Source organism: Mytilus galloprovincialis, chromosome 9 (genome assembly GCF_965363235.1).
Source record: "Mytilus galloprovincialis chromosome 9, xbMytGall1.hap1.1, whole genome shotgun sequence".
In the NCBI taxonomy this organism is placed as follows: Eukaryota; Metazoa; Mollusca; class Bivalvia; order Mytilida; family Mytilidae; genus Mytilus; species Mytilus galloprovincialis.
In genome coordinates, this window is record NC_134846.1 from 17,504,522 (window position 1) to 17,560,714 (window position 56,193).

General features: G+C 32.1%; 2 protein-coding genes across 3 annotated transcripts; one reads left to right on the forward strand and one right to left on the reverse strand.

The window, feature by feature from the left end:
• Positions 1–4,808: 4,808 nt before the first annotated feature.
• LOC143044528 (DNA ligase 1-like) lies at positions 4,809–54,119 on the reverse strand. 2 transcript variants are annotated; one of them, XM_076216587.1, is made up of 24 exons: positions 53,964–54,119; positions 49,131–49,205; positions 48,175–48,514; positions 46,637–46,751; positions 45,910–46,031; positions 45,003–45,321; positions 44,164–44,232; positions 43,559–43,655; positions 26,325–26,417; positions 24,602–24,658; positions 23,278–23,450; positions 22,329–22,393; positions 21,482–21,583; positions 20,977–21,145; positions 19,546–19,645; positions 13,161–13,246; positions 12,745–12,860; positions 11,144–11,350; positions 10,100–10,316; positions 9,111–9,193; positions 8,483–8,635; positions 7,184–7,381; positions 6,030–6,122; positions 4,809–4,959 (listed from the first exon to the last, which is right to left on the reverse strand). In XM_076216587.1, the coding sequence occupies exons 1-24, from the start codon at positions 53,978–53,980 to the stop codon at positions 4,882–4,884; spliced, it is 3,144 nt and encodes a 1,047-aa protein (XP_076072702.1). In that variant the 5' UTR covers positions 53,981–54,119; the 3' UTR covers positions 4,809–4,881. The 2 variants fall into 2 exon arrangements, with proteins under 2 accessions (XP_076072702.1, XP_076072701.1); XM_076216586.1 differs by having other exon boundaries at positions 48,139–48,514.
• Positions 29,597–36,430, forward strand: LOC143046431 (caprin-2-like). Its single transcript, XM_076219594.1, has 3 exons — positions 29,597–29,840; positions 33,369–33,512; positions 35,930–36,430. The coding sequence occupies exons 1-3, from the start codon at positions 29,597–29,599 to the stop codon at positions 36,334–36,336; spliced, it is 795 nt and encodes a 264-aa protein (XP_076075709.1). The 3' UTR covers positions 36,337–36,430.
• Positions 54,120–56,193: the final 2,074 nt, after the last annotated feature.

Here is a 56,193-nt window from a genome sequence, read left to right on the forward strand (position 1 = left end):
AATATGTCAGCTTTATTTGGTATCGATTTTGTTCAATCTAAGTACTGACGTGCTGCTAAATCGGTTGAATCTGTATTGAAATATCTTGTAAATATTTTTTTTCTCAGAATTCCTACTCTCGAAAAAAAGTGCTAAAAGTAACAGAATGTTTTTTTTTTATCATCATCCACAAGTTTATAAGGTATTTAAGAGTCAATTAGTGGGTAAGGTTATGTGGTCACAGTGGGTCAGAAGAGACTGATAAAAAAAGAACGTGATAAACCATTCTGATCACTTAAGATTCCAAACAATGTTCGAATGAAACGTGACTCTATATCCAACGGTCAAACATGCACCCTTTTCCGAATATGTTTTTCTAATAGATTGAAAAAGTCAAATCGATTATAAATCGTGTGGGTTTTTCATATGCGTGATTTCTTTCCCTTGGAATTGCTGGTAAGACCTTAGTTTGAAGTCTTAAATTTATATTGATAAATTAATAGTTCTTAGTTCAAGAGCAGTTTCGCTTCTTTTTGTTAATCTTGACATGATGTTAAATTGTTTCTATAAACAATTAAAATTCGTGTGTTTTATACAATGCTTAAAGAAGTAGGTTCAGTAAGACCCCTTTTGGCCCCAAAATATAGCAGTTTTACAAAATTGTTAAAATGTATCCTTTTAGTTCTTTATTGGACATTATAATACTTCTGCTAAATAAAAATGGGCTGTGTTTGACAATACTATGCACATATATCGGGTACTAGCATCATTAAGTCATGCTAAATTACTGGAAATCTTCAAAAATTGTAGCATTTTAGTTATATTTAAGACGGTTTCCGTCAAGACCACCACATTTTTTTTTATTAGGCATACACAATTTATCAACCAACCTCTTGGATCAATTTTTGAATTATCTTATAGCTATTTTCCTAATACATGTAGCATAAAGGTTGGATTTACTTGCTTGCTTTGTTTGTATAACTGCTTGCTCAAGCATTGTAACTTAGTTTTACACTTGCAATCAATAGATATGTGGGGCTTCAACTTGTATACTGTTATTGGATGCTTGAGCAAACAATCATACAAAGAAAGCAAATAAGTCTTTAAACTACATGCATTAGGACAAAAGCTCTAAACATAAGTTTATTGTCTCATTTGGAATCTTATCACATCTTTTTATATGTGTCTAATATTCAGTACATCTATGTCCCCTGTACTATGTTGTAGCAAAGATATATTTTTTTAAATTTTCTTTCCTTATTTATTTCTTTTCTAGACCAAACTATTTAAATTTCTCTAATTGATGTGCTATTTTCACATTTCTTCAGCGGTGTGAGAAAAATATTTCTCCTCACTAGTGAAATGACTGTTCATAAACAAAAGATTGGTTGAAATTTAATTTTGACTTTAAAATTCCTTGATTTCTTCTGAATTTCCTATTGTGACGTCATGATGAAAGCAACCATACCTAATGACGTCACATATAAAGAACAAAACTTTTTGCAAATCTTCGAAAGGGAAGGATAATCAAAGAGCTGAAAGCTCTGAGGAAAAATGACGCCACTGTCTCTAATATTGGGATAGTTTTTATGCAAGTCTTGATTTTCACATACCTTAATTAGTTTAACAATGCAACATGTCTCGTAAGCATATAATTGATATTTGTATATGTGTGTGTGTGAAGTGAAGGTGTCAACTGGCTGTGTTTTTTTTTAAGACAAATGAATAGGTCAAGACTACCTGAATTGTACAAATAAATACCGTAGAAAGGCTTGTATATTTCTCACTGGTACGTCTGAATCCGTGTCCGTTCGCGCCCATTCACGTTTGCGCCCACTCATGTTCGCCCCCTTTCACTTTCACACCCTACATGTTCGCACCCAATCTTAATTGGTTTTGTGTTTAATAACTCTGTAAGCAAGTGTTTTCTTATAAGTATAATTGTTGTCATTGTCTCAAAAATAAAGTGTTGAATAAATCTTAATCATGTTTTGGATAGGGTATTGTTAAAAATAATAATAATCCTTTCTAAATAAAGTGGTATTTTGTCAACGTTTTATTTTGTGTTGAATAACTCTTAATCATGTTTTGGTTAGTGTATTGCTATAACTTTGTTTCATTGACTTGTTTCAAAATGAAGTGAGATTCTGACTATGTTTTTTTCTGTGTGTTGAATAAATTTTATCATGTTTTGGTTATAATAGTGGATTGCTATATTTTAGTTCCTATATTTTATTGCTTCGTTGTTTCAGATCAAAGGGACCAAGCTGTTAAAAACAATTATCTTTTGTGTTTTTCCTTTAAAATCTTCAATGTTTTACTCATACCAAGCTATAAATACATTCAGTATTTACACCAAAGCAATTTAAAACAACAATCATGATTTTCCAATTATTCAACTTGAATTTGAATTAAAATTGGGCGCGAATGAGTGCGAACGGACCTTGGGTGCGAACGTGCGAGCTGCGAACATGTAGGGTGCGAAAGTGTATTGGGCGCGAACAGACCTGATACCACAGTCTGAACCCCCTTCTCCCACAAAATATTAAGTAAATAATCTTTTTGTTACTGTTATCAAAGGTCTAATGAAACTCAGGTAATTTCAAACATTTGTCAAAGAATTCTAGTCAAACCGGTACCTGGTTAAATTGGCACCTGGACAAATCAGCACCTGGTTAAATCGACACCTGATATAGTCAATTCGTCACCCATGTTAAATATATATTTTTAACAGTATTTTAAGCAAAAAGAGTAAAAATAAGAAAGGAGTTGCCAGAATTTTTTTCAGTATTTAAGCAAAAAGAGTTAAATACTAACTTTCACATTTTTGGGTGTTCATGTACATTTTGTATATATTTATTTTTCTCAACTAAATGACTTTTTTGGTGTATTTTTAATGATATATAATGTATATATGAGTAGTCCAAATAATTATTACGTCTGGCAAGGCTTTTATTAAATTCATTCTGGGACACCTTCCTATGACCGCAAGGCTATCTTAATTTTTTTCTGGGACGCCCAGAAAAAAAAAAAATATCCCACCCAGACGTCATAATTATTTGGACTAATACATGAGATATTGGATATTTTTATGCATTATTTTAACCAGTTGAGCATTTTACAGGATTGTTGGTTTAATGCTGTTTAAATTTTACTGAAAAAACACCTTAAATTTGCTAATTATTTGGCATGAAAGTTTGATTTATTGAAAGGGACTCATAGTTTTCCATTTTATTTTTAATAATTGTCTAATTGTTAAAACAACAGTTGGGTAAGGGATTCGTTGTTTACCTTTATACACAACAACATATTCACTTTGGTTTCCTTATTTACCTAAATACACAACAACATATTCACTATGTACTTGGTAACAGTTATTAATTAATTGAATAGAAAATATTATAACAAATATTATTGGATGCCGAATTGACGTCAAATAGGTGCCGATTTGACTAGATGCCAATTTAACTAGGTGCCGACTTAACTTGTACGTTTCAATTCCTCTGCGATCGTTTGCGGTATTTTCTTGAGAAAACCTATTTTCCATCATCAAAGAGAAGAAGAAACTGCTTGAAAATGATTCTGGAACGCTTCATGATTGTTAAAATAAGTTTAATTCACTCAAATAACAATTTTGAAACTTGCGATGTTTAAACAGGAAGTTTCAAAAGCACGTGTAAAAGAAGAAATTAACCGGTGATAGTGGAAATCCGTACATGACAGTTATCACTATAGTACGACTTTGAAAGTAAAACAGTTCCATCCTTTTGTAAAACAGTCTTTAATATACCTATCACATTAATGTTTGAAGGGTCTTAAGCTTATTCAAACCATATAAGTCGGTATGAAACACCAAAACGGAATGAACAATAACCGATTACGTTTTGTAGTTTACAAATTCTAAACTGGTTCCCGTCAAACTACAACACTTTGTTCGAGTGTAGTGGAATACAAGCAGGAACCAGTTTGTTTGTATAGTAAATTATGAAACCGAGTGTAAACTGGTTCCTGGCTGATAACTACACAATGATCATGCATAATGATAACACAAGCAGATTCCAGTTTGTATGGAAAATAGTAAATACGAAACCAAGCGCGGTAGGCAGAGAAATGTCATGAAGTTCAGGTTGGCAGTTATGGAACAATGACTGCGTCATTTTCCAAAAATCATTAGAGAAACAGATTCCACCACTATAACTCCTGTATTACCATATTTCTCCACTCCTCAACAGATAAATTTGAAAAAACTTGGCAAACCTCACACTTAAAATATAAAAATTGAACTGTCTTGAGTGGAGAAATATCGTAATACACTTGTCACAGTGATGAAATCTATATGAACAAAACAGGCTATAACAAGAATGTGTCCATAGTACACAGATGCCCCACTCGCACTATAATTTTCTATGTTCAGTGGACCATGAAATTGGGGTCAAAACTTTAATTTGGAATTCAAATTAGAAAGATCATATCATAGGGAACATGTGTACTTAGTTTCAAGTTGATGTAACTTTAACTTCACCAAAAACTACCTTGACCAAAAAATTTAACCTGAACTTCGCACTATCATTTTCTATGTTCAGTGGACCATGAAATTGGGGTCAAAACTATAATTTGGCATTAGAATTAGAAAGATCATATCATGGGGAACATGTGTACTAAGTTTCAAGTTGATTGGACTTCCACTTCTTCAAAAACTACCTTGACCAAAAACTTTAACCTGAAGCTACGGACACACGGACGAACTGACGGACGAACGAACGAAGGCACAGACCAGAAAACATAATGCCCCTCTACTATCGTAGGTGGAGCATAAAAACAAACACAAATTCTCTTTAAGTGATATATTAGGTTGAATATTTTACATAAAAATTAATTCTAAATAGAGTATTATATACAAAATCAATAGAAATCTTCTTCGTCTCCTGCATCCTTTGTTTGGTTCTGTATCTGCGATTGGCCTTTGTACATTTCTGCCACCTGCAAAATAACATTTATTAAAGGGTTATGATATTTAAACATTAAAATAGTTATGCTGGATGTTAAAATTCAGATTTTGATAAGTTAATACAAGGGAGACAATCTTTTCTATCTTAAAGCTTATGGTTTAATTAGTTGTCTGCACAATTAAATACAGATGGCATTTATGAGTCACGGTTTATTACTTTTAATTCACGATCCAATCTACATGTAAAATATTAACAGGTCATTAATAGTCTGTCAAAAGTCTGCATACAATCCAATAGGGAATGTGTACTTCCTTTGAACAGCTTTAATAACATGCAACACAACAAACAGGTGCCACAATGTTGAGCAGGATCTGCTTACCGTTCTGGAGCACCTGAGATCACCCCTAGTTTTTGTTGCTTAGTCTTAAGTTTTCTATATTGTGTCTTGTGTATTATTATTTGTCTATTTATCTTTTTTCTTTTTTAGCCAAGATGTTATTAGTTTATTTTTGATTAATGAGCTGAATGTCCCTCTGGTATCTTGAATCCCTCTTTTTTTAATATAATCATGAATAAAATGATTCTGCAATAATACATTTTCCTATCCTAAAGACTTTTTTTTTTGAAAGGTGGCTACTTTTAAAAGTTAATCCTAAACTATTGAGAGGCTCATTTATAAAGCTTTTTTCATATTTTACTTTAAATTCTCAAACTGTACATCTGCATTAATACAGAAAACCTATCCAAATTCTACATGTTTGACTAAAATACATCACAGATGAATTTAATTTATTGACTGATTGATTGTTGGTATAATGCACCCGTTTTAGCAGTCTTGACGGTCACTTTTTTATTGGTACAGGAAGCTGGAGATGACAGTACTTCACTTAAATTTGTCTTTTTCTTGTATTGGTAACATACATGAACTTTTTTTTGTAACCCTTTTCAAAATTTTAAATGGATTAATTCCTAAAAGGTGTTATATTATGAGAGAATTGCAATCTAATCTGTCAACCTTACAACTGCTTTACATCTTATTCATCAGATAAGTCAAACACATCTAAGCTGTTAAAGTTGAATAATATCTAGTTGTTATAATACCTGAGAGGCTGAGGTAGCTTCATCTGTTTTTTTGTCATCACGAATCCGCAGAAATCGTGGAAATCGTAAAGAAATTCCTTTCTCTGGATCCACCTTCAACAGAAACATACTATTATAAATAACTTCTATAGATATTGAACAATGGAACATGAACAACTTATTGCTCAAATTAGTTCAAACATGGGTTATCAACATAAATTTAAAGGTAGATAACTCTTATATATAAATCATGCAGCCTGTTTTACAACTGATATTTCCTTTAATAATTCAGTTTAGAGCTCTTTTTATGACATAATTTTTTTCTGAATAATTCAAATATGTGTTTACATATTTGTTTGCTTTTATAGTAATTAAGATAATAACACAATGTTGACATTTTTACCTATTATGTCTGTTTGTTTTGTTCACACATCATTGTCACTAAAACTGAATTTTATGGACTGTTAACAAGTGAGAGGTTAAGCTAGCTATAAAACCAGGTTAAATCCACCATTTTCTACTTGTGAAAATGCCTGTACCAAGTCAGGAGTATGACAGTTGTTGTCCATTTGTTTGATTTGTGTGTGAACTTTTGATTTTGTCATTTGATTAGGAACTTTCCATTTAGAATTTTCCTAGGAGTTCAGTATTTTTGTGATTTTACTTTTCTTTGGGGAAAAAAGGGGACATAAATTTGCAGAAATTTTCATCTGGTCTTAAATGTTAAACTTTAACGAGAACTTTTTAAATATTCAATTGTTTGTCAGGAGAGCACAGCTTTTCATCATAGCTTTTCAAATTTTAAAGAAACAAAGACAAATTTCAGCAGAAATGGTTAAGATATCGAATGCAAATTTAGAATGCTTTGCAATCTTGTTATTAATGTTAAAATTGCAAATTGATAGGTTTAGCATAACTACCAACATGCATTTGGAATGTTAAATAAGCATTACTGACAAGGACCCTATAAATTCAGAAATTATTGTGTGTATTTATAATTGCTATTTTGTCATTTTAGACTAAAAAAACATTTTCGAGATATTGAGAAAAATCTTGTTTAGTTCATATAAAAAAATCAAAATGTGAGTTTAAATTATTATGATTATAACCCTCTCGCATTTTTAGCAATTATAAAACATTGCAATAATTTCTGACTTTACAGTACATAAACATACCAGTCCAGATGCTGCCTTGTGTGTTGGTGAAATTGATAAATCTGCACATTTTATTTCCCATACTTGTACAGCATCAAACCAATGATCAGGCAGATGAGAGTTATCATAGCGATAGTATGCCTTGGGTTTATCAATCAAATGTTCTTTAAAGAAGGTAGAATGTTGTTCTAAATCCTCATCAGTGAAACCAGTACCAATCTACAAGAAAAATTTAGTAATAAAACATAACCTATAAAATTGAGAATGGAAATGGGAAATGTGTAAAAGAAACAACAACCCGACCAAAGAGCAGAAAACACGTCCTGAGTCAGGAACCTGTTGTTCAGTGGCAGTCATCTGTTGATGTGGTTCATAATCGTTTCTCGTTTTTGTGTTTTATATAGATTAGAAAATGGATTTTTCCTGTTTGAATGGTTTTGTGCTAATCATTTTGGAGCCCTTTAGCTTGCTGGTTGGAGTTAGCCAAGGTTCTGTGTTGAAAACTGCAATTATAATACAGTGAAACCTGATAAAACTGAACCCTGAATAAACCGGAAACCTGTCTAATCCAACTTTGTTCTGAAGACCAATCATATCACATTTTATGCATTGTGAACCTGATGAAACCGAATACCTGCCAAAACCAAACAAAATCTCAAGTCCCGAAAGGGTCCGGTTTAGTCCGGTTTAACTGTAGTTTACTTTTTACAAATTGTGACTTAAATAGAGAGTTATCACATTGGCACTTATACCATATCTTCTACTATCTAGTAACCAATGTTCAATATTTTTTTCAAATTTCTTAGAAAATTAGAACAGCTTTATAATTCCTTCAAAATTTCTTTGGCAAACATTTTTCAATCAGAGATTATTAGAACAAGGTCTTTCACTTGGCATCACCAATTAAGTAGAAGGCTATTCTAAATTCCCCCTATATATAGCTAGTAACAGCATCATGCAAATTTCAGGTGCCACTCACTGAGAAATACTTTCATTGCTATTTTATGAATTTTTCTATTGATCATACTAACTAATAATTTCCTTTATGGTTTGTATTTGTAATCTCTGTAAAGATGTAATGCATTGGCTTTATGGGAACAAAAGTTATAATAATAGCACAGAAGAGTGATATGAAAAATTATCTCTAGAAACTGAGGATGCATGTCGCATGTAACTTCACCCTAGGTAAAATAAAGATAAACAGATTATCATTGGTCATCTCAACTCAATTGCTTTTCTCACTTTACCATTACTGGCTCAAGTGAGAAAATCAATTTCATTGAGATGACAAATAATAATCTATAAAAACAACACACTTACTTTACATATACTTTGAAATTCTTCATTTTCCTCATCATAACAAGCTAGTAAGAATCCGCCGTATCTCCCTGTTCGTTTTCCTGTTCCTATGTAACCACCTATCACAACAACATCCAATGTGTCACCAACTCCCTCTAAATAGTCTTTCTTTAACTGTAAAATAAATATAAAATGTATTTACATGTCCTCATATGAAGAAAAAAACAAGTAGGACTGTGAAAACAGTGACCATTTTATTGGATGGACAGGAGGTGGGAACATGGACAGAAGGATGGACAATTGTAAACCTTTAAATCCTCTCGCTCTCAAAGTCAGGGTATAATATAACAAAATTCCCATATTTTTCAAATGATCTTCAACTTCTTTCTTTTTTTATTCGAGCAACTTATCTTTAAAGAATTTTTTCTTTCACAATTTCAATTCTTTTTTAAATGTATTGCATTTAATAAATGCAGTTTTCTTCCAGGCTGTTATAGCACTACCACAATTTTGCGCTGTTTTTCTTTTCAATCAACCGTATAAAACCCCTATTTGAAATCATGTCAACCTAATAGATTCCATTTTACTATGTATCTCAACTTTGAAACAGCAGCTTAGTAAATTTTTAACTTTTATCATATAACCTTACCTTCAGCCAGTTATGAGATCGTTTTGCTATTTCATAAGTGGCATTTTTGTCTAAGGTTTTGACCATTAATCCTTCACAATTACCTGTTGAAAAGAAACAGCAATTATAGAATAAAGAAGATGTGGTATGATTACCAATGAGACAACTCACAATCAAAGTAAGAATTATAGGCCTTGTAAAATTTTTATTTCCCTTATTAAAAACATAATGTAACAAGCAATAGATGGAACTGAAGAATTCTTTTTGGTGTTAAACCCAGGCATCTGGCACACAAAAAAGGCACTTCAAAATAACATTTACTGATGGTTGAAAAATACTTTTGGTACAGTAAATATATGATAGAAATTCTGAACTCACCTTCATCATATCACAGAAGCAGATTAGGGAGGGTGCAAAGGGGGCCTATGGAGCTACATATATAATAAATGTATATATTTTTTTACTAGATTCAGTCCATCCGTTAGGGGCACCCCTTTTTCAAAATCCTGGATTTACATCTGTATAAAGTTACATTTTTCAAATTGCCTTCCCTATATAGGCGTTTAATTGGAACAATCCTTATCAAGAAAGCAATTACAAATACTTTAATCTAGCTTTTTGCCTCTTCATTTATTTTACATTTTGAATATTGTTTCATGTAGTTTTTGCACATAATCTGAATCTAAAAACTCTGCAGTGAATAATAATTCCCTGTCCCGCCTTTTGACATTTTATAACAAGATTATTATTAACCATCACAAACAGCAAATGTATCACAAAAGATGAATAAGATATTGACACATAAATTTCCAATCCTGTTATCAATTCTGACTGAAATTAATGGAGTTGCATGTTTTTTTGGGGCATAATTTCACATGTTGCTAGACAGTGATTTTTATAGTTGTTTAAATCCCATTTCAAGAGTCTCTGCAGGGAAAGTCTTTCTCATTAGCCATCATACCAAACTAAAATCCAAAATAAACTTGACTGAAAAATTCTAAATAAAATACCTTTAACAGACTCATCTAAGAATTCGGCAATTTCTTCTGTATCAGATAAAATTTTAGATTTAGCATACACAAATTCTCCTTCAATTTCTTCAAATGACTGATGTAAGAGTTCTCTCCTCCTTCTGAAGGGCTGTGTGACCAGTGATTCACCATTTAAATATAATAAATCAAATGCATACACACAGACCTGGACCTTTATTTCTGAAGCATCAGCATCCTGGAACAAATAAAATACATATATGCGTCTGTTCTCTTTGTAGAAAATCACAAGTAAGACATGGCATTCAAAAAATATAACAAATCTGTAGTCCAATAAAATTACACAACAAACAAATATTCCGTTTTAAAATTTTAATTTTTATCAATATATGAATAATATATAGCTCTATCATGGCTGTTATTGATAAATGGTGGAGGACCTTGAAATGGGGTTTCAAAATGACAGTGTAATTTCAATAATAGTTGATTCTATTTTTTGCTGCCCTGGATTGATACCACTGCTTGTGGATTCCCAGTCCCAGAGGTAATCATACTCGCATGATTTCTAACAAACCTTTCTTGACTTGTCTGTATAAAAAATTCACATATAAACTGCGGATTCATTAATATTCATTGGATACCAATTTTAGTGGATTTCGAGCGTACAGGGGAACTAAAAATTTAAATGTTCAACAATTTAATTTTTTTTTTAAAGAAATGTACATGGACTTTGCCAAAACCATGAAATTAAATTTACACTATTATGCAAGTTTTTTTTCAAACCAAGAGAATTGGTACCCATGAAAATAAATGAATCCACAGTTTTAAGAAAAATTGATATCAACTCCCTCAGACTAAGTTGACCTTCGATGGATTTGGCTATTATTTTTAGGTCCTTTTTAGTCATATAGCTCTTTACCTGTTTTTGTTCTTTAATAGACATTCCTTGCTTTCAAATATTCAGCTTTGAGACGTCCTGATGAAGGTAATCAAAAAGCGCTTTAGATGCATGAAATTCATGAAGAGCTGTGTTATATGCAATAAGTGTCATTAAGATATATATACCTTTCTTTTTCTATGACTTAATACTTGGAATGGCTGTATTTGTTTTTTCTCTGCGTCCCACGCCACAGCTTCAGAGTCTAGGACACATGATTTGACGGAATCATTCTTGACTTTCGGTATTCTGGCTATTATATCTGGGTATTTAGTGGTGTTGTTCTCAGAGTTTCTACTGTATATATGTACTTTTCCATCTTCTAATATATGTATCTTAAAAGAGAAAGACAAACACATAGGTAATATATATATATATATAAATATATAATAAATAATCCTTTGTTCGATGTTTGATCCCCAAAATGAGGCTTTAAACTAATATCATTAAGATTTAAGGTGGTACCTAACACAACAGGGAGATAACGCTGTAAAGTCAGCTAAACGTTTTAATCACATTGTGTTATTAAAGGAAATACTAAGCTTCTCAATGATCAAAATTAGTGTTTGTCAAATTACTATATAACCAGTGTAATTTTTCTGATAAATTGGTTGGTTCAAGTTGTTATAAATTTTTATATTTTTGTCGAAGAGTCAAAGTCAATACATGAAAATTAAACGAGCCGAATTAATTTTAGTGAAGGTGTTGGGTACAACCTTAAGTTGCCTGCCATGTTATACTCCCATTGTCTCCTTGACAAGTAATAAGACATGCAAGTTTTAAAAAAAATCATGTCTGATTTCAGACTTAAAATCTTAACAAAAGGAGATTGTAAGGATCTTTTGTCAGACACACTTTTGTCTTTATCTCTACATCAATATTGCAGTAAATTCACACTAATGCAACATGCTTACTATTGCCAGTTACTTTTATTTATGTGTATATTTGCAGGCAGATTTTTATAACCTACTGTTGAAAATTCTTATACAAAAAAATAGAGAATGTGTCCATGGGCCACAGCTTGAAAATATGCATGAGTCTACTTCCACTTACAAAAGCAGGTTTAACATTATAAAGACCAGTTTTTTTGGTGATTATAAGCATTGTGTAAAAGTTTCATATCATTTGATTGAGGCCAACTGCAGTAAGAGAACTATAACAAAGAATTCAGCATTTTTTTATGACTATAAAGGGTAATAACTAAGGCAAAATAAAAATATATGTGTGGTTCCAGTAACCCTACCTTCCCTACTTTTTCGCCTCAAAAATAGCCTACCCTAAAGATTTTATTGTCTTTTTTCATTAAGCACTGTTAAAATCAGAATGTTGCTCCCAGACTCAATGTAAAAAAAAACATAAAATACAACAAAATCCCTACCTACCTACCCTTACTTTTTTTCAGATGTAACTGGAACCATGCATACTTTTTTATTTGGCCTTATAAACAGTAAAAGAGACCCCATCCAACTTTGAACTTGATCTGTGTTTTGTGGTAAAAATCATTGTGTAAAAGCATTATAACATTTTGTTGAGACAAACTTAAGTTAGAGAACAGAAACTAATTTCAGGACAAAAGAAACGACAGACAAGCAAGCTTAACACTTAATATACAGAAGTCTAAAAGCATAACAAATTTCAGGTAATAATTTCAAATGTTTCAAGTTATATATTTTAACAATGAACACTATAATATTAACAGACAATAGACATTTGTCAGACAAAAACTTACCTGTGCTCTTTCACCATCATATTTATATTCACAGGCGAATTCAGCATTTTCAAATCGTTTCAATACCTCACTAACACCCTTTGTAGGATGGGCAAGCATAGGTTTTAGTGGGACACCTGAAATATATATCATTAAAGTGAAAGAAAAACCTGTTTAAAATATTTGTAGACCTCAAATTCTACTGATCACCATTATTTCATTCAGTTTTCATGATTTGTCAGATATATACTACAGTTATCCCTCTTTGAATTCTTACTGTGTCACACTTTGAAAGTTTACTTCTAAAATTGAAAAAAAATCATATTTCTTAAATAACAGAGGGACAGATAAAAACACCAAGACTTGGTTTGAGGATTCATTCATGATACACAAACATTTATCTAAAGACTGACAGTCTATTTATATTTATTCCTTACCTGGTGTTAGTTTGCAATGTTTGGGTAACTCCTGTATACCCTCCTTTAATAATACTGGAATAATGGCACCATAGTTTGGACATTCACTGAAAAATTTAAGATAATTATTTAGCTGACTAATAACTGAAGTGTAACTAACTTATCTTTATTTCATAAATCAAAATGAATCTGTCAAACTTTGATATTCCTTTATTGTTTAACATTTGGCATTTAAGCTAGGTGTGCAGACCACCTTCATTTAAAAACTGACTGCCTTTCCATTTATTTTTGTGATCATAAACGTTGTGTACCAGTTTCATAACATTTCAATGAGGCAAACTACAGTGAGAGAACAAAAATGAAAAATTCAGCAATTTTTTATGATTCTACAGGGTCATAACTCATGAACAGTAGCGGTAGAAGAGGCACCACCAAATTTTGAACTTGATCTGTGTTTTGTGGAAATAAGCATTCTGTAAAAGCATTATAACGTTTGGTTGTGGCAAACCCACCTTATCTTAGTGAAAAATACAAAACACTATTCCTTATACAAAATCAAAAAAAAATAGAAATAGGTAAAAGTATACTATATGAAGTTAGTTAGAAAAAAATGCATGTGACACATAGATTAAGAAGTTAGAGAAAATGTATGTGACATATAGATTAAGAAGTTAGAGAAAATGTATGTGACACATAGATTAAGAAGTTAGAAAAAATGTATGTGACACATAGATTAAGAAGTTAGAAAAAATGTATGTGACACATAGATTAAGAAGTTAGAAAAAAATGTATGTGACATATGTGACACATAGATTAAGTGCTTGACATACTTTATAGAAAATAAATAAAACCGCCTGATCAACATTTTGTATTACACAAAAATAACACAAAGGGTGTCACATGTGGAACAGTAACTGGTGATTCTTCAGAAACGCTCAGTTTCGGTGGGGTTCTTGCTGCACAATTTTTGGTCTTTAGTTTATTGTTTTGTTATTGTTGTTGATCTTTTCTATTTTCGTATTTTTTGATGTCGGTTTTTATTGGACTTTTGATTTTCTACGGCCCTTTGTATCTTTTTTGCTTCTATTTAAAAACATATGTTGACCATTGACATATTTTGATCTTTTTGTAGTTTGATTACTTAGCTTAGAGTATTATAACTATGTTAAGGAGTTAGAATAGCTAGAATTCTTGAAATTCAAGGTCTATGGTAGGGGGTTCAATATACAGCAAGGGGGTCAAAATAAATGTACCATGGCTAAGTAAAATTTTCAAAATATCTTTTCCAGTATATTAAATACATGCAAACTACTTATTGGAGTATGATTACTATGTTGAGGAATTAGAATAGCTTGAATTTTTGAAATTCAAGGTCTATAGTAGGGGGTTCAATATACCGCAATATTCTAGCTCCTTAACATAGTTATAATACTCCAATGAGTAGTTTGTATGTATTAAATATGCTGGAAAGGATATTTTGAAATTTTTTCTTAGCCATAGTATTTTGACCCCCCTGCGGTATATTGAACCCCCTACTATAGACCTTAAATTAAAAAAATTCTAGCTATTCTAACTCCTTAACATGGTTATAATACTCCAATGAGTAGTTTGTATGTATTAAATATGCTGGAAAAGATATTTTGAAAATTTTACTTAGCCATGGTATTTTGACCCCCCTGTGGTATATTGAACCCCCTACTGTAGACCTTGAATTTCAAAAATTCTAGCTATTCTAACTCCTTAACATGGTTATAATACTCCAATGAGTAGTTTGTATGTATTAAATATGCTGGAAAAGATATTTTGAAAATTTTACTTTGCCATGGTATTTTGACCCCCCTGCAGCATATTGAACCCCCTACTATAGACCTTGAATTTCAAAAATTCAATCTATTCTAGCTCCTTAACATAGTTATAATACTCCAATGAGTAGTTTGTATGTATTAAATATGCTGGAAAAGATATTTTGAAAATTTTTCTTAGCCATGGTATTTTGACCCCCCTGCGGTATATTGAACCCCCTACTATAGACCTTAAATTTCAAAAATTCTAGCTATTCTAACTCCTAACATGGTTATAATACTCCAATGAGTAGTTTGTATGTATTAAATATGCTGGAAAAGATATTTTGAAAATTTTACTTTGCCATGGTATTTTGACCCCCCTGCGGTATATTGAACCCCCTACTATAGACCTTGAATTTCAAACATTCTAGCTATTCTAACTCCTTAACATGGTTATAATACTCCAATGAGTAGTTTGTATGTATTAAATATGCTGGAAAAGATATTTTAAAAATATTACTTAGCCATGGTATTTTGACCCCCCCCTGCGGTATATTGAACCCCCTACTATAGACCTTAAATTTCAAACATTCTAGCTATTCTAACTCCTTAACATAACATGGTTATAATACTGCAATGAGTAGTTTGTATGTATTAAATATGCTGGAAAAGATATTTTGAAAATTTTACTTAGCCATGGTATTTTGACCCCCCTGCGGTATATTGAACCCCCTACTATAGACCTTAAATTTCAAACATTCTAGCTATTCTAACTCCTTAACATGGTTATAATACTCCAATGAGTAGTTTGTATGTATTAAATATGCTGGAAAAAATATTTTGAAAATTTTACTTAGCCATGGTATTTTGACCCCCCTGCGGTATATTGAACCCCCTACTATAGACCTTAAATTTCAAAAATTCTAGCTATTCTAACTCCTTAACATGGTTATAATACTCCAATGAGTAGTTTGTATGTATTAAATATGCTGGAAAAGATATTTTGAAAATTTTACTTAGCCATGGTATTTTGACCCCCCTGCGGTATATTGGACCCCCTACTATATACCTTAAATTTCAAACATTCTAGCTATTCTAACTCCTTAACATGGTTATAATACTCCAATGAGTAGTTTGTATGTATTAAATATGCTGGAAAAGATATTTTGAAATTTTACTTAGCCATGGTATTTTGACCCCCCTGCGGTATATTGAACCCCCTACTATAGACCTTAAATTTCAAACATTCTAGCTATTCTAACTCCTTAAGATGGTTATAATACTCCAATGAGTAGTTTGTATGTATTAAATATGCTGGAAAAGATATTTTGAAAATTTTACTTAGCCATGGTATTTTTACCCCCCTGCGGTATATTGAACCCCCTACCATAGACCTCAAATCAAAAAAATTAAAAGCCAATAAATTTTAAATTAGATTATCTGCAATATTATTTATCAAAAACAGGGGGGTTCAATATACCGCAGGGGGGTTCAAAATACCATATGTGAAAAATGACCCCGGGGTCATAATACCATGCGGTATAATGACCCCGGGGTCATTTTACCGCATGGTATTTTGACCCCGGGTTCAATTTTTAGGGGGTCCAAAATACCATATGACACCGGCAGATAAAGATGCTAATAATATTATTATTGTTTGACGTAAATTTTACATTGAGGTTCTGAAAAAGGAAATCACCAATTCACCAACATTCCAACTTACTCCATTTTCAGAAAACGAAATCTGTAACAAACATAAACTTTTAGGCACCGCTTTACAAGCAGAGCCAAATACAATGAAAGTCCCAACTATGTATTGGCTTCCGAAGCTACACAAAACCCCTTACAAATATAGATTTATTTCGTCTTCAAGCCATTGTTCAACTACTAAATTGTCTATTCTTTTTACCAGCACACTTGGTACAATTAAAAACCTGATAATAAATTGTTCAAATAAGGCCTTCGAAAATAGTGGAATAAATTACTTTTGGAGTGTCAAGAACTCGTTGGAAGTACTTGATAAATTGCATGCTTATATTGGTGATTTTGAATCTGTTCAGAGTTTTGATTTTTCTACCCTGTATACCACATTGCCTCACATTCTCATTAAGAAAAAATTCACACACCTAATTAAATGGGCATTCAAAAAATCAGAATGTGAATATAAATGTTCAAACTCTTTTAGGTCATTTTTTAGTAGCAATAAACAAAAAAACTATGTTAATTGGACATGCTTTGATACTATATATGCCCTTGAATTTTTACTAGATAACATTTTTGTTCGCTTTGGGGATTCCGTATATCGTCAGATTATCGGAATTCCAATGGGGACTAACTGTGCACCACTTATTGCGGACCTGTTTTTGTATTGTTATGAGTTACAATTTATGACAAAAATAAGCAAAGACCCATCGAAACAACATCTGATAAACAAATTTAATAATACTTTTAGATATTTGGATGATATTTTGGCTCTCAATAATGACGACTTCAGTATGTATATTAATGAAATTTATCCTGTTGAACTTACTTTAAATAAAGCTGATACTAACAATGACCACTGCCCTTTTCTCGATCTTGATATCTATATCACGAATGGAAAGCTGAATACTAAAATTTATGATAAAAGGGATGATTTTTCATTTCCTATCGTTAATTATCCATTTTTAGATGGTGACGTTCCCTTGTCACCATCTTACGGTGTTTATATATCTCAACTTGTACGATTCGCTCGTGTATGTAACAATGTTTTAGATTTTAACGAGAGAAATTTATGTATTACTGAAAAATTATAACACCAGGGTTTTCGATATCACAAACTAGTCAAAACATTTACTAAATTTTATCATCGGTATAAAGACATCATTCGTAAATATAGCTTAACATGCAGACTTCTAATACGTTCAGGTATTTCACATCCAATTTTTTATGGTAATATTCTTTATAAAGCACAAAGGTGTCAGTATTCACCTCAGAAACTTACAAAACCTTTGAATAGACTTATTAAGAAGGGATATAATTACGATACTGTTGTCAAGTCATTAAAGATTGCATATTTTGGCGTTAATATTGAGTCACTGATAAGGTCTTTGCATCAGAACTAAACACATTTATTCTAAAAACAGTTGTTGGCATGACACGGGTTATGTTCTTCTCATATATGTTATGATGGTATGATACTAAACCCCTAACGGGAAGGATTGTGCCTGATGTTCATATGATGAAATCATAATCTTTCAGTCAGTTTAGTTAAAGTCTGGAGCTGGCATGTCAGTTAACTGCTAGTAGTCTGTTGTTATTTATGTATTATTGTCATTTTGTTTATTTTCTTTGGTTACATCTTCTGACATCAGACTCGGATTTCTCTTGAACTGATTTTTAATTGCGTTTACTTTACTACATTGGTTAGAGGTATAGGGGGAGGGTTGAGATCTCACAAACATGTTTAACCCCGCCGCATTTTTGCGCCTGTCCCAAGTCAGGAGCCTCTGGCCTTTGTTAGTCTTGTATTATTTTAATTTTAGTTTCTTGTGTACAATTTGGAAATTAGTATGGCGTTCATTATCACTGGACTAGTATATATTTGTTTAGGGGCCAGCTGAAGGACGCCTCCGGGTGCGGGAATTTCTCGCTACATTGAAGACCTGTTGGTGACCCTCTGCTGTTGTTTTTTATTTGGGCGGGTTGTTGTCTCTTTGACACATTCCCCATTTCCATTCTCAATTTTATGTTCACTTGGTTAAGTCATTTTAAATCTTATTTATTATTATTTCATTACACTTTTAAAGATTTTTATAAACTTGTGTATCACAGTCTTATGTCCATTACTTTTTGTCATCATCTAAAATTTATTTTTCAAATGTAATTTTAAAATGAGACCACTGGATAAATAGCCTTTAAACATACCATGTCGAGGTATTACATGTATGAACATTCATCTCTCAATTGACAAGGAAATTAGACTATGATAAAATATAGTAATACAGTTAAAGGAAGTATAAATGAGTCATAAATGTAAAAAATAATTTTCAACTTTTTAAAAAAAATTGTATAAAGGTATAAAAATAATGAAAAGTTATTTTTCAATATGTATTTGAATTTTATATTTTTATGATTTAATCTTTTTCACCCATAAAACGTAAATATTAGGAATAATTTTGAATGGTGATAAATAAGGGGAAGTAACTCTCTAGTTGAAATATGTTTGTAAACCAAAATTGCAATTTATTTACTACCTAAAGCTAAGGTAATTGGTGTTAATTAACAGTGTGTTTGACACCAAAGCTGTCAAGTGAAGCCATTTACTTAATGGGTCACTTAATTTGACAGTTTACATAGCTAGATGAACTGCCTGTTTATGGAAGAATTACGAATTTGCCGGTATTTCAAAGGAATATTACTTATGAAAATCAATCTCAAGGCTAAGAAATACGGGTGAAATCGGGTCATTTTCGGAATTCCCGGGTTATTTCAATGACCCGGCGGGTGATCCGGGTGATCCCTCAGAATTGTGAAAATCTCAGGTCACACCCGCAGAATCCGGGTCAGTTGACAGGTATGAACCTGTATGAATGTGAATGAAAAAAGAATATTCATTAACATCTTCTAATACTAACGCTTACCAATAAACGGTTTTAATGACTAGAGCTGATTCCTCCATGTTCTTTTTTAATGATTCTGAACTCTGACCTTTCCCAGCATCCAATATTTCTGGAGGATAATCTACAAGAAAGGAATTTCATTTGATTAACAATTTTCCAGGGTATCATGTTTTATTTCCTTGTTGTAGTTTACAGTTATCATCCTTCTGGTAGCTGTGTTTTTTTCCATTGTGTGTTTTTATTTTTACAACAAATTTTCTATATAAACAAATACTGCATGCATCCCACTCATTCTGTGACTTGTCAGTATATCTGAACCAGTGTTGTTTGCTATTATTTGTCTTTGACCAAGTCAGATGTAGGTATTTGATGTGGTTTGTTGTACAATTCATTACATTCTGGTACTTTCTGTTAGTCATATTTATGTTTTGCAGAATACAACACTATATACAATGAACAAGTTTGAAACCTGAATTCTTTTGTTTTCATTTTTAACTTTTATGGTATAAAATATTACAGAATACAGTATTGTATACTGTGACATGGACTCTTATCATTACCATGTCTTACTATCTATATATTAATGGTATAAAGCAAAATATTGAGATTATGCCCAAAAAATTTATTAACATGACATTCTTAAACCATAAAAGAATCACCGATTATTTTTCTTATTGGCAATCATACCATATTTACTGTGGATTCATTTATTTTCATGGGTACCAGTTTTTATGGGTACCAGTTTTCATGGTTTAAGGAAAACTTGCATATTTGATGATATTTAGTTTCGTGGTTTTGGCATAGTCTGCATACATTCCTATAGAAAAATTGTAATTCCTTGAACCTTTATATTCTTTATATTTGTACCCAAGACATCCACCAAACCAATATCAATGAATCCACAGTATTCATTGGTATATCCTACCAAAAGGTAGATAACTCATTCTGATGGAAGACATACATCAGACTTACCTTGCCCAGGTGGTGTAAGGTATACAGCATTATCCAGTGCCGTGAGGACACTTTGTTCTGCTAGACCTATTCTCAGTTTCCCTCCAAGAGATCTTATGAGACATCTGGCTTCAGACTTACCTTGCCCAGGTGGTGTAAGGTATACAGCATTACCCAGTACTGTAAGGACACTTTGTTCTGCTAGACCTATTCTCAGTTTCCCTCCAAGAGATCTTATGAGATATCTGGCTTCAGACTTACCTTGCCCAGTTGGTGTAAGGTATACAGCATTACCCAGTACTGTAAGGACACTTTGTTCTGCTAGACCTATTCTCAGTTTCCCTCCAAGAGATCGAATGAGATATCTGGCTTCAGACTTACCTTGCCCAGGTGGTGTAAGGTATACAGCATTACCCAGTACTGTAAGGACACTTTGTTCTGCTAGACCTATTCTCAGTTTCCCTCCAAGAGATCGAATGAGATATCTGGCTTCAGACTTACCTTGCCCAGGTGGTGTAAGGTATACAGCATTACCCAGTGCTGTAAGGACACTTTGTTCTGCTAGACCTATTCTCAGTTTCCCTCCAAGAGATCTAATGAGATATCTGGCTTCAGAGTGTCTACAGGCTACAAACATTCCTTTTATTTTCTCTATTTTCTTTGCCTGAGCCTTAAATGAGATAAAATATTCGATACTTAATGTATTTCCAAAAATATTCTGATATATTAGTCATTTATTTCCCCTGAACACAGAAATACAATAATTATCTCCCCTCAACATATTCCAGGAAAACTGATCACAAATTTGGTGTTAATTAGTCATTTAAATAAGTCAGCTCCTTATTTGCTTACCGTTTACATTTTGTTGAAAAATTCTGCTGACGATTTACAAAGCAGTCAGGCACATGATTTATTGCATTGACTATTTATTATAGGTGTAGAACCCTAAATAATAACATTTTCAAAGGCTTGTACAACCTGATTAAATTTTTAAATTATAACTTACAGAATTGCCTGACATCTGCCCTATCTCTGTCAACTTTTTGAACACATCTCTGATTGTCAACTTTGGTGGAGCAAACATTGTTCTCTGGTTACTTCTACTGGACTGAATTGTAAACATCACAAAGTTAGGTGATAATAAACATAAATGTAGTTAAAATCCAGCAAAATAATCTAGAATTCAGAATTTCAGGGTTGCTCAATTAAAAGCTGCTCTGTATACCGTGCATAGAAATTTCTCCTCAGACCAGATTATACCTCAAACTTGCTTTTATAACTGATTTTGCATGAGTTTAAATTTAATCTCATGCAAAAATCGCATGAACTTTCAAAATAAATCATGAGTAAAAAATTTTCAATGATGTAGATTTATGTAAAACTCGATTATAAATTTTCACTCCAGTTTAATGTATAAGCTGGTTTATGGAAAATTTCACATGTCATTCAATACCTCAATTTAACTTTATTAAATTTCCCTAGGTATACCAAGGGAAGGCACTATAAAATTGGAGCAACCATCTATAGAAGTTTGGCAAATATAGTTTTCACTGTACAATAGTCAATGAATAGTTGAGATACGCTGCTGGATCTTAATTATTTATATCTATGAGGGGAATGAATGATCTCCTGGGAACCAGTTTGGAAAAAGGAGGTCCACCAAATAAAACTAAATAGTTATCTGTGTAAATCTTTGCGTTTGATATTTTCACTATTTTAAATTACTATTATTGCCATGGTATTGACCGTTTCAATTGTATATGGTTGTTTTTTTGTGCTTTCTGTATCTTTAATATATTTTTGCAACTACATATCTTTAACATGGTGTTACCATGGTAACAGACTATACAAACCTCTGCTACAATTCCCAGGTCTCCTTTCTCTTGTGCATCCAGTTTTATCTTATCAACACTTCTACCTAAAATATATATGAACAAGTTGTGAAATTATGATATTGTAAACAAGGAGTGGCACACATAACAGTGCTAAACATGTATACCCCTATTCATATCAAATTTCAAGATTTAACAGGGTTAACCTACTGTGCAGTGTGGAACCCATCAAGTTCTCCTGAAGCAGGACATTAACTCCTATATTTCTCCAGAAATGGGGTTCCTTTTAAGGAGTACTGCAGATGTATAATTATTCATAAGATACAATTTTTTTGTGAATTTCATGGGTATAAATAAATGACGATTTATAGGTGGTACATAACACTACAGGGAGATAACTCTGTTAAGATCTGCTTTAACATTTTCAACCTGCCATTTGTCCAACCACAATTTCCGATAAAGAGTGTGGTTCAAGTTTTTTTTTAATTTTAACATTTTTGTAATATGGTCACAGATGACATTTAAAATTTTTAAGAAAATAAAACGAGCCAAATTAATTTTTGTGAAGGTGTTTTGTACCACCTTAATATATAGTTTTATGTACGACAAAGTTAAAATCTCTATAATCTTGTATGTAGACTTTTGCAAGACCACAAAAGTCAAACGTCCACAAAAATACAATTTTCACCCATTAGAGAAAATAAATGAATCAACAGTGTAGCTATATTGATTTGTTATGAATTGAAACAACATTATTTTTCTATCACAGTTTTAAAAATGCAATCAAGATTTATAATAACACCTTGCAATGATTCAATGAACCTATTTAAGTTGACTTATTGGTTTTAAAGATATAGGAAAATGTGGTATGAGTGCCAATGAGACAACACTTCATCCAAGTCACAATTTATACAGTATGGCCTTCAACATGGAGCCTTGGCAGCCGAACAGCCAGCTATAAAGAACTTACCTGTAGCCTGAGCAATAGCTCTCATCAGAACTGTTTCTCCTATGCCAAGCTCAATCCCTTCATATGCTGGAGCTAGCTTGTTGAGACACAGGTACACAGAACATAACAAATCTTCAGGAGTTAGTACAATTACAGAACGAAAGAAATTACAAAGCATTTCCATAATCTTTAATCTGAAAATAAAAATTATTATATGCTGTGGATTGATTTTTATTCACATTTATTTTCGTGAGGACCAATTTTCGTGGATAACGGAAAACTTACATTTCATTTTATGATTTTGACAAAGTTTGTACGCAAGCCTATAGAAAATTCAATTTTGTAGTTCAGCTGAGGCTGTGAAATCAACGAAAATTGGTATCAAAAGCATATTAAGGTGGTACCCAACACTTTCCCTAAAATTAATTTGGCTCGTTTAATTTTCATAAGTATTTACTTTGACCCTTTTACAAAAATATAAAAAATTCAAAAAATTTAAACCAAGCGTTTTATCAGAAAAAATACACTGGTTATATAGCAGTTTGACAAACACTAATTTTGATCATTGAGAAGCTTTACATTGCCTTCACAATGCAATGTAATTAAAACGTTTAGATGATATTACAGAGTTATCTCCCTGTAGTGTTAGGTACCACCTTAATATGGTTGTTTGGTTAGTAACCTTTTTTGTTTTGGTTTTTATACTTTTAATTTGTTGCTATTAAAATCTATTTCAAATAGTTTGATTACATAGAAAGTAGCTACAAAACAATGTATCACAAAGAAAATATGAACATTCTAAGAAAAATAACTCTAAATTATATCTTTTCATTTTATAAAGCGGGCATTTTATACATACTGAAACTATTCTTGTGTTTCAATGCAAACTATCATAAGGGCATTGGATATATATATTTTATGCATCTTCGTTTATAACAATTCATGAAATCCACAAAACTTTCTGAACAATGTTTAGCATATATATATCCTGCTTGCAGCTGCCCATGTGAAACTAACATCGTTTAGCATATATATATCCTGCTTGCAGCTGCCCATGTGAAACTAACATCAACTTAATTTGCATAATACTGTTAATTTAGTAATTTTTTAGTGCATCTAGAATGACAATTATTGGAATTTAAAAACAAACATGACAAACATGTGTGAAATAATTAGTTGTGATTTATAAAAAAAAAAAAAAAGCTGCAATATGCTTAAAATTCAAAATGCCTTTTTTTCATTTTTGGAAACCTATTCCATCCCATTTTTTTTGCTTTAAGAAATACATAGCATACGTTTTTGAATTTACAGCAATTTGAAGTTTTCTATTTCTTTCCATACATACCTAGCTGAGACAGCTTCTATTGCTTCAAATGTCCTAGCCAAGGCAAGATAAGGTATTCTGAAAATTCAGGTAAAAATTCATCAATTTATAAAATTAGAAAAGCATACAAATAATTGTTTAAATATATGCAAACTGTGCTCCATAAAATTTAAAAACAAGACTGATCAAAATCATTGAAAAACAGAATTTCTTATTATCACAAGAGTGCACACACTGAAATGTCTCGCCTTCTTTACTAATCATTGATATTATGTTGATACTCCTAAATATAAAGCTTTATTACGACCGTCAAATAAACTTAACATGAACCATGAAAATGAGGTCAAGGTCAGTTGAACCATATATATGCCAGGCAGACATGTACATCTAACAATGCTTCCATACAACAAATATAGTTGACCTACTGCTTATAGTTTAAGAAAATAGACCAAAGCACAAAAACTTAACACTGAGCAATGAACCGTGAAAACCAAGTCAAGGTCAAATAAAACCTGCACGACTGACATATAGATCATAAAATATTTCCATACACCAAATATAGTTGACCTATGACATATAGTATTAGATAAAAAGACCAAAACTCAAAAACTTAACTTTGACAACTGAACCATGAAAATGAGGTCAAGGTCAGATGACATCTGCCCGCTAGACATGTACACCATACAATCATTCCATACAACAAATATAGTAAACCTATTGCATAAAGTATGAGAAAAACAGACCTAAACACAAAAACTTAACTATAACCACTGAACCATGAAAATGAGGTCAAGGTCAGATGACATCTGCCCGCTAGACATGTACACCTTACAATCATTCCATACAACAAATATAGTAAACCTATTGCATAAAGTATGAGAAAAACAGACCAAAACACAAAAACTTAACTATAACCACTGAACCATGAAAATGAGGTCAAGGTCAGATGACACCTGCCAGTTGGACATGTACACCTTACAGTCCTTCCATACACCGAATATACTAGACCTATTGCTTATAGTATCTGAGATATGGACTTGACCACCAAAACTTAACCTTGTTCACTGATCCATGAAATGAGGTCGAGGTCAAGTGAAAACTGTCTGACGGGCATGACAACCTTCCAAGGTACGCACATACTAAATATAGTTATCCTATTACTTACAGTAAGAGAGAATTTAACATTACAAAAAATCTTAACTTTTTTTTCAAGTGGTCACTGAACCATGAAAATGAGGTCAAGGACAATGGACATGTGACTGACGGAAACTTCGTAACATGAGGCATCTATATACAAAATATGAAGCATCCAGGTCTTTCACCTTCTAAAATATATAGCTTTTAAGAAGTGAGCTAACACCGCCGCCGCCGCCGCCGTAGCCGCCGCCGCCGCTGGATCACTATCCCTATGTCGAGCTTTCTGCAACAAAAGTTGCAGGCTCGACAAAAAACTATTTAAAAACAAGCATTCTGAAGGTGCATGGCAATACAGTCTCCTACAGGTTTAAAATTCATTGTATTGGATCAAAATGCTAACTTGATATATAACCTGTGAAGGTCTTGTCATGGTTAACTGAATATTTGCATAAATTTCTAAGTTCAAGAACAATAACTCTGCAAAAATAATCATCAAAACTTGATTTGTAAATTATTATTGTTAAATTATATGCCATAGATAGCTGCTATTTCTTTCTTACATGGATGCTACAATGAATTGCATTGAAACTATTAAATCTAAACCTACTTTTCTCCATGTTTCCAGCAAGCATCATCAATTGGATGGTATCGTGACTTGGCAGGATTGTAATCATCTGTCTTTTTATCAGACCCTGATTCTCTGAAAATAAAATATCAAGTTTTATATTTTATGATAATTTCATGAAAAGCTTCACGTACGGAATGATTTAGTTGGGTTAGTAAGTGACTATAAAACATGCAATATTTTGTATCAAAGTAAAGCTTCTTTTGGATAAAATCATGATCTTAATGACCATAATTCATTTGTCTTGAATAACATAAAAATCATACTTAAGAAATGTTTAAAGACAGACCATTGTACATACAATGTATTTTAAAGTTTTGCAACTTCATGAATTACTGAATTAATTTCATTGGTCCACTACAACTCTAAAATGAGAAATGAATGTAAAATTATTTTGATGACAAATTGTGGTTTTCTCACCAGCAGATTGCTCATCGATCATGTCACAACCATGTCTTCATGGACACAGTCATCAATTCTGAAGAATCAAAAGAGTCTTTTAAAAGAATGCAGAAGGCAAAGATCAGAGAGCATCAAGATCATAATAACAGGAAGACAGTGTTTTAAAACAATACTTTGTTGAATAGTTTTTGTTTGCCACACCTTGCATTGTCAAAACAAACTGATAGAAAAGGTCTCAGGAAGTTGGATACTGATCAAGATGACCAATTAGCCATTTAAGAATGTAATGCATTGTCGTTAATATTTTCAAAAGTGTACACCAAAACAATGTGTTTGGTTAAAAACATTTATAATGATTGAAATTCAACCAATCAAAGAAAGTATTTCATACATATTTCCATGGATTAGGTGTTCATATGTATTTATAAAACAATGAATTTAAATGTTTAAGAAAGAACAAATTTTGTATCCACTTGCATGCAGACATTGAAAACACCTTGAAATTCAATATCCGCAAAAAAACAACTTTCCATCAGTCTCTGAAATCTGATAATTCCTAATATAATAATAACAAGAATGTGTCCAAAGTACACGGCTGCCCCACTCGCACTATCATTTTTCATGTTCAATGGACCGTGAAAATGGGTTAAAAATGTAATTAGGCATTAAAATTAGAAAGATCATATCATAGGAAACATTTGTACTAAGTTTCAAGTTGATTGGACTTCAACTTCATCAAAAACTACCTTGACCAAAAACTTTAACCTGAAACTCGCACTTTCATTTTCTATGTTCAGTGGGCCGTGAAATTGGGGTCAAAAGTTTAATTTGTCTTTAAAATTAGAAAGATCATATCATAAGGAACATATGTACTAAGTTTCAAGTTGATTGGACTTCAGCTTCATCAAAAACTACCTTGACCAAAAACTTTAACCTGAAGCAGGACAGACGGACGAACGAACAAACGAACGGACGAACAAAGGGACAAACGAACGGACGCACAGACCAGAAAACATAATGCCCCTCTACTATTGTAGGTGGGGCATAAAAAAAAAATCCCCAGTACCTTTAATTGAAGGGTGAAAAAGGCTTAGGTGTGAGTTTATCTTTTTTATAGCTTCAAAGAACGCTGATGATTTTATCAAAAATAAATTAACTTCATAATCATGTAATAGTTTCTGCTAGACATATAGCAAATAAAAAACCAATTAATATGTTGTACTAACCCTGGAGATAATTCATCTTATATAAAACAGACTGATACACCAATTTCTTTTTCCAAAATAAGAGTTAGCTTAGTACCATACCCTTTCTTTTCCAATTGTAAAAGTGCTTTTAGTCCTATTTTCCATTTAAATCTGGTCAATCAAATTTCTATTAGCAACAAATGTGATCTATTTTCGACTATTAATGGCATTTTTAACGAGACCCATTGAATTCCTAACACTTTCCCCGATCATTCCGTTGGAACAGTAAACCATTCTGATGTAACTTATACAAAGTGTATAAAAGGAAAAGACAAAATTGTAAAGATGAAATCTGAAACTGTATTTGCTTAAAAGCATCCCATTTTCTTACTGATGACAGTTTGAGACTTCTATTCAATAGCAGACTATTGTCTCCATGGCGATAAAAACTGTTCAAACTCCCCTCTGTCTGAAACATCTAAATAGTGTTGGTGTTAATTTGAAATTCACACTATCAGAAATAAATGTTAATATCATTTGGAAATTCTGTTCAGGAAGTATTTTTCTTCAAAATAGAAAGCCTGTTTTTTCTACAACTAAACCATAAATGCCAGGTAAGAAAAGAAACGTTATTTTTTTTCTCAGCAATTCAAAATTTTCTAAAAAATATTACCTTTTCTATGTTTGCTTTTTAATTTCAATTGTAAATCATATTTTTAATAAGGATTACATAACTATTTATTTTATTTTTTTAGTTTATTTTAATAATTTTCCCATCTTCATGTTCCAAATTGCAAAGTTAACACAATTTTTAAAGTTACGAAAAGCTTTCTCCATCAACAAATGATCAAGAATTACAAACCATAAATTTTAAATGAAAAATAAAATTTATTGATTAATTCAAACAAATGATTATCACCTACGGTAATTCATAAAATATGTAGTAAATGTCATTTGCTGTTAAATATTGAGACCATTCTGTCAATTCCTTTGAAGTCTCCAGCCATTGAAGATGTTCCATTGTAATTGACAATACTGATGGGCAAATTAAGGGTTATTATCTACATTAATTAGATAACTACCAATAACAAGCAATTTTTTTATGACAGAAGATGTATTCTTTCTTATTGATAAATGTGGGGATCACTAAAGGGATTCTGTTTTAATGATATTATTCTAATCAATTTTTGCAATAACTGTTGGGTCTATATTTCAACAGTTGTTATTTTTTCCAAAATTTATCATATGAATCTTTTTCAAAAGGTGACTGGTTGGCTGTTCAATTCAAAATGAGATTAATAAAATCCCTTACGAAGATCTCACAAAACGCTTAATTTTAAATACATAATGTCCACTCCACATGAAACTTATTTGTAGAGAAATTTATGCTGTCTAAAAAAAATAACCAAGCGAATAAATTCTTCTTTTAAAACAAATTGTCAAAAGTTATTGTTTTTTTTTTTAATGAAAGACATTACCAAATTTCTACAAACATTGAGACAATCGTTTATGGATTGATGAAAAAAGTTTACAAATTAAAACAAAAAAGTGAACTAGCCTCTAATTACTTTTCAGGATAGTTTATACTTTGAAGTAAATGGGAGATAACTCTTTATTCATTTACAGCAGATAGGATAAATGTTGAGCAGACGACACCAATGAAAAATGGCTGAGCATAAACTGATTTCATATTTGTTCCTGAGTTTAATAATCAACTCTATATACAGCAAAAGTAACCAAATAAGCAATAGCCATGACCCTTATTGTAAACATTGTTGCCAGGGGCAACCTGGTTTACAGGGTACACCTGGTACCCCTGGAATAAATGGAATTCATGGAACTAATGGGCTACCAGGGCAAAAAGGTCTAAAGGGAGATGATGGGAGGCTTGGGCCACAGGGCCCTCCTGGTAAGTTGTTATATCTATTTTATGCAATAGTTCTGTGAATTTTAAACTTTTATTATTTACTGAAAATAATTTCAAAAATTTTCTAATTAATCTACACTGAATTTTATTGAAAGAAAATCTTGAATAGTAAGAGTTTGCTAACTCCTACAGTGGCTGTCCTAATAAATCTTTTTTACAATTCATAAAAACATAAAAAAGTTCTGTGCTTGCTATATATATACACTGACATGCTCTACATGTACATGAACTTGTAATTCTTGTAATTTCCTCAAATGTTCTTTTTATGAATACCCAGGGTTTAATATAAGGTTTAGATAACTGTAATAGTTCAATAGTATTATAGGTACAGAAAAATCTTAAAGGGTCTAACAAGATGGATAAGTCTGTCTGACACATTGTCTTATTTTTAGGTTTCAACAGCTCTGTATAATCTAACAAGTCCACAGCAACAATGAACATTCAACAAGCTCTTCTTTTTTCATTTGAATTGTTACACTATTTATCATGTCGAGTCTTCTATAGAGGACTATATGGAATGAGTTTTGCTCATTGTTGAAAGCTGTAGTGACTTGAAGCTACTAAAATCCACTTCATTATTGTTGTCTCTTAAACAAGCATACTACATCTACAATTTCCCTCAGTTTCAAGTTGATGTGACCACAACTGCATTATGAAATTATTTATAGTATAACTAATCTCCGTATTTGAATATCAAAAATAAGACAACGCGTGACCGAACGACGCATGGATTAAACGAGTGCGCAGCACGAGTTTAATCCATAGCGGCGTTCGGTCACAAGTTGTCTTATTTTTGCTATTCAAATACGGCGATTAGTTATTCTTTTTATTACATTGGCAAATGGTTTTTTTTTTATGAAATTAATGTAGAAAATGTAAGGAACTATATCTTTTTCCTACGCATTGACAATTTGTTTTGATCCGACGTTATCGACGTCCTGACAACGCCTATTGTTGTATGACGTCAGAGAGTGAAATAACCACGTTTATTTCACATGTGAAATTATCGGTTTTTATCTAACTGGGAAATCAATGTAATTCATTGCAACCAATGTAATAAACTGTATTAACCCTTTCCTCCATTGAATTTTTTTTTTGCATACTTGATTCGCATAGGATTTTTTTTAATAAACTACTGAACATATGATTTAAAGTATTAAGGCATTGCGAAAAACAACTATTTCATCAAATAAATTAAGTCGGATATTCCTATGATATTCCTTTTCATATTGGATACAAATTTTATTAAGTCAACTGCAGACACTTTGTAGTCAAAGTGTTTCAACTGAGGTACTACCCAGGCGTCATTATGGAGTAAGATGGGGGGGGGGGGGGTGGCGTCAAAAGGCGTCATTATGGAGGAAAGGGTTAACCAAAAATTTTAACCTGGTAAAGGACAGACTAACAAACACTCAGACCAGAAAACAGAATGTCCCCCAAACTTCAACCATAGGAGGAGATAAAACAAATAAATATATGGTACCATATGCTATTCTGTTTAGTAGTTTCATTCATAAAGGCGAATATTAAACTACCCTTAAAAAGCTTCCTAACTAAAAGTTCATAAGGGTTCTGTGGAACCCAGTGTCTCGCCTACTTTTGCTGTAAGTCGCAGGCTCAATAAAATGAGAAAAAAAATAATAAAAAATTTCCTCTAGATATTATCTTTTGATTGTAAGAAGCTTCTGTCCAAGTTTGGTAAAAATTCAGAATAGTTTATGAATCTAATAAATGTTTTAACCAGATGCTCTGCAGGGCGCAGCTTAAACGACCCCAGAGGTTGAACCCAGGACAGTTGGGGCAAGTATGGACACAACATTCAAGCTTGATACAGCTTTGCATTTGGGTTGTGATAAAAAAATATACATAATATGAGTTTCTAACACAAACAAATGTCAAGAACGTACAAATCTATTGCACAATATTGTGCAATTAAAGATTTCTTCTTCAAACTTTGAGAAATAAGGGGAAAAAAATTGAAAACTACTAACAGCCCTTTTTCTTTGGCAATTAGTCCAAAACTTGACATTTCTTTATATATAATTTACAAGCAGCGTAAGGAAGGTAAATCTGAACATACCCAACATTGTATGTTAAATGTTATTGAGTTACCTCCCTTACACTGCTTTTTTAAATTGTCTTAACTGTCCAATGACCAGAAAAAACAGTTTTTTTCCCCTTTTTTGGCCCTTTCGGCCCTAATTCCAAAACATTTTCAGCAATACCCAAAGTCAATACTAACCATCCCATCATGGTATGGAAACTTGTGGTATAATTTCAGAGAGATTTATACACTTAAACACAAGTTATTGTCTGGAAAATACAAAAATGCTTATTTGGGCCCCTAATTATAAAACAGCTGGGACCATAACCCCCAATATCAACCCATCCTTCCTTTAGTGGTATTGAACCTTCTTATTAAATTTCATAAAAATCCATTCAATAAACAAAAGTTATTGTCAGGACAAGTTATTGACTGGAAACTACGCAAATGCTTATTTGGGCCTCTTTTTTGGGCCCAACTTCCTAAACCATTGGTACCATAACACCCAAAATCAATTCAAACCTTCTACCTGTGGAATGAAACATTGTGGTACAATTTCAGATCAATTGAAATGCTTATACACAAGATGATATCCTGAAAGTTGAAAAATAAAATTGAGAATGGAAATGAAAAATGCTTGTTTTGGGCCCCTTTTGGGCCCCTAATTCCAAAACAGTTGGGACTATCATCCCCAAAATCAATCCAAGCCTTCCTTTTGTGGTTTTGAAACTTCTTAATAAATTTTATATAGATTGATTCACTTAAACCAAAGTTATTGTCCAGAAAACAATGTGTCTTCGGACGACGACGCAGATGACATCATACCATTATACGAACACAAATTTTTTTTGCGGTCATATAAAAACTTTTACTGCAGACTATTTATTGTTAACTTGAGGAAAAATACATCCAATTATAAGTAAAATACAGAAAAACAGGAAATAAATGTTTACAAAATATCATTCTAGACACTAGCTCTTGCTCATAAACAAGCTTCTGTCCAACTTTGGTACAAATCCAGGATAGTTTTTAAGAAATTGAAATTTTAAAACTTTACCACAGAGTGAATGTAATGTAAACTGGCAGTCCATTTATAAGTAAAATATCGATAAACAGGATTTTCTTTTTTACACAACTTACTTCTGGATGCTATCTTATGATCATTAATCAGTTTGGTAGAAATCCAGTTTAAAAAAAGTTATAAAAATTTCAAAAACTTACACCAGTGAATATTTGTGGACACCACCGCCGAAATGGATCACTGTCTCATTTTTGCAACAAAAGTTGCAGGCTCAACAAAAATAACATATAAAAAATTCTGTTTAAGACAGCAAATTCAGATCATCAGTGTCAGATGCATTACATTGCAACCATAGACACTAATTTGAAAGCTGACATTTGTTTCAGTTGTAATAGCAAGTTTGATTTTTGATTTTTGATTGATATTAAATTTTTTCCATTTTCAGGGAGAACTGGTCCTCAAGGACCCACAGGAGCTCGTGGGATCAGAGGTAAAAAGGGACATAAAGGGCATCCTGGGGACAAAGGAGTCCATGGAGATAAAGGGGAGATAGGACTGATGGGACATGTGGGACACAAAGGACATAAAGGTAAATATTATTTCCATCTTGATCTATTATTGAAATTTAAGGTCAAATATAATCTTGAACTTTATACTGTTAATATATGCGACAACAAAAAGGCAAAAGTTTTTAAACATTCCATTCATCACTTTCTTAGACATACATTTCACTTGCAAATGTTCAAATTGGTATTTTTTTTAATTTTAGATATACAAAAATTTGTTTCAATAAGTAATATTTTCTTTGTTACTGACAAACTGAATAAATAGTGTAAGAGAGATCTATTACAAATGGTAACTAGTAAACAGAAGTTCAACATATATATAGATGGGCTATTCTAAATTAAAATGTATAGTATGTTGGAAGGCACTCTTTAATACATTGTACCAAAACTTTGGATTATTATAATTTGTGGGATACCAATTTTCAAAAAGGACCACGATTTTCATGGATTTTAGTTTTCTTGGTTTAACAATAGGCAAAGTCTGCTTACTGGGCATTAAAAATATCTTTGTTTCCCCTCTCCCGACTGAGGTTGTTAGGATATAGGTAGGTAGGTAGGCAAATTATTTTATTTTATTCCTTGATATGGTTTTCTATATTGAATTTATACAAAATTCAACAGATAAGGCTCAAGTCAAGAAAAGTGGGGTATTCCCTGTATTCTAATTTAGTGTACACTCCAGTTTTCTGGTGTTAAAAAAAAACAGTATACAGGGACCTCCTTTTTTTCCTATTCATTTTATAATGTAATGAAATCTATAAAAGCGCACATTCTACTTGTGATAACAATGCTTAATGATAGCAAGTGTTTTTTTAGTTAAAAAATCAAGCTTATTTCAAGTCTAATTTGATACATAACTCACAACAAAACAATTTCTTTGTTCACCAATTCATACCTTGATCATTAATTATGAAATGACAAAAGATACAGGTATGTTAATTACTTGGGAATTAAATTTCAATGAATCAAAATTTTGAATAGAAGTGAACATAATTCAGCCTATGTTCAGTTACACCTGGATCATGCAGCTTGGTCAATTGATTCCTAAACAAAGATTTGTATGTTTTTTCGAGTTCTAGAACAAACAAGGCTTCACTTTATATTCATGTTTTGAATTTCCTAAAATACTTTTAACAAGTATTTATGAATTCTACTGATGCAGTTATAACATCCCCCTTTGTAATTTTTAATGCCATAAATTAAAAAAGAAAACCCCATTTAAACTGGGTTTGTTTTACACCAGAAAACAGGGACGTTCCCTGAAAGCATGGAATACATGTGTCCCACATTTCCTGACTTGTGTCCAACCTGTTCAAAGACAAAGTAGATAGATTTTAAAGCACGAGTCGGGCCATTTTTACTCAAAGTCTTTAAGATTTTATCCTTTAAACAGGAACAGAGGTTAGACACAAAGCAAATATAGATGCAATCAGCGGGTTGGAAGATGCTTCAGTTTTTTTTATTTTAAAAAAAGATCACACTTGCACACAAACAAATCGTGTAGCAAAGCATTTTGTTTGTTTTTCTTGTTTCCGAATCATGTAGACGCTTCAATACAAAAATACCTTGATTTAAAACGCTCGTTGACTACAGCATCGGAAAGGTATCACCAAAACCCAACGCTCGTTGACTACAGCATCAGAAAGATATCACCAATAACCAACATAGCAAAAAAAAAATAGTGGACAAGAATGGCCAATAAAATTTTTCGGGTCGCGTTGATTTTACCGGGTCGGTCGTGTGAGGGGAAACAAACAATATTTTATTTTTGGCCCTAGCTTAGAAAAAATGTAAAACTTGGTTGAACATTTGACTTCTTGGTTAAAGTTTTCCTATACCCATAAAATCCCATCTTTGCTAGCCAAGGGTTACAATCCACTTCCCTCCTCTCCACCCTTGGCGGATTGAGATAGAATTTCAGAGGCCCAAAAGTACTGTAAATTCAGAAATTATTGCAATGCTTTTATTTTTGCGAAAAATGCGACAGAGTTGTAAACGCAATAATTTTATTTTATATGAATTAAACCGGATTTTTCTCAAAATCATCAAAATTAAAATCGCATTTAAGTCTAGGATGACAAAATTGCATAATAAATGCACGCAATAATTTCTGAATTTACAGTAATGATTTTCTTTGGTTGCAGTCGAAACTAGCTGCATCCAATCAAAAAGCGCCTATAACATGATCACGTGTAAATGTAGAAAGTGTATGTAAACAATTGCCACGTGCTTATTGTGCAACAAGTTTTTACATAAACATATGACTATATTTAGTGACAATTTAAATGTTTTTAATCAACTAATAGAAGTTCCTGTGTATGTTTCTTGCACAAATGCATGTCAAGGTATACTTTCGTTTCTGTTAACCAATTGTGTAGAATCTAGCTGCTTCTGTTTTTTTTACCTCCAAATTGAAGAATTGCATTCATAATTTTTGCAGGTGACCCAGCTAAGTCTCCAGCCAAAGTTGCTTTCTCCGTCTGCCGAACATCACCACTTGGTCCGGTCATGGAGGATACAACTATCATTTTTGATAACATTTTTACAAATATCGCTGAAAGTTTTGACACATACTCTTCCCACTTCATCTGCAAAGTGAACGGCACATATCTTTTCTCTGTTCATCTCCTTAGCAACAATATAAACGATGCTTACGCATGGCTGATGGTAAATGGAAAACACAAAGTCCCGATTCATGGAGATCATAGGTCAGGATATGGAACAGGAAGTAATACCATAATTCTCTCCCTTTTTGAAGAGGACCATGTGTGGATACAGCTCATTAAGAACTCATCACTTCTGAACGATTTTTCTACTTTTTCAGGATATTTACTTTTTGAGCACTAATTAATTATTCATCATATCACTCTTTTTGTACATTTGTAATTTAGTTCCTGCTGGTGTCTAACAGGAATTTTGATTAATTTTCACAATAAATAATTTTGTAAATGAGGTATGTTATTAAACAGGAGGGATTAAATATCTGTGTTTTCTGTCCATGTTTATTCATGCACGTGTCACAAGTCAAATGAGAAAAAAAACCAATCATAACAAAAACTTTAACCTGAATCCTGGCGAACAGACGCACAGACAGAAGGACGGACAGACGGAAGGACGTTCAGACCAGAAAACATAATGCCTCTCTACTATCGTATGTGGGGCATAAAAACTTTAACCTGAAACTTGCACCATCATTTTCTATGTTCAGTGGACCGTGAAATTGGGGTAAAAAACTCTAATTTGACATTAAAATAAGAAAGATCATATCATAGAGAACTTGTATACTAAGTTTCAAGTTGATTGGACTTAAACTTCATAAAAAAACTACCTTGACCAAAAACTTCAACCTAAAACTTGCACTATCATATGTTCAGTGGACTGTGAAATTTGGGTCAAAACTCTAATTTGGCATTAAATTTAGAAAGATCATATCATAGGGAACATGTGTAATAAGTTTCAAGTTGATTGGACTTCCAACTTCATCAACTAGAGGCTCTAAAGAGCCTGTGTCGCTCACCTTGGTCTATGTGAATATTAAACAATGGACACAGATGGATTCATGACAAAATTGTGTTTTGATGATGGTGATGTGTTTGTAGATCTTACTTTACTAAACATTCTTGCTGCTTACAATTATCTCTATCTATAACAGTACTTTCTGTGGAAAATGTTATTGAAAATCTTCAAATTGTTAAAAATTGACTATGAAGGGCAATAATTCCTTAGGGGGTCAATTGACTATTTTGGTCATACTGACTTATTTTTAGTTCTTACTTTGCTGTACATTATTGCTGTTTACAGTTTATCTCTATCTATAATAATATTCAAGATAATAACAAACTAGAGGGTCCAAGGACCCTGTGTCGCTCACCTGATATTTTTATTTACAATTGTTGCATGATAAATGCAACTGTTGTACTGTCGTTTAGTTTCAGAGATACAATACTAAAAAGTGCATTTGAAACCTATGTTTTATTTCAGCCATGTGGGCAGGCAGGGTCATCATACACAGTGGTCCCTGGATATCCTAGTGGTGATTTAAACCAAGTTTGTTTAAATTCGACAGTTGTTTCAGGGGAGAATTTTTGTAAAATTTATCTAACAAGAAATGCAAAGTAATGAGAAAGTTGTGAAGTAGTTTTGTTGTTGCGTAACCCCCCCCACTTTGCCACCAGTGCAAGGGTTGTATAGCCAGCTGAGGTCGTGAAAAACTCTCTTTCTTTTGTTGTTGCAGATAGATCTTGACCTGATAAACAATTTTACCACATGTCAGATTTGCTCTAAATGCTTTGGTTTTTGAGTGATAAGCCAAAAACTGCATTTTACCCCTATCTTCTATTTTTAGCCATGGCGGGCATCTTGGTTGGTTGGCTGGATCACCGGACACAATTTTTAAACTAGATACCCTAATGATGATTGTGGCCAAGTTTGGTTTAATTTAATCCAGTAGTTTCAGAGGAGAAGATTTTTGTAAAAGATAACTAAGATTTACGAAAAATGGTTAAAAATTGACTTTAAAGGGCAATTACTCCTAAAGGGGTCAACAGGCCATTTTGGTCATGATGACTTATTTGTAGATCTTACTTAGCTGAACATTTTTGCTGTTTACAGTTTATCTCTATCTATAATAATATTCAAGATAATAACCAAAAACAGCAAAATTTCCTTAAAATTACCAATTCAGGGGCAGCAACCTATCAAAGAGTTGTCCCATTCATCTCAAAATTTCAGGGCAGATAGATCTTGACCTGATAAACAATTTAACTACAGTGAGATTTGCTCTAAATGCTTCGGTTTTTGAGTGATAAGCCAAAAACTGCATTTTACCCCTATCTTCTATTTTTAGCCATGGCGGCCATCTTGGTTGGTTGGCCGGATCACCGGACACAATTTTTAAACTAGATACACGAATGATGATTGTGGCCAAGTTTGGTTTAATTTGGTCCAGTAGTTTCAGAGGAGAAGATTTTTGTAAAAGATAATTAAGATTTACGAAAAATGGTTAAAAATTGACTATAAAGGGCAATAACTTCTAAAGGGGTCAACAGACCATTTTGGTCATGTTGACTTATTTGTAGATCTTACTTTGCTGAACATTTTTGCTGTTTACTGTTTATCTCTATCTATAATAATATTCAAGATAATAACCAAAAACATCAAAATTTCTCAAAATTACCAATTCAGGGGCAGCAACCCAACAACGGGTTGTCCGATTCATCTGACAATTTCAGGGCAGATAGATCTTGACCTGATAAACAATTTTACCCCTGTCAGATTTGCTCTAAATGCTTTGGTTTTTGAGTTATAAGCCAAAAACTGCATTTTAACCCTATGTTCTATTTTTAGCCATGGCGGCCATCTTGGTTGGTTGGGCGGGTCACCGGACACAATTTTTAAACTAGATACCCTAATAAAGATTTTGGCCATGTTTGGTTAAATTTGGCCCAGCAGTTTCAGAGGAGAAGATTTTTGTAAAAGTTAACGACGACGGACGCAGGACGACGGACGACGACGGACGACGACGGACGCCGGACGCCAAGTGATGAGAAAAGCTCACTTGGCCCTTCGGGCCAGGTGAGCTAAAAAACAGCAAAATTTCCTCAAAATTACCAATTCAGGGGCAGCAACCTAACAATCGATTATCCGATTCATCTGAAAATTCCAGGGCAGATAGATCGTGGCCTGATCAACAATTTTACTTCCTGTCAGATTTGCTCTTAATGCTTTGGTTTTTGAGTTATAAGCCAAAAACTGCATTTTACCCCCATGTTCTATTTTTAGCCATGGCGGCCATCTTGGTTTGTTGGCCGAGTTACCGGACACATTTTTTTAACTATATACCCCAATGATGATTATGGCCAAGTTTGGTTAAATTTGGCCCAGTAGTTTCAGAGGAGAAGATTTTTCTAAAAGATTACTAAGATTTACGAAAAATGGTTAAAAATTGACTATAAAGGGCAATAACTCCTAAAGTGGTCAACTGACCATTTTGGTCATGTTTGACTTATTTGTAGATCTTACTTTGCTGAACATTATTGCTGTTTTCAGTTTATCTCTATCTATAATAATATTCAAGATAATAACCAAAAACAGCAAAATTTCCTTAAAACTACCATTTCAGGGGCAGCAACCCAACAACAGAATGTCCGATTCATCTGAAAATTTCAGGGCAGATAGATCTTGACCTGATGAACAATTTAACCCCATGTCAGATTGCTCTAAATGCTTTGGTTTTTGAGTTATAAGCCAAAAACTGCATTTTACCCCTATGTTCTATTTTTAACCATGGCGGCCATCTTGGTTGGTTGGGCGGGGCACTGGACACAATTTAAAACTATATACCCCAATGATGATTATGGCCAAGTTTGGTTAAATTTGGCCCAGTAGTTTCAGGAGAAGATTTTTCTAAAAGATTACTACGATTTACGAAAAATTGTTAAAAATTGACTATAAAGGGCCATTACTCCTAAAGTGGTCAACTGACCATTTCGGTCAAGTTGACTTATTTGAAGATCTTACTTTGCTGAACATTATTGCTGTTTACAGTTTATCTCTATCACTAATAATATTCAAGATAATAACCAAAAACAGCAAAATTTCCTTAAAATTACCATTTCAGGGGCAGCAACCCAACAACGAAATGTCCAATTCATCTGAAAATTTCAGGGCAGATAGATCTTGACCTGATGAACAATATTACCCCCGTGTCAGATTTGCTCTAAATGCTTTGGTTTTTGAGTTATAAGCTAAAAAATGCATTTTACCCCTATGTTCTATTTTTAGCCATGGCGGCCATCTTGGTTGGTTGGCCGGGTCACGCCACACATTTTTTAAACAAGATACCCCAATGATGATTGTGGTCAAGTTTGGATTAATTTGGCCTAGTAGTTTCAGGAGAAGATTTTTGTAAAAGTTAACGACGACGGATGACGCCGGACGCCGGACGCAAAGTGATGGCAAAAGCTCACTTGGCCCTTCGGGCCAGGTGAGCTAAAAAGTACCTTGGCCAAAAACTTGAACCTGAAGCGGGACGAACGGATGCACAGACAAACAAACGAAAGCACAGAACAGAAGTCATAATGCCCCTCTACTATCGTAGGTGGGGCATAATAAAACCAACAATTTAAACTACATCTCGATCATGTCAATGAGTAAAAAAGTTGATCAAAACATACAGAAATCAATAAGAGTATATTTACTATGCAATTAGGTACAGACAATATCAGAAAATCTAACACAGTCTCCCTGTTGAAACAAATGTATTTTTGATTGGATCCTTGACTTTGACAGTGAACTATGATGCATGCACACCTTTGTCAAATTGCTATGAGAAGAATTTAAAAAGAATGAAGTCAGCAGTAGAATTTGACTGAATGCCTGTATACCTTATTTAAATATTTGGAATGCCCCCATCTGCTACCAAAATTTTGAGTTGGAATTCCATACACGTGATGGTCTGTGAAACTCAGTCTCAGATCAGGAGATTGGGAAATTTTGGTCAGGAGATTTGGACTCAAATCAGGACGTTTTTTATCGACATAAATGTTGTTGTAAATGTAACTGTATCATGTAGAAATTGTCTTTTAAAGTTGTTTTTTTCTTCAAATTTCCATCAGAATGTAATATGTTTATAGTACCCTTGCTGCCTTTCTATTTGAATGATATCACCTTATTAAAAAAAATATTGAGTAGAATCTGTTTCTTGTTTTGTTTTGTTTTTGCATGGTTTTTAAGCATTAAGAATGTCATATTTCTATAGAACTCAAAACAGTGGAAAATATTTTGCTATTCTTTTGTTGAATCACTGAAAATATAATACACTGACAAATATTACTTAAACATATTTGAGGGTCTTGTGAGAAGTACAAGTGTCAAGGATTGTTATATTCATTGTGTACAATTTAACAACACTATCTATTTCAAACTGACAACATACCAATGGAAGTTTTTAACGACCTTGACTGGCTATACAGCCCTTGCACGGTCGGTTCACACTGAAATCTGTATAATAATTATTATATAAATTTCAATTTAATCTTTGAAAAGAAGTCTAGATTCCTAAAATATTTTATCAGTGTTCTCCCCAGGCCCTTAAAGGACCACGGGCCCGCGATGTATAATTTTCTACCGCGGTGGTATCGTTCTTGCCGCGATGTATAATTTTTCTCCGTGGTGCTAAAGTTTTTGGTAAAAAAATCGTATCAAAATCGGTAAAGTTTCAGATGACTTCAACTTTCAGTGAGGATTAAAATTTTACATGAAAATTGACCAGTTCTAACCAGTTTAATCCAGTATTGACAAGTAGATTGTTTACACCACGTGATCGATTTACCTGTTGAGGTTAACCTTGATGATTGGATTTAATCGATGTACATGATTATCTTGTGTTTTAATTAATTAAGAGATCATATTTTTAATAACAGACTTGTAATAGGGGACAAGCAGACATTTGTTAATGAACTCTATTACGCCAGTCTTTAGTCAAAATAATTTGCCTGTTAGAAATTAATTGTGGAGTTACTTCCCCTGATTTTGCTTATAACAAATAAATGCTCCTCACATATAATTTCTCATTGAAAATTAAAATAAAGTACAAATTGAATGCAAAATTATATTAGAATGTTACATTAAGGATAAAAACTTTCGTAGAACATACCAACAAAAATGTTTTGCAAATTATTTTAGAGAATCATACCTTTATTGATACACAGACTTTTATATCAAATTGGTAGTAATTTTCAAATTGTAATGGATGTAAAGCTTAATGCCTAAATTTAATAGGAATATAAATTTTAAAATTACTTTCATATTTGAAATAAAATATTTTAACTATATATAAATAATTTAAAGTAAAAACTAATATGCATAAGAAAATAAATTAATTTGTTGTTGTTAAAAAGAAAAGAAAGTTTTTAATTTACTGAAGATTCTGTATCAAAAATTAATCTTGTTCAAAGTTCATTGTTATGGTCAAATCTAACATGGGGAATGTGTAGTGTAACTACAAGTATTGGGACAAAATGGCTTGATCACAATATAAGAAGTGACTTTAGTTTAAAGACTAATTGTGCTTTCTTTTCTTTTTCAAAGATATTAAAGTATACAAACTGTTTTATTGATTTACTTTTTCTACCAATAATGTTCTGACCCAAAGTCCATACAACACAGTACCATAGTAAACAAAACAAAGGCAAAAAGGTAATGACAAAAACTAACAAGAAAAAAATAAGCGACACAACGCGACACACAATATTGTAAAATTCATTTCGTCACGCGTTACCCTGGTGCTATCCAAAAATCCTGGGGAGAACACTGATTTTATTATAAATTTATATTTTTTTATTTGTCCCAAAACATTTAAATGCATTTAATTACCATCCTTATATGATTATTTGATTAAAATATTATTCATTTATATTCTTTTTACAATTTACATTTTTAAAAAGAAAAATAACTTAAAACAGAATAAATCAAGGGGAAGACACCAAAATGTATTTTTCAATACACATAATTTTTATTACACAACTAGTTAGCCAGAGGTAAACATCGATGATTACCATTATGTTGGTCACCCAAGCTGTCAAGTAGAGCCAAATAATTATACAACTTCTTTGATTCACAGGAAAATTTTAACACAGGTGTCAATTACACCCGTATGGTAGTATGAACATTTTCATTCATAAAATATTTCATACACGGGATTCTTTTGTCCTTAACGGGAGAACGGGAGGAAACCCCTGAAAACGGGATTATTGTACTCCTGTGGGGAGGTTCACATGTACAGAATTCTGCAAAAGGTAGCATGATTTGTAACACACTGACACTGTCATATACTTATTGACCAAACAACAGCACCATTTCAGCAGGCACAAAAAACACAACTATTAGATTTAGAAAACATGGGAAAATAAAATAGGATGTTTCAGCCATTCCTCATGGCTTGATAACTTTAACACATTGTTCAGGGCTTTCTAAAACAAATATGCATACACATGTTGGATTTTACATGTTGGATGCCTGGATTGACAATATTTTTATTCTTATTGGCCTTAGAGTATAATATACCTACTTCTTTATCTCTGTTTTGATATCCTTTGATGGAGTCACACTTGATTTGCTCTCATCTTTATCCTCTTCTGTTTCAGACTTTGTACTTTTTTTGGGAGCTAAAAATATAACAATATTGTTAATTTAACAAAGGGCTATTCCAGAATTTTTTTAGGAGGTTTTGGGGTTGGAAGGCATTCAGTTTCAGTACCCACCTCCCAAACAATTTTAATTGAAAATCATAATGTAGTGTACAAGTATCAACCAAGCATTATTAATATAAAGTGCCTTCCACCACGCTCCCCCCCTTTACAATACATTTTTTCTCGAAATTGCCATAAGGGGACATAAAAACATATTCATTTATAACTCCTGTCTCTAGACACAAATAATATAAGGAAGGTAGGTAAATCATTTCCTGAAATTATCTTTATATAAACTATTTAGAGAAATGAGCCTTTATAACCTAAAATGTCTTAGTCTAGAACAAATATCTATCCTCATTATATTCAGACATGTTTTAAATATAATGTGACATCATACAAGTAACTGATGTATTTCAAAACATCTATTTTTACAATTCGACATGAATTCAACATTTCTATATTTATTATTAACTTGACCTACCAAAGAAACTGTGTACAGGTTTTGATGCTTTTGTTTCTGTTTTCTCTTCTGTCTTTTCTTCTTTTATTTCTAAGATTAAATACAGAGTTATCATTTATAAAATATAAATATCAGAATTACATTTTGACAATTTTGTTAATTTTTACAGAAAATAAAAGATTTTTTTTACAGAAAATAAAAGATGTAATTATATATATTTATACATAAAATATACAAAATTATAAAAATATAAAAATGAACCAAATGCAAATCAAATAGACAATTTAAAAAAATTGAAAAAAATGTTAACTAACAGGACCAAATACAATCAAAACTAGATAATCTCCCTTTCAGTGTAAAAACTACTTTTGCCAAAAAACACTACAAATGTGTCAAGCGAAAATTAAGTCCTAAGTTTTTAAGGAATGACTGTAATATTTTTTCTGTCTTTGAAGAAATACTATGAAAAATGTGGCACACACTGAATTACCCGCACCACAGGTTATTTTTAAGTGTGCACCACATTTTTTATGTTATTTTGAATAGACAGAAAAAATATTACAGTCATTCATTTCTTCTAATTCCAATTTACAGCCAGAGTAAATAAGGACAAAACATTGATGACATCAAGGTCACATGACAAATCTATGTCTATGAGCTGATAGACAAAACACAATCAGTAGACACATTACATCCAAAATTTAATTATTAACAAATAACCTTCATTATAGTAGTAGTCCAGAAAGTTAAAAAAAAAAAAAAGAGAGTCTTTTTGCCATAGATCTTATGGTATTACTATTAAAATATATTCCAAAAATAGGCTTTAAAGATACATGCTGCATAGTAGTTCAACTAATTACCTTTTTTGACTTCTGGTGATTTTTTTTCTTCTTTCTTTGCCTTCTTTTCTTTAGGAGTTGCTTTCCCTTTCTTGGTATTAGTTTGTTTTTCTTTCTTTCCTTTAGGTGTTTTCTTTTCTTTTTTGACTTTTGGACCATAGCTTTCTTCTTGTTTGTCACTCTCTTCTTCTTCCTCTTCTTTTTCCTTCTTTTCATCTTGTTTATCAGTTTCTGTTTTCTTTGTGTCTTCTGGCATATCAGGTTCTTTATTGTCTACTTCCATTTCTTCTTCTTCTTCGTTTTTATCTGTATCTTTAGTATCATTTCTTTTAGTCTTGGTCTGAAGTTAAATAAATGACGTATTACAGGTAAAACAAATATTATAATAGGCATTTAATCTTACCATATTTTGCATGTTATAATTAGCACAATTTGATTTTAAATGCACATGTAAGAAACATAAATTGAGTTGTTTTAAAACTGAGGAAATGTATACTGGTCAAAACTTTCTAAATTCTTCTTATTTAGATATGATTTTGTATATTTAACTTATACAGACATGATATTGAAATTAGCACCAGTTAAAGTAAAACCTGCTATTTTTCAAGATTTCCTAATAATAAATATTTTCCAAATTTAATTTTATGTCTGACTGAGTTTTGATAGGTCAAATTAATTCTTGAAGTCTGTACTACCAAGCACCCAAAAGTCTTTAGATGAATTTCCTGAATATAAAAATAAAAAGCTATAGTATGATTACCAATGAGACAACCCTGTATCAGGTACCAAATGAAGTAGAAGTGAAAAACTGCAGGTCACTGTACAGCCTTCAACAATGAGTAAAATTTGATATCACGTGCCAATAACCTTAGTGTTAGCTAGACATCTCAAATTGGTAATCACTATAATTATTAAACTTTCTATTAACCTCCTCTTTTTCAGTCTTTTCCTCCTCCTCATCTTCTGTCTTCTTCCTCTTTTTACTAGCTGATTTCTCTTCTGTGTAGTCTAGTGTCTTTCTTTTGGGTGTAGCTCCCATACTTTTCCTTGCTGCAAATACAATGAATGGTAAAGTTAGTCAATGTTTAATAATGTTATAAAAAATTAAAATAGCTATCAGGTTATAAATAAAACAGAGATGACAAGATGTTTCAGATCTAAAAAAAAACTATGTTAACTTAGCTAAGGAAACTATTAAACCAAGAGTTCCATATGGTGAAGTTGAAATCATCCTTTCGTAAATTTTAAGGACGCCATCACGAGTTGGTTGATGGTTATTGAATAACTATTTCACAGATGATATCGGATATATGTTCCTTATGTCGTAACTACAATACCCTTTCCCTTTTCATGAATGTGACCTACCTAATTACCGGATTTGTAATAACATAAGCAACACGACAGGTGCCACATGTGGAGCAGGTCTCATTTTTTGTTCTAAAATCTTTAAAATTAAAGTTTAAACATTTTTATAAAATTTTATTTATCTGATAAAAGTTTAACATGTTTAATAATAAAATTGAGAATGGCAAAGGGTTATGTGTCAAAGAGACAACAAAGTTAACCTGACCAAAGAGCAAAAAACAACAGAAGGCCACCTATGGGTTTTAAACACAGCAAGAAAAATCCCACACCCAAAAAACATGTATATTTACCTGTTCTTCTCACAGGTAAACCAAATGGTGAACTGATAGGTGTTGCAGGTCCTGCACATTCCTGTGATGACTGTGAGGAAACTCCTGAATCTACAGACTCTGGCTTTGACTTCAACTAAAATAATACAATTGAAACTATAAATATCTTTTCTTAATATTCACTGTTTTTGTAAATTATATACATATATAGCAGCAACAATTGATTGCTTAACATAGAGTTGCAAATATTTCATGCATGTTCAGGACATCAACAACTGAACAACAATCAACAATTTAAAGATTGAAAAAAAAATTCAAAATACTCATCAATTTTTCCATGTCATAAATTAATGTTTTTTGTTGTTTGAGAATTGAGTGACAACCCCAGAACTTAGATTGTTTCTGTTGAATTGATTCAAAGCTTTTATTAACCTATTCATAAGAGCATGACATATTGTATCTATAGTATGGACATCTGTCTTTTGTTGAAGACTATATTTTTACCTTTAGAATATTCGACCTTCACCCAAACTTCCCTTTGATTCAATCAGAAAAACAATATGTCCTATAACTTAAAAATGTGAACTGGAGAGTTGTCTCATTGGTAATCCTACCACATCTTCTTATTTATACATGTTATAAATATATACATGTATAGTTCTATCTATCAGTAAAAGACTGTACTATGTCATACTATCTGTACCTTGTGTTTTTCATTGTAGTTAGTAACATGTTTTTTCAGAGGAGTCACGTTTTGGTGATTATGTGGTGGGATGCAGTCATGTACTGTCCAATACTTCTTTGAATTGCCTGTTATCCTTTTCATATACTCTTAAATTATTATCAGAAAGTGATAACATTTAAGGATTATGTACCATTGTGTTGATTCAATGCTTTACCTATGGAAATTTTATAGAAAATCCACAGCATTTATCCTTGTACCTTCATATTTGGCAATTTCATAACTGATAGATATAAGATTATTGCATGCAGTGCTGGTATTGATTTCCTTAAAACAAGTTTATTAATGTAGCTATTGGTTAAAACAAATTAAAATATGGACAAAATCAAGAACACCTTTTAGGGTGCTCTCGACTTTAGTGACTCATCATGAGGTATTTTGGAAGTTACAGGTTGCTTAGAACTTGTTGTAAAAAATAAAGACTAGCACATCATAGAAAAGCAAGTGAGTAATCTATGTTTCAAATTTAATAACAAAAATCTCTGTATTAAAGGCTGTGAATTTTCTATAAGAATCTTGGTTTATTTGCCACAAAGTACTCTTTTTCTATTAAATGCAATGAAACAATGAATAATAACGCTTTGCATCAAGTTTCCCCTTGGTATATGTACAAAATGGCCTATCTCTGTTATTCATTACATCTGTAGTTTTAATTTGATACTGTACAATTGAAGTTTAAAAAATTCCTACTAAAATGGCTACAGAAGGGGTCATAAACCTCAAACAAATTAAATGGAAAAGGGGAAGTTAAGTTTTATAACTTTTGCCATAACATCCTTACTGGGGTTTCTTTCTTGTTCACTTTTTTATCTTCTACTTTTTTATCTTTTGTGCTTTCTGATTTATCTTCCTTCTTTTGTGTACTTTCAGATTTATCATCTTTCTTTAGTGTACTTTCTGATTTGTCCTCTTTCTGGTCTTTAGTGGTAGCCTCCAAAGTTTCACTAGTATCAATATTGTTTTCACACTCATCTTCATCATCACTTTCAATCACTCTGGCTTTACTCTTTCTTTTGGCACGTATTTTTACTGGTGAATCAGCATCTTTTACTGGCGAATCAGCAACTTTTGCTGGCAAGGTATTTTTTGCTGGCGAGGTATTTTTTGGTTTCAATGGTGACTTTGGTTTTTTAACTGAACTTGGTTTTTTAACTGAACTGCAAACACAGGAAATAAAGGAAAATCAAAAAGTTAATAATCCAAAGCACAGTTATCAAATATGTTTCAATATTAAATGTTTATTTCAAATATTTTTGACATGCGATAAATGTTTTCTGAGTGTTGCTGTATTTTTTATACAAAGGACTGTTAACTTAATTATAATATATATTTAATAAACTCTTTACAAATTAGAGTTTGACATAAATTTGTGTTTTGTACATATATTTTGCTGTATATGGGTTATACTCATTGTTGAAGGCTGCATATAGTTATTTTTGTGTCATTTGATCTCTTATGGAGAGTTGTCTCATTGGAAATCATATCATATCTTCTTGTATTTATATATAGATATGTATATACATGTAAAAATATTGAAAAACACTGCGGAAGTCCATTTTTTATGTAGAAATAACTGTCAATATGATTTCATTTCACTTAGGTCATACATCTTAAATCAATTCTCCTTTGAGTACATACATACAAAATTTTACAAAAAAAACATTTTCTTGTTTAAAATATGTAATAAGTAGATTGAATAAGTTTCAAATGACAATAATGTCAAAGTTGACAAACATGAACTACCCGAATTATCCTGCTATTTCTGTTATTTACCTCTTTTCAGTCTTTTTGCTGTCAGAGTTACAGATTGGTTCTGTAGTTTTAGGTTTTGGCGAGGTAAAGAAAGATCTGAATAGAAAAGTAAAAATAAATCTATCAATTGATACAAAAAAGTTCAATTTGTCATTTGCAAACCTTCTCATAAGCTTTTAATTTTGCATACATGTATATATTATATATATGTCACAATGATACATGTACTTGTTCACCGTGGTAAAAGTTAAAATTAGTAAAATTGACTTGCTTCTGTTTGTTATTAATCCTCACTGTTAAATATATATATATGTGTAAAGCTGACAGCTGAGGGGGAGATTTTGCACGAACAATATGTTAAATAAACGACCTCTATTTTTATGCATCTACAAAACACCAATAACAGTTAATAGATATATATACTTCATGTTCTTTATTTCTTCAAATCATGTTTATAATCTACATTGATCCTACATTCCGGCGGTTGCGTCCACAAATATTCCCTCTGTGGTTAAATTTTTGAAACTATTCTGGATTTCTACCAAACTTAGACAGAAGCTTGTTAATAATCAAAAGCTAGTATCTACATGTAGAAGGAAATTTGATTAAAAAGTTCTACCTGTTTTACTTATAAACTTATCGCTATTTGTCCATCATTAATGGCATACTTGGACATCACATTAATAAATGGTAAAATTTTGACATCACAATAGAAAAGTATGACTGCACAATGTATTTATATATAAGTGATTGTTGTAGGACGTCAATAGTTCAACCGGTGCAGATTACTAAATGGCGATAAAGTGTATTGCCTGTTGATAGTCAATATTAAAATACACATATATTTGTCCTTTTCTCTACTGGCTCTAGCTAGATAAGATAAGACAATTTATTTTAAGGTTCATCATAACAAATTGACAAATATGGCCATATTTCACCTCAAAAACTACTCTGTGTACAGACTTACCTGTGCAGTTTGGAAAGTTTTAAGGCCTAGCATCCACTAGATACATAAAAGTTAAATGTATTTTGCATATCAGAAAGAAGAAATCTTTTTGGGATTTTACTGGGCATTTTTTTTCCTTCCTGTAGAAGATGTAAAAATAAACTAAGTTGGGATATAACTTTGAGATGCTCCCTCTCAGGTAAGAAATGGTTTGTATTGTTTTGATTGTCCTTGATTGGCATGGACAATAGATATCTACACATCTATAGGTGAGTTAAAGGGATAAACTGAGTGGAAAGTATCAAATGCAATTCAGGTGTTTGTTTATTTTTACACCTTCTGCAGGAAGGAAAAAAAATGCCCATCAAAATGATAAACGATTTTATCTTTTTGAAGCACAAAATATCTGTAAGATCGTTGTGGGGCTCATATGGAAGGATCCTCTCCTTTTTAGCCCACTATATTTTGGTACACTTTCAAAACTGATACAATCATCAATCCTGCATGATTTGGTGCAATATTTCACACAATTAAATGCAACTTTCCAAACTTCACAGGTAAGTCTGTACACTGAGAAGGTGAAAATGCGGCCATATTTGTCCATTTGTTATGATGAACCTTAATTATATGGGGACGAAGTCCCCAATTACGGTAGAAATATCAATAAAAAAAAAAAAAAAAAAAAAAAATCGGGAAAATTTCCCGAATTTTTCATTTTACTAATGAACTCAAAATCGTTAACTTTTTTTTTCAGATCTAGTTCCTGTTACGGTTTTCCCCGCATTTGCGCAGAAATCTGTCTTGTTTGCATGAGACTTTGAAAAGAAAATTATATGTATCAGTCTAGTAAAATATAAGATTGAAACTCAATGCAATTTTATTTTTAATAATTGTTTGATTTGAAAAAAACGTTATCTGATGGAAGCGTTTCTTTTGTTTACATTGAATATGACGTCATAGCGTAAACAACGTCACAGCTAAATCCCTAACCACAGAATCGAAATCGGGAACGTTGTGGTATTTCCGTTTCCTTTATTAACATGTATGAGGTAAAAAAAAAATAATACATACAGACTTCGTCCCCATTCACAGGTTATGCCTGCCTCATATTATGGGGACGAAGTCCCCAATAACACAGTAGAAAAATCAATAACAAAAAAACAAAAAAAACAAAAAATCAGGAAAATATTCCCGAAATTTTCATTGTACTAATGAACTCAAAATCGTTCAATTTTTTTTATGTCATGTTTTGAATTCCTGCATCTGCGCAAAAATCTACTATGTAATTCCTTTTTCAGGAATCGTTTGTATGAATCTTTGAGTAAAATATATATTTATCAGTCCAGTATAAAATAGGAAGGAATGCTTTACCAATTTCAATTTTAATAATTCCTTGATATGAAAAAACGTTACCTAATGATAGCGTTTCTTTGTTTACATTGCATATGACGTCATAACTTAAGGTTCATGTGGACCCTATGGCTAAAATGACCGTATTTTCACCTCAAAATTTACTCGGAGTACAGGCAAACCTGTGCATCTGGAAAAGTTTTAAGGCATAGCATGCCCTAGATAAATAGAATTCAAATGCATTGTATGATTTAGAAAATTCATAACTTAACTGAATTTTACCGTACACTTTTTTTCGTCCCTACAGAAGATGATAAAATTAACAAACAGTTGAGTTTACCTTGATATGGTCCATTCAGGTACACAGTTTAAATAACCAATTATTGTCAGGTATCTATCGTCCATCTCATGTCCATGTCAAACAAAACAGCTCACTTCAATAATTACCTGTGGGGAAGTTCTCAAACCTGTTTCCTAACTTAGTTTATTTTGGCACCTTCTGGAGGAATGAAAAAAAGTGCACGGCAAAATCCTGGTAAGTTTTTATTTTTCTAAAACACAAAACATATTTGAAATTTATTTATCTAGGGCATGCTATGCCTGAAATTTTTTACAGATGCACAGGTTTGTGTGTACTCAGAGTAAATTTAGAGGTGAAAATACGGCCATTTTAGCCATAGGGTCCACATAAACCTTAAATGTCACAACTAAAATCCCTAACAACAGAACCAAAATCTGAAACGTTACGGTATTTCCGTTTCTTTTTTTTTAACAAATATTTAAGTTACAAAAAAATAATTCATACAAACTTCATCCCCATTTGCGGGTACTTATAAAGTGAGAAACGGAATCGAAACGAAACGAAACGAAATATAACGAAACGAAACGAAATATAACGAAACGCAACGAAATATAACGAAACGAAACGAAATGAAAAAAATGAAGAAACGAAATACAACGAAATGAATCTGACCCTTATGTTATGCAATTGTGTGGTGCTGTTGATGTAGTTAATGTAGTTATCATTGTTACAACCACGTTAAAACAGTATCTATACTATTAAACGAGAAGACCTCATTTTGGGTGTCGCTTCTCTTCTTTCCACAATAAATTAATCATCATGCCTCTGTGTCCTATGGGTTCAGTGCATAATCGCATTTGTCATCCATTCATATGATTATTCAGATTGAGTTATTTTGGGTGAAAAACGAGAAAAAAGACGTCCGGATTTCCGTCATTGGGCGAAATTTTAAGTCAGATTAGACTTCCGGTTTGCGTTTTTTCTAACATACATTAATACTACGAATACAGTGTATTTTCTGTCTTATATCCATCATTGGACGAAATTTAAGTCAGATTAGACTTCCGGTTTGCGTTTTTCTTTTTACTTTGAAACAAATACATATACTACGAATAAAGTGTATTTTCTGTCTGATATCATTTTCAAGTTTACTATCCACGGCAGTCACAGGGTTTATTTAATAGGGAGGGTCTGAATAATATATCAATGACCGCTGTGGATCAATTATTAAACTGAGAATTGACTGTAAAAAGAAAATACACTTTCAGGACGTCTGGAGCGGGTGTTTTTATGATCGAAATTTCAGGATTGATCATTTCGGGATCCGGGATTTCTTTTTTCGAATTTCGGGATGTCGAGATATTTAATTTGTATAATAAATTCAGAACCTCGGGATTTCATGTTTTTAAGCCCGGGATATTGGGATCAGGGCCCCTCCGAAGTGGCGGATCCAGAAATGTTCATACGAAGGGGCCCGTTGACTGCCTAAGAATTTTTCACTATATTTGGTCCTGCCTTTTTTATATAAATTTATCAGTCCCGTTTTTTTGCCCAGTTGCTCATCCTGCCTTCTTTTTTACTAAACAATCCTGTCTTGCCTTTTTTATACTCAAATCCCTGTCCTGCAGGATTTTTTTTAATTTCATCATAGCCCTCTCCCCCTCCCCCCCCCCCCCCCAAAAAAAAATCAAATGGTAGCCCCCTTAACTTGGACTCGGAACTTGGAATAAAAAAAACAATTAATTACACCACCTTTTTAAAATCAAAATCCTAACCTATAACAATGTAAAAGATATATTATATATAGGCCTATTTCGTCCATTTCGTTTCGTTTCGTTTCTTCATTTTTTCATTTCGTTTCGTTTCGTTATATTTCGTTTCGTTTCGTTGTATTTCGTTGCGTTTCGTTATATTTCGTTTCGTTTCGTTTCGATTCCGTTTCTCACTTTATAAGTACCCCCCATTTGCAGGTAATGCCTGCCTCATATTACAAGAAATACTACAAACAAGCTTTGTAGTGCTTTTTGCTATCCATTGTCCAAAAAAATCATGTCCCTCCTAAAGAGACAACAAAAAGGGGATCTGTTATTACAGGGTCAATAAGGGATAGTCAAGCAGACAATAGAGAACGGCCAAAAAATAAGGGGGAGGGCCCAAAAAAAATGTCTTATCCAAAAGAAGCTATGGGACATTCCTGCAATTCGGTTAAAACAAGAAAAAGAAATAGCGGTATGGTTTACAAATACAAAATTATTACGTTATAGATTTTTGCATTGTTGATGTTTTCTTTCTCACAAATCTGATCAACTTTCCATTTGCCGCCTTTTGACGAACCGGAAGTTACGAATAATTTATCTCTGAACGAAAGAGTTCTATAATATTTTGCAGGCGCTTTTTAAGCCACAAAAAGATGTTGTCTGCGTTTTTCAATATCATATTTACACTGAATAATAATAAACAATTAAAAGATATCATGGCAACGCCAAATCTGTAAGATATATCGAAAAATATTATAAAATTAACATTTTCAGTGGTGCGTTACGGGGTTACACTAATGTCCTGACAATGTCCTGACAGTGTCCTGACAGAAATGAAAATGCTAAATACTTTTTTATTATCGGATGGAATTACTTGAAATTTAGAATTAAGCAAGATGAGAACTTATATTTTATAAATAAAATTTTAAAAAAATTAAAAGATATTTATAAGAGTTAGAAAACTTGACCTGACCAACTTGACTTTGAAACTACTAATGTCCTGACCGATATGAAACAGCTACAAATTGTTTTACTTTTGACAGGATAGACTTCAAATTCGATACCAAGGAAGATTAAAACATTTAATACAAAAATGTAAAAAAAAAATAGAAAAAAAATATTTTCAAGAGTTAGAAAACTTGACCTGACCAACTACGTCTTTCCCATGACTACATGTCCTGACCGATGTAAAATGCCTATAACTTTTTTTATTCTTTAAAGGATCGATTTCAAATTTGATGTCAATGAAGATTATAATACTAAATATATAGATACTAGAAAAAGATTTAAAAAAAAATAATTTAAAGAGTTAAAAAACTTGACCTGACAAACGTCGACTCTGCTCTGACTAATGTCATGACCGATGCAGAAAATGTTAATAACTTTTTATAATTGAAAAAAAAAATGATTTAAGTTCCTTACCAAGGAAGATGATAGCATTAAATATAGGAATTTATGAGAGAAAAAATGTTTTTTAATTTTTGAAATGTTAGAAAACTTGACCTGTGCAACTTGATCTTTGTCATGATGAATGTCCTGACCGTTATAAAAATGCCAATAACCTTTTTGTTATTTATTGGGATATTACCAAGTTTGGTATGGGAAGATTACAACACTTAGTATAAGCATGTAAAATAAAAATATTTTAAACTTGACCTGACCAATGTTTACCTTGTCCTGCAATGTCCTGACTGATGAAGAAAAGACAAATATTATATTTTAAAACTGGTTTTTTTTCCGAGTCTCTCTAAAGACAGAATAGACTAAATTCTTTAAATTATACATGTTATATTGATATTTCCTTTTTTTTATTTTTTATTTAAACATAGTTTAGAAAGAACTTGGATGCACTTTTTATTATTCGTAATATATGTGTATAAGAAAGCCAAAAGACAGTGACATAATAAAATTATGTTATTGTAAGTTTTTATATTTCTGTGTGATTCTAACATAATTCTACTTTGAATGTTTGTAAAAACATTATATTGAAATCAAAAGAAGCCCATTTCCTGTCCTTATTTATGTTATTTGACATGTTTAATCCCTCGATCATTAACTAAACAACAAAAAATGAGTGAAATAAATAAGAAAAATATGGCTAAGTAAACACTCCAATTAGTGTTAATTTTAATTAATGTAGGTGTGATTAAATTTTAATTATTCATGTCACTGTCTTTGAACTTAATTGCATTAGAAAAGGTGCATTTACTTAGTATCTACAGCATCTCTTATCACATACTTTTCTCAGTGATATATCACATACTTTTCTCAGTGATATAAAACAGTGTGGTTATATCCCTTTTAATAACAAAAAAGTTATTGGCAATGCAATTTTATAACGGTCAGGACATTCATCATGATAAAGATCAAGTTGGTCAGGTCAAGGATTTGTATAGTAAGATCTTACTATACAAATCCTTGGTCAGGTCAAGTTTTCTAACATTTCAAAAATTAACAATTTTTTTTTCATAAATTCTTATTTTGAAAATTCTTATTTTGAATATCCTTGGTAAGGAACTTTAATTAAGTCAATTCTTTCAATAACAAAAAAGTTATTAACATTTTCTACATCGATCAGGTCTGGACATTAGTCAGGGCAGAGTCGACGTTGGTCAGGTCAAGTTTTATAACACTTAAAATTAGTTTTTTGAATATTTTTTATTATATCTCTGTATGCAATGTTAGAATCTTCCTTGACATTAAATTTGAAGTCAATCCTTCAAGTTATTA

What these genes read in the sequence shown, in the direction of transcription:
- LOC143046431 (XM_076219594.1), top strand. Translation starts at nt 29,597, where the DNA reads ATGGCTGAGCATAAACTGATTTCATATTTGTTCCTGAGTTTAATAATC. An exon ending in TGGGCCACAGGGCCCTCCTG is followed by an intron (nt 29,841 to 33,368) that starts GTAAGTTGTTAT and finishes TTCCATTTTCAG; the next exon opens with GGAGAACTGGTCCTCAAGGA. An exon ending in GGGACACAAAGGACATAAAG is followed by an intron (nt 33,513 to 35,929) that starts GTAAATATTATT and finishes TAATTTTTGCAG; the next exon opens with GTGACCCAGCTAAGTCTCCA.
- LOC143044528 (XM_076216586.1), bottom strand. An exon ending in TTTACCTGTGAGAAGAACAG is followed by an intron (nt 46,032 to 46,636) that starts GTAAATATACAT and finishes TTGTATTTGCAG; the next exon opens with CAAGGAAAAGTATGGGAGCT. An exon ending in GTCATTAAAACCGTTTATTG is followed by an intron (nt 13,247 to 19,545) that starts GTAAGCGTTAGT and finishes TAAATTTTTCAG; the next exon opens with TGAATGTCCAAACTATGGTG.